Source organism: Phyllobates terribilis, unplaced genomic scaffold (genome assembly GCF_046119375.1).
Source record: "Phyllobates terribilis strain yellow unplaced genomic scaffold, ASM4611937v1 Scaffold_4__5_contigs__length_816908805, whole genome shotgun sequence".
Lineage (NCBI taxonomy): Eukaryota > Metazoa > Chordata > Amphibia > Anura > Dendrobatidae > Phyllobates > Phyllobates terribilis.
In genome coordinates, this window is record NW_027362764.1 from 338,732,563 (window position 1) to 338,804,651 (window position 72,089).

Sequence of the window (72,089 nt, forward strand, 5' to 3'; positions counted from 1 at the left end):
GCAGCATGTTATGCAGGCCCCAAATGCATGCCGCATGTCTTGGGGGCTCCACGTGCATGCCGCATGTAATGGGGCCCCCAAATGCATGCCACATGTCATAGGGGCCCCACGTGCATGGCGCATGTCATGGGTGCCCCACATGCATGCCGCATGTCATCGGGGCCCCACGTGCATGTCGCATGTCATGAGGGCCCCACATGCATGCCGCATGTCTTGGGGCCCACAAATGCATGCGGCATTTCATAGGGGCCCCACATGCATGGCGCATTTCATGGGGGCCCCAAATGCATGCCTTAAGTCATGGGGGCTCCAAATGCATTACGCATATCAAGGGGGCCCACGTGCATGCCGCATGTATTGGGGCCCCAAATGCATGCCGCATGTCATGAGGGCACCACATGCATGCCACATGTCATGGGGGCCCCGCAGGCATTCGGCATGTCATGGGGGACCCATATGCATGCCGCATTTCATGGGGGCCCCACGTGCATGCCGCATGTCATGGGGCCCCAATTGCATGCCGCGTGCAATAGGGGCCCCACATGCATGGCGAATGTCATGGTGCCCCACATGTATGCCGCATGTCATGGGGGCCCCAAATGCATGCCGCATGTCATGGGGGCCCCAAATGCATGCCTCATGTCATGGGGGCCCCGTAGGCATTCCGCATGTCATGGGGCCCCAAATGCATGCCACATTTCATGGGGGCCACACATGCATTCCGCATGTCATGGGGGCCCCACGTACATGCTGCATGTCATTGGGGCCCCACGTGCTTGCCGCATGTCATGGGGCCCAAATGCGTGCCACATATCATGGCGGCCACAAATGCATGCAGCATGTCATGGGGGCCCCACGTGCATGCCACATGTCTTGGGGCCCACAAATGCATGCCGCATGGCATAGGGGCCCCACATGCATGGCACATTTCATGGGGGCCCCCATGACATGCGGAATGCCTGTGGGGCCCCAAATGCATGCCTCAAGTCATGGGGGCCCCAAATGCATGCCACATATCATGGGGGCCCCACGTGCATGCCGCATATATTGGGGGCCCCAAATGCATGCCGCATGTCATGAGGGCCCCGCATGCAAGCCGCATGTCATTGGGGCCCCACAGGCATTCCGCATGTCATGGGGGCCTCACGTGCATTCCGCATGTCATGGGGGCCCCACGTGCATGCTTCATGTCATTGGGTCCCCACGTGCTTGCCGCATGTCATGGGGGCCCAAATGCATGCCGCATGTCATGGGGGCCATAAATGTATGCCGCATGTCATGGGTGCCCAACGTACATGCTGCATGTCATTGGGGCCCCACGTGCTTGCCGCATGTCATGGGGGCCCCACGTGCATGCCTCATGTCACGGGGGCCACAAATGTATGTGTCATGTCATGGGGGCCCCACGTGCATGCCGCATGTCACGGGCACACCAAATGCATGCAGCATGTCATGGGGGCACCACGTGCATGCCGCATGTCATCGGGGACACAATTGCAAGCCGCATGTCATAGGGGCCCCACATGCATGCCGCATGTCATGGTGTCCCACATGCATGCCTCATGTCATGGGGGCCCCAAATGCATGTTGCATGTCATGGGGGCCCTAAATGCACGCCGCATGTAATGGGGGCCCCACGTGCATGCCGCATGTCATGGGGGCCCCATGTGCATGCCGCATGTCATGGGGGCCCAAAATGCATGCCTCAAGTCATGGGGCCCCAAATGCATGCCGCATATCATGGGGGCCCCACGTGCATGCCGCATGTATTGTGGGCCCCAAATGCATGCCGCATGTCATGAGGGCGCCGCATGAATGCCGCATGTCATGGGGGCCCTAAATGCATGCCGCATGTCATAGGGGCCCCACATGCATGGCTCATTTCATGGGGGCCCCACATGCGTGCCTCATGTCATGGGGGCCCCAAATGCGTGCCGCATATCATGGGTGCCACAAATGCATGCAGGATGTCATGGGGGCCCCACGTGCATGCCACATGTCTTGGGGCCCACAAATGCATGCCACATGTCATAGGGGTCCCACATGCATGGCACATTTCATGGGGGCCCTACATGCATGCCGCATGTCATGGGGGCCCCAAATGCATGCCTCAAGTCTTGGGGGCCCCAAATGCATGCAGCATGTCATAGGGGCCCCACATGCATGGTGCATGTCATGGGGGCCCCACATGCTTGCCTCAAGTCATGGGGGCCCCAAATGCATGCCGCATGTCATGGGGGCCCCACGTGCATGCCGCATGTAATGGGGGCCCCAAATGCATGCCACATGTCATAGTGGCCCCAAATGCATGCTGCATGTCATGAGGGCCCCACATGCATGCCGCATGTCATGGGGCCCCCAAATGCATGCCGCATGTCATGGGGGCCCAACAGGCATCCCGCATGTCATTGGGGCCCCAAATGCATGCCGCATGTCTCAGGTACCCGAAATGCATGCAGCATGTTATGCAGGCCCCAAATGCATGCCACATGTCATGGGGGCTCAAATGCATGCCGCATGTCATGGGGGCCCCAAACGCATGCCGCATGTCATTGGGGCCCCAAGCGTATGCCGCGTGTCACGGGTGCCCCATGTGCATGCCGCATGTAATGGGGGCCCCAAATGCATGCGGCATGTCATAGGGGCCCCACATGCATGCCGCATCTCTTAGGTACCCCAAATACATGCAGCATGTTATGCAGGCCCCAAATGCATGCCGCATGTCATGGGGGCCCAAATGCATGCCGCATGTCATGGGACCCACATTCATGCCGCATGTCATGGGGGCCCCCAATGCATGCCACATGTCATGGGGACCCAAATGCATGCCACATGTCATGGGGGCCTCAAATTCATGCCGCATGTCATGAGGGCCCCGCATGCATGCCGAATGTCATGGGGGCCCCACAGGCATTCCGCATGTCATGGGGGCCCCAAATGCATGCCGCATGTTATGCAGGCCCCAAATGCATGCCACATGTCATGGGGGCCCAAATGCATGCCGCATGTCATGGGGGCCCCACATGCATGCCGCATGTCATGGGGACCCAAATGTATGCCACATGTCAGGGGGCCTCAAATTCATGCCGCATGTCATGAGGGCCCCGCATGCATGCCGCATGTCATGGGGGCCCCGCAGGCATTCCGCATGTCATGGGGGCCCCAAATGCATGCCGCATGTCATGGGGGCCCCACGTGCATCCGTCATGTAATCATGTAATGGGGGATTCAAATGCATGCTGCATGTCATGGGGGCCCCACGTGCATGCCGAATGTCACGGGGGCCCCAAATGTATGCTGCATGTCATGGGGGCCCAACAAGCATGCCGCATGTTATAGATGCCCCACATGCATGCAGCATGTCTTGGGCCCACAAATGCATTCCGCATGTCATAGGGGCCCCACGTGCATGCCACATGTCTTGGGGCCTACAAATGCATGCCACATGTCATAGGTGCCAAAGATGCATGGCACATTTCATGGGGGCCCTACATGCATGCCGCATGTCATGGGGGCCCCACGTGCATGCTTCATGTCATTGGGGCCCCACGTGCATGTCGCATGTCATGGGGGCCCAAATGCATGCCGCATGTCATTGGGGCCCCACGTGCATGCCGCATTTCATGGGGGCCCAAATGCATGCCGCATGTCATGGGGGCCATAAATGCATGCCGCATGTCATGGGTGCCCAACGTGCATGCCGCATGTATTGGGGGCCCCAACTGCATGCCGCATATCATGGGGCCCCACATGCATGCCACATGTCATGGGGGCCCCACATGCATGCCGCATTTCATGGGGGGCCCAAATGCATGCCGCATGTTATGGGGGCCCCAAATGCATGCAGCATGTCATGGCGGCCCAAAATGCATGCCTCAAGTCATGGGGCCCCAAATGCATGCCGCATATCATGGGGGCCCCACGTGCATGCCGCATGTATTGGGGGCCACAAATGCATGCCGCATGTCATGAGGGCGCCACATGCATGCCGCATGTCATGGGGGCCCTAAATGCATGCCGCATGTCATGGGGGGCCCCAAAAGCATGCCGCATTTCATGGGGGCCCCACGTGCATGCTGCATGTCATGGGGCCCCCCAAATGCATGCAGCATGTCTTGGGGCCCACAAATGCATGCCGCATGTCATAGGGGCCCCAAATGCGTGCCGCATATCATGGGGGCCACAAATGCATGCAGCATGTCATGGGGGCCCCACGTGCATGCCACATGTCTTGGGGCCCACAAATGCATGCCGCATGTCATAGGGGTCCCACATGCATGGCGCATTTCATGGGGACCCTACATGCATGCCGCATGTCATGGGGGCCCCAAATGCATGCCTCAAGTCTTGGGGGCCCCAAATGCATGCAGCATGTCATAGGGGCCCCACATGCTTGGTGCAAGTCATGGGGGCCCCAAATGCATGCCGCATGTCATGGGGGCCATAAATGCATGCCGCATGTCATGGGTGCCCAACGTACATGCTGCATGTCATTGGGGCCCCACGTGCTTGTCGCATGTCATGGGGGCCCCACGTGCATGCCTCATGTCACGGTGCCACAAATGTATGCGGCATGTCATGGGGGCCCCACTTGCATGCAGCATGTAATGGGGGATCCAAATGCATAACGCATGTCATGGGGGTTCCACATGCATGCCGCATGTCATGGGGGCCCCAAATGCATGCGGCATGTCATAGGGGCCCCACGTGCATGCCGCATGTCATAGGGGCCCCACATACATGCCGAATGTCATGGGGGTCCCACGTGCATGCCGCATGTCATAGGGGCACCACATGCATGGCGCATGTCATGGGGGTCCACATGCATGCCGCATGTCATGGGGGCCCCACTTGCATGCAGCATGTCATGCCGCATGTCATGGTGGCCCTGCAGGCATGGCGCATGTCATGGGGGTCCACATGCATGCCGCATGTCATGGGGGCCCCTCTTGCATGCAGCATGGAATGAGGGATCCAAATGCATGCCGCATGTCATGGGGGCCCCAAATGCATGCGGCATGTCATAGGGGCCCCACGTGCATGCCGCATGTCTCGGGCATTCCAAATGCATGCAGCATTTTATGGGGGCACCACATGCATGGCGCATGTCATGGGGGTCCACATGCATGCCACATGTCATGGGGGCCCCTCTTGCATGCAGCATGGAATGAGGGATCCAAATGCATGCCGCATGTAATGGGGCCCCCAAATGCATGTCACATGTCATAGGGGCCCCACGTGCATGGCGCATGTCATGGGTGCCCCACATGCATGCCGCATGTCATGGGGGCCCAAAATGCATGCCGCATGTCATGGGGGCCCCGCAGGCATTCCGCATGTCATGGGGGACCCAAATGCATGTCGCATTTCATGGGGGCCCCACGTGCATGCCGCATGTCATGGGGCCCCAGTTGCATGCCGCATGTAATAGGGCCCCCACATGCATGGCGCATGTCATGGTGCCCCACATGTATGCCGCATGTCATGGGGGCCCCAAATGCATGCCGCATGTCATGGGGGCCCCAAATGCACGCCACATGTAATGGGGGCCCCACGTGCATGCCCCATGTCATTGGGGCCCCACGTGCATGCCTCATGTCATGGGGGCCCCGCAGGCATTCCGCATGTCATGGGGGCCCCAAATTCATGCCACATTTCATGGGGGCCTCACATGCATTCCGCATGTCATGGGGGCCCCACGTGCATACTGCATGTCATTGGGGCCCCACGTGCTTGCCGCATGTCATGGGGGCCCAAATGCGTGCCACATATCATGGCGGCCACAAATGCATTTAGCATGTCATGGGGGCCCCACATGCATGCCACATGTCTTGGGGCCCACAAATGCATGCCGCATGGCATAGGGGCCCCACATGCATGGCACATTTCATGGGGGCCCTACATGCATGCCGCATGTCATGGGGGCCCCAAATGCATGCCTCAAGTCATGGGGGCCCCAAATGCATGCCACATATCATGGGGGCCCCACGTGCATGCCGCATATATTGGGGGCCCCAAATGCATGCCGCATGTCATGAGGGCCCCGCATGCATGCCGCATGTCATTGGGGCCCCACAGGCATTCCGCATGTCATGGGGGCCTCACGTGCATGCTTCATGTCATGGGGCCCCCCAAATGCATGCCGCTTGTCATAGGGGCCCAACATGCATGGAGCATGTCATGGGGGCCCCGCATGCATGCCGCATGTCATAGGGGCCCCACGTACATGGCGCATGTCATGGGTGCCCCACATGCATGCCGCTTGTCATCGGGTCCCCAATTGCATGCCGCATGTCATAGGGGCCCCACATGCATTGCGCATGTCATGGGGGCCCAAAATGCATGCCTCAAGTCATGGGGGCTCCAAATGCATGCCGCATATCATGGCGGCCCCACGTGCATGCCGCATGTCATGGGGACCCAAATGCATGCCACATGTCAGGGGGCCTCAAATTCATGCCGCATGTCATGAGGGCCCCACATGCATGCCGCATGTCATGGGGGCCCCGCAGGCATTCCGCATGTCATGGGGGCCCCAAATGCATGCCGCATGTCATGGGGGCCCCAAGTGCATCCGTCATGTAATGGGGGATTCAAATGCATGCTGCATGTCATGGGGGCCCCACGTGCATGCCGCATGTCACGGGGGCCCCAAATGTATGCTGCATGTCATGGGGGCAACACAAGCATGCCGCATGTTATAGATGCCCCACATGCATGCAGCATGTCTTGGGCCCACAAATGCATTCCGCATGTCATAGGGGCCCCACGTGCATGCCACATGTCTTGGGGCCTACAAATGCATGCCGCATGTCATAGGTGCCAAAGATGCATGGCACATTTCATGGGGGCCCTACATGCATGCCGCATGTCATGGGGGCACCACGTGCATGCTTCATGTCATTGGGGCCCCACGTGCATGCCGCATGTCATGGGGGCCCAAATGCATGCCGCATGTCATTGGGGCCCCACGTGCATGCCGCATGTCATGGGGGCCCAAATGCATGCCGCATGTCATGGGGGCCATAAATGCATGCCGCATGTCATGGGTGCCCAACGTGCATGCCGCATGTATTGGGGGCCCCAACTGCATGCCGCATATCATGGGGCCCCACATGCATGCCACATGTCATGGGGGCCCCACATGCATGCCGCATTTCATGGGGGGCCCAAATGCATGCCGCATGTTATGGGGGCCCCAAATGCATGCAGCATGTAATGGCGGCCGCAAATGCATGACTCATGTCGTGGAGGCCCCACGTGCATGCCACATGTCATGGGGGATCCAAACTCATGCCGCATGTCATTGGGGCCACAAGTGTATGCCGCATGTCATGGGGGCCCCATGTGCATGCCGCATGTATTGGGGGCCCCAAATGCATGCGGCATGTCATAGGGGCCCCACGTGCATGCCGCATGTCTCGGGCACACCAAATGCATGCAGCATGTCATGGGGGCCCCACGTGCATGCCGCATGTCATCGGGGCCCCAATTGCAAGCCGCATGTCATAGGGGCCCCACATGCATGGCGCATGTCATGGTGTCCCACATGCATGCCGCATGTCATGGGGGCCCCAAATGCATGCCTCAAGTCATGGGGGCCCCACGTGCATGCCACATGTCTTGGGGCCCACAAATGCATGCCACATGTCATAGGGGTCCCACATGCATGGCACATTTCATGGGGGCCCTACATGCATGCCTCATGTCATGGGGGCCCCAAATGCATGCCTCATGTCTTGGGGGCCCCAAATGCATGCAGCATGTCATAGGGGCCCCACATGCATGGTGCATGTCATGGGGGCCCCACATGCTTGCCTCAAGTCATGGGGGCCCCAAATGCATGCCGCATGTCATGGGGGCCATAAATGCATGCCGCATGTCATGGGTGCCCAACGTACATGCTGCATGTCATTGGGGCCCCACGTGCTTGTCGCATGTCATGGGGGCCCCACGTGCATGCCTCATGTCACGGTGCCACAAATGTATGCGGCATGTCATGGGGGCCCCACTTGCATGCAGCATGTAATGGGGGATCCAAATGCATAACGCATGTCATGGGGGTCCCACATGCATGTCGCATGTCATGGGGGCCCCAAATGCATGCGGCATGTCATAGGGGCCCCACGTGCATAACACATGTCATGGGGCCCGCAAATGCATGCCACATGTCATGGGGGCCCCACATGCATGCCGCATGTCATGGGGGCCCAAATGCATGCCACATGTCATGGGGGCCCAACGTGCATGCCGCATGTATTGGGGCCCCAAATTCATGCCGCATGTCATGGGGGCCCCACAGGCATTCCGCATGTCATGTGGGCCCCAAATGCATGCCGCATGTCATGGAGGCCCCAAATGCATGCCGCATGTCATAGTGGCCCCAAATGCATGCTGCATGTCATGAGGGCCCCACGTGCATGCAGCATGTCATGGGGCCCCCAAATGCATGCCGCATGTCATGGGGGCCCAACAGGCATGCCGCATGTCATTGGGGCCCCAAATGCATGCCGCATGTCTCAGGTACCCCAAATGCATGCAGCATGTTATGCAGGCCCCAAATGCATGCCACATGTCATGGGGGCCCAAATGCATGCCGCATGTCATGGGGGCCCAAATGCATGCCGCATGTCATGGGGGCTCCACGTGCATGCCGCATGTCACGGGGGCCCCAAATGCATGACTCATGTCATGGGGGCCCCACCTGCATGCCGCATGTCATGGGGGACCCAAACGCATGCCGCATGTCATTGGGGCCCCAAGCGTATGCCGCGTGTCACGGGTGCCCCATGTGCATGCCGCATGTAATGGGGGCCCCAAATGCATGCGGCATGTCATAGGGGCCCCACATGCATGCCGCATCTCTCAGGTACCCCAAATGCATGCAGCATGTTATGCAGGCCCCAAATGCATGCCGCATGTCATGGGGGCCCAAATGCATGCCGCATGTCATGGGACCCACATTCATGCCGCATGTCATGGGGGCCCCCAATGCATGCCACATGTCAAGGGGACCCAAATGCATGCCACATGTCATGGGGGCCTCAAATTCATGCCGCATGTCATGAGGGCCCCGCATGCATGCCGCATGTCATGGGGGCCCCGCAGGCATTCCGCATGTCATGGGGGCCCCAAATGCACGCCGCATGTCATGGGGGCCCCACGTGCATCCATCATGTAATGGGGGATTCAAATGCATGCTGCATGTCATGGGGGCCCCACGTGCATGCCGCATGTCATTGGGGCCCCACGTGCATGCCGCATGTCATAGGGGCACCACGTACATGGCGCATGTCATGGGTGCCCCACATGCATGCCGCATGTCTTGGGGCCCACAAATGCATGCCGCATGTCATAGGGGCCCCACGTGCATGCCACATGTCTTGGGGCCTACAAATGCATGCCGCATGTCATAGGTGCCAAACATGCATGGCACATTTCATGGGGGCCCTACATGCATGCCGCATGTCATGGGGGCCCCACGTGCATGCTTCATGTCATTGGGGCCCCACGTGCATGCCGCATGTCATAGGGGCACCACGTACAATGCGCATGTCATGGGTGCCCCACATGCATGCCGCATGTCATAGGGGCCCCACATGCATGGCGCATGTCATGGTGCCCCACATGCATGCAGCATGTCATGGGGGCCCCAAATGCATGCCGCATGTCATGGGGGCCCTAAATGCATGTCGCATATCATGGGGGCCCCACGTGCATGCCGCATGTCATGGGGCCCCCCAAATGCATGCAGCATGTCTTGGGGCCCACAAATGCATGCCGCATGTCATAGGGGCCCCACATGCATGGCTTATTTCATGGGGGCCCCACATGCATGCCGCATGTCATGGGGGCCCCAAATGCGTGCCGCATATCATGGGGGCCACAAATGCATGCAGCATGTCATGGGGGCCCCACGTGCATGTCACATGTCTTGGGGCCCACAAATGCATACCGCATGTCATAGGGGCACCACATGCATGGCACATTTCTTGGGGGCCCTACATGCATGCCGCATGTCATGGGGGCCCCAAATGCATGCCTCAAGTCATGGGGGCCCCAAATGCATGCAGCATGTCATAGGTGCCCAACGTACATACTGCATGTCATTGGGGCCCCACGTGCTTGCCGCATGTCATGGGTGCCCCACGTGCATGCCTCATGTCATGGGGGCCACAAATGTATGCGGCATGTCATGGGGGCCCCACATGCATGCCGCATGTCATGGGGGCCCCACGTGCATGCCGCATGTCATGGGGGTCCCACATGCATGCCGCATGTCATGGGGGCCCCACATGCATGGCGCATGTCATGGGGGGCCCACATGCGTGCCGCATGTCATGTGGGCCCCACTTGCATGCAGCATGTAATGGGGGATCCAAATGCATGACGCATGTCATGGGGGTCCCACATGCATGCCGCATGTCATGAGGGTCCAAATGCATGCGGCATGTCATAGGGGCCCCACGTGCATAACACATGTCATGGGGCCCGCATATGCATGCCGCATGTCATGGGGGCCCCACATGCATGCCGCATGTCATGGGGGCCCCACATGTATGCCGCATGTCATGAGGGCCATAAATGCATGCCGCATGTCATGGGTGCGAAACGTGCATGTCGCATGTATTGGGGGCCCCAGCTGCATGCTGCATATCATGGGGCCCCACATGCATGCCACATGTCATGGGGGCCCCACATGCATGCCGCATTTCATGGGGGGCCCAAATGCATGCCTGATGTCATGGCTGCCCCAAATGCATGACTCATGTCATGGGGGTCCCACGTGCATGCCACATGTCATGGGGGATCCGAACTCATGTCGCATGTCATTGGGGCCCCAAGCATATGCCGCATGTCATGAGGGCCCCATGTGCATGCCACATGTAATGGGGGCCCCAAATTCATGCCGCATGTCTCGGGCACCCCAAATGCATGCAGCATGTTATGGGGGCCCCACGTTCATGCCACATGTCTCGGGCACCCCAAATGCATGGCGCATGTCATGGGGGCCCCACAGGCATTCCGCATGTCATGGGGGCCCCAAATGCATGCCGCATGTAATGGGGGCCCCACGTGCATGCCGCATGTCTCAGGTACCCCAAGTGCATGCAGCATGTTATGCAGGCCCCAAATGCATGCCGCATGTCATGGGGGCCCAAATGCATGACGCAGGTCATGGGGGCCCCATGCATGCCGCATGTAATGGGGCCCCCAAATTCATGCCGCATGTCAAAGGGGCAACACGTGCATGCCGCATGTCATGGGGCCCCGCAAATGCATGCCGCATGTCATGGAGGCGACAAATGCATGCCGCATGTCATAGGGGCCCCACATGCATGCCGCATGTCATGGGGGCCCAAATGCATGACGCATGTCATGGGGGGCCCACATGCATGCCGCATGTAATGGGGCCCCCAAATTCATGCCGCATGTCAAAGGGGCCCCACGTGCATGGCGCAAGTCATGGGGGCCCAACATGTATGCCGCATTTCATGGGGGCCCAAATGCTTGCCACATGTCATGGGTTCCATAAATGCAAGCCGCATGTCATTGGGGCCTCACATGCAGGCTGCATATCATGGGGGCCCCACGTGCATGCCGCTTGTCATGGGGCTCCATGTGCATGCCGCATGTCATGGGGGCCCCGCATGCATGCCGCATGTCATGGGGGCCCCACATGCATGCTGCATGTCATGGGGCCCCCCAAATGCATGCAGCATGTCTTGGGGCCCACAAATGCATGCCGCATGTCATAGGGGAACCACATGCATGGCTCATTTCATGGGGGCCCCACATGCATGCCTCATGTAATGGGGGCCCCAAATGCGTGCCGCATATCATGGGGGCCACAAATGCATGCAGCATGTCATGGGGGCCCCACGTGCATGCCACATGTCTTGGGGCCCACAAATGCATGCCGCATGTCATAGGGGTCCCACATGCATGGCGTATTTCATGGGGACCCTACATGCATGCCGCATGTCATGGGGGCCCCAAATGCATGCCTCAAGTCTTGGGGGCCCCAAATGCATGCAGCATGTCATAGGGGCCCCACATGCTTGGTGCATGTCATGGGGGCCCCACATGCTTGCCTCAAGTCATGGGGGCCCCAAATGCATGCCGCATGTCATGGGGGCCATAAATGCATGCCGCATGTCATGGGTGCCCAACGTACATGCTGCATGTCATTGGGGCCCCACGTGCTTGTCGCATGTCATGGGGGCCCCACGTGCATGCCTCATGTCACGGTGCCACAAATGTATGCGGCATGTCATGGGGGCCCCACTTGCATGCAGCATGTAATGGGGGATCCAAATGCATAACGCATGTCATGGGGGTTCCACATGCATGCCGCATGTCATGGGGGCCCCAAATGCATGCGGCATGTCATAGGGGCCCCACGTGCATGCCGCATGTCATAGGGGCCCCACATACATGCCGAATGTCATGGGGGTCCCACGTGCATGCCGCATGTCATAGGGGCACCACATGCATGGCGCATGTCATGGGGGTCCACATGCATGCCGCATGTCATGGGGGCCCCACTTGCATGCAGCATGTCATGCCGCATGTCATGGTGGCCCTGCAGGCATGGCGCATGTCATGGGGGTCCACATGCATGCCGCATGTCATGGGGGCCCCTCTTGCATGCAGCATGGAATGAGGGATCCAAATGCATGCCGCATGTCATGGGGCCCCCAAATGCATGCCACATGTCATAGGGGCCCCACGTGCATGGCGCATGTCATGGGTGCCCCACATGCATGCCGCATGTCATGGGGGCCCAAAATGCATGCCGCATGTCATGTGGGCCCCAAATGCATGCCGCATGTCATGGAGGCCCCAAAATGCATGCCGCATGTCATAGTGGCCCCAAATGCATGCTGCATGTCATGAGGGCCCCACGTGCATGCCGCATGTCATGGGCCCCCCAAATGCATGCCGCATGTCATGGGGGCCCAACAGGCATGCCGCATGTCATTGGGGCCCAAATGCATGCCGCATGTCTCAGGTACCCCAAATGCATGCAGCATGTTATGCAGGCCCCAAATGCATGCCACATGTCATGGGGCCCCAAATGCATGCCGCATGTCATGGGGGCTCCACGTGCATGCCGCATGTCACGGGGGCCCCAAATGCATGACTCATGTCATGGGGGCCCCACCTGCATGCCGCATGTCATGGGGGACCCAAACGCATGCCGCATGTCATTGGGGCCCCAAGCGTATGCCGCGTGTCACGGGTGCCCCATGTGCATGCCGCATGTAATGGGGGCCCCAAATGCATGCGGCATGTCATAGGGGCCCCACATGCATGCCGCATCTCTCAGGTACCCCAAATGCATGCAGCATGTTATGCAGGCCCCAAATGCATGCCGCATGTCATGGGGGCCCAAATGCATGCCGCATGTCATGGGACCCACATTCATGCCGCATGTCATGGGGGCCCCACGTGCATGCCACATGTCTTGGGGCCTACAAATGCATGCCGCATGTCATAGGTGCCAAACATGCATGGCACATTTCATGGGGGCCCTACATGCATGCCGCATGTCATGGGGGCCCCACGTGCATGCTTCATGTCATTGGGGCCCCATTTGCATGCCGCATGTCATAGGGGCACCACGTACAATGCGCATGTCATGGGTGCCCCACATGCATGGCGCATGTCATAGGGGCCCCACATGCATGGCGCATGTCATGGTGCCCCACATGCATGCAGCATGTCATGGGGGCCCCAAATGCATGCCGCATGTCATGGGGGCCCTAAATGCATGTCGCATATCATGGGGGCCCCACGTGCATGCCGCATGTCACGGGGCCCCCCAAATGCATGCAGCATGTCTTGGAGCCCACAAATGCATGCCGCATGTCATAGGGGCCCCACATGCATGGCTTATTTCATGGGGGCCCCACATGCATGCCGCATGTCATGGGGGCCCCAAATGCGTGCCGCATATCATGGGGGCCACAAATGCATGCAGCATGTCATGGGGGCCCCACGTGCATGCCACATGTCTTGGGGCCCACAAATGCATACCGCATGTCATAGGGGCACCACATGCATGGCACATTTCTTGGGGGCCCTACATGCATGCCGCATGTCATGGGGGCCCCAAATGCATGCCTCAAGTCATGGGGCCCCAAATGCATGCAGCATGTCATAGGTGCCCAACGTACATACTGCATGTCATTGGGGCCCCACGTGCTTGCCGCATGTCATGGGTGCCCCACGTGCATGCCTCATGTCATGGGGGCCACAAATGTATGCGGCATGTCATGGGGGCCCCACATGCATGCCGCATGTCATGGGGGCCCCACGTGCATGGCGCATGTCATGGGGGTCCCACATGCATGCCGCATGTCATGGGGGCCCCACATGCATGGCGCATGTCATGGGGGGCCCACATGCGTGCCGCATGTCATGTGGGCCCCACTTGCATGCAGCATGTAATGGGGGATCCAAATGCATGACGCATGTCATGGGGGTCCCACATGCATGCCGCATGTGATGAGGGTCCAAATGCATGCGGCATGTCATAGGGGCCCCACGTGCATAACACATGTCATGGGGCCCGCATATGCATGCCGCATGTCATGGGGGCCCCACATGCATGCCGCATGTCATGGGGGCCCCACATGTATGCCGCATGTCATGGGTGCGAAACGTGCATGTCGCATGTATTGGGGGCCCCAGCTGCATGCTGCATATCATGGGGCCCCACATGCATGCCACATGTCATGGGGGCCCCACATGCATGCCGCATTTCATGGGGGGCCCAAATGCATGCCTGATGTCATGGCTGCCCCAAATGCATGACTCATGTCATGGGGGTCCCACGTGCATGCCACATGTCATGGGGGATCCGAACTCATGTCGCATGTCATTGGGGCCCCAAGCATATGCCGCATGTCATGAGGGCCCCATGTGCATGCCACATGTAATGGGGGCCCCAAATGCATGCCGCATGTCTCGGGCACCCCAAATGCATGCAGCATGTTATGGGGGCCCCACGTGCATGCCACATGTCTCGGGCACCCCAAATGCATGGCGCATGTCATGGGGGCCCCACAGGCTTTCCGCATGTAATGGGGGCCCCAAATGCATGCCGCATGTAATGGGGGCCCCACGTGCATGCCGCATGTCTCAGGTACCCCAAATGCATGCAGCATGTTATGCAGGCCCCAAATGCATGCCGCATGTCATGGGGGCCCAAATGCATGACGCAGGTCATGGGGGCCCCATGCATGCCGCATGTAATGGGGCCCCCAAATTCATGCCGCATGTCAAAGGGGCAACACGTGCATGCCGCATGTCATGGGGCCCCGCAAATGCATGCCGCATGTCATGGAGGTGACAAATGCATGCCGCATGTCATAGGGCCCCCACATGCATGCCGCATGTCATGGGGGCCCAAATGCATGACGCATGTCATGGGGGCCCCACATGCATGCCGCATGTAATGGGGCCCCCAAATTCATGCCGCATGTCAAAGGGGCCCCACGTGCATGGCGCAAGTCATGGGGGCCCAACATGCATGCCGCATTTCATGGGGGCCCAAATGCTTGCCACATGTCATGGGTTCCATAAATGCAAGCCGCATGTCATTGGGGCCTCACATGCATGCTGCATATCATGGGGGCCCCACGTGCATGCCGCTTGTCATGGGGCTCCATGTGCATGCCGCATGTCATGGAGGCCCCGCATGCATGCCGCATGTCATGGGGGTCCCACATGCATGCCACATGTCATGGGGGCCCCAAATGCATGCCGCCTGTCATGGGGGCCTCACATGCATGCTGCATATCATGGGGGCCCCACGTGCATGCCGCTTGTCATGGGGCTCCATGTTCATGCCGCATGTCATGGGGGCCCCAAATGCATGCCTCAAGTCATGGGGGCCCCAAATGCATGCCGCATATCATGGGGGCCTCACGTGCATGCCGCATTTATTGGGGGCCCCAAATTCATGCCACATGTCATAGGGGCCCCACGTGCATGGTGCATTTCAAGGGGCCCCACATGCATGGCGCATGTCATGGTGCCCCACATGCATGCAGCATGTCATGGGGGCCCCAAATGCATGCCGCATGTCATGGGGGCCCTAAATGCATGTCGCATATCATGGGGGCCCCACGTGCATGCCGCATGTCATGGGGCCCCCCAAATGCATGCAGCATGTCTTGGGGCCCACAAATGCATGCCGCATGTCATAGGGGCCCCACATGCATGGCTTATTTCATGGGGGCCCCACATGCATGCCGCATGTCATGGGGGCCCCAAATGCGTGCCGCATATCATGGGGGCCACAAATGCATGCAGCATGTCATGGGGGCAACACGTGCATGCCACATGTCTTGGGGCCCACAAATGCATGCCGCATGTCATAGGGGCACCACATGCATGGCACATTTCTTGGGGGCCCTACATGCATGCCGCATGTCATGGGGGCCCCAAATGCATGCCTCAAGTCATGGGGGCCCCAAATGCATGCAGCATGTCATAGGGGCCCCAAATGCATGCAGCATGTCATAGGGGCCCCACATGCATGGTGCATGTCATGGGGGCCCCACTTGCATGCCTTAAGTCATGGGGGCCCCAAATGCATGCCGCATGTCATGGGGGCCATAAATACATGCCGCATGTCATGGGTGCCCAACGTACATACTGCATGTCATTGGGGCCCCACGTGCTTGCCGCATGTCATGGGTGCCCCACGTGCATGCCTCATGTCATGGGGGCCACAAATGTATGCGGCATGTCATGGGGGCCCCACATGCATGCCGCATGTCATGGGGGGCCCACATGCGTGCCGCATGTAATGTGGGCCCCACTTGCATGCAGCATGTAATGGGGGATCCAAATGCATGACGCATGTCATGGGGGTCCCACATGCATGCCGCATGTCATGAGGGTCCAAATGCATGCGGCATGTCATAGGGGCCCCACGTGCATAACACATGTCATGGGGCCCGCATATGCATGCCGCATGTCATGGGGGCCCCACATGCATGCCGCATGTCATGGGGGCCCCACATGCATGCCGCATGTCATGAGGGCCATAAATGCATGCCGCATGTCATGGGTGCCCAACGTGCATGTCGCATGTATTGGGGGCCCCAGCTGCATGCTGCATATCATGGGGCCCCACATGCATGCCACATGTCATGGGGGCCCCACATGCATGCCGCATTTCATGGGGGGCCCAAATGCATGCCTGATGTCATGGCTGCCCCAAATGCATGACTCATGTCATGGGGGTCCCACGTGCATGCCACATGTCATGGGGGATCCAAACTCATGTCGCATGTCATTGGGGCCCCAAGCATATGCCGCATGTCATGAAGGCCCCATGTGCATGCCACATGTAATGGGGGCCCCAAATGCATGCGGCATGTCATAGGGGCCCCACATGCATGCCGCATGTCTTGGGCACCCCAAATGCATGCAGCATGTTATGGGGGCCCCACGTGCATGCCGCATGTCTCGGGCACCCCAAATGCATGGCGCATGTCATGGGGGCCCCACAGGCATTCCGCATGTCATGGGGGCCCCACGTGCATGCCGCTTGTCATGGGGCTCCATGTTCATGCCGCATGTCATGGGGGCCCCAAATGCATGCATCAAGTCATGGGGGCCCCAAATGCATGCCGCATATCAGGGGGGCCCCACGTGCATGCCGCATTTATTGGGGGCCCAAAAATCATGCCGCATGTCATAGGGGCCCCGCGTGCCTGGTGCATGTCATGGGTGCCCCACATGCATGCCGCATGTCTTGGGGCCCACAAATATATGCCGCATGTCATAGGGGCCCCGCAGGCATTCCACATGTCATGAGGGCCCCAAATGCATGCCGCATGTCATGAGGGCCCCACATGCATTCCACATGTCAAGGGGGCCTCACGTGCATTCCGCATGACATGGGGGCCCCAAATGCATGTTGCATGTCATGGGGGCCCCACGTGCATGCCGCGTGTCACAGGGGCCCCAAATGCATGACTCATGTCATGGGGGCCCCACGTGCATGCCGCATGTCATGGAGAATCCAAACTCATGCCGCATGTCATTGGGGCCCCAAGAGTATGCCGCATGTCATGGGGGTCCCATGTGCATGCCGCATGTAATGGGGGCCCCATGTGCATGCCGCATGTCATGGGGGCCCAAAATGCATGCCTCAAGTCATGGGGCCCCAAAAGTATGCCGCATATCATGGGGGCCCCACGTGCATGCCGCATGTATTGGGGGCCCCAAATGCATGCCGCATGTCATAGGGGCCCCACATGCATGGCTCATTTCATGGGGGCCCCACATGCATGCCTCATGTCATGGGGGCCCCAAATGCGTACCGCATATCATGGGGGCCACAAATGCATGCAGCATGTCATGGGGGCCCCACGTGCATGCCACATGTCTTGGGGCCCACAAATGCATGCCACATGTCATAGGGGTCCCACATGCATGGAACATTTCATGGGGGCCCTACATGCATGCCGCATGTCATGGGGGCCCCAAATGCATGCCTCAAGTCTTGGGGGCCCCAAATGCATGCAGCATGTCATAGGGGCGCCACATGCATGGTGCATGTCATGGGGGCCCCACATGCTTGCCTCAAGTCATGGGGGCCCCAAATGCATGCCGCATGTCATGGGGGCCATAAATGCATGCCGCATGTCATGGGTGCCCAACGTACATGCTGCATGTCATTTGGGCCCCACGTGCTTGTTGCATGTCATGGGGGCCCCACGTGCATGCCTCATGTCACGGTGCCACAAATGTATGCGGCATGTCATGGGGGCCCCACTTGCATGCAGCATGTAATGGGGGATCCAAATGCATAACGCATGTCATAGGGGCCCCACGTGCATAACACATGTCATGGGGCCCGCAAATGCATGCCACATGTCATGGGGGCCCCACATGCATGCCGCATGTCATGGGGACCCAAATGCATGCCACATGTCATGGGGGCCCAACGTGAATGCCGCATGTATTGGGGCCCCAAATTCATGCCGCATGTCATGGGGGCCCCACAGGCATTCCGCATGTCATGGGGGCCCCAAATGCATGCCGCATGTCATGGGGCCCCACGTGCATGCCGCATGTAATGGGGGCCCCAAATGCATGCCGCATGTCATAGTGGCCCCAAATGCATGCTGCATGTCATGAGAGCCCCACGTGCATGCCGCATGTCATGGGGCCCCCAAATGCATGCCGCATGTCATGGGGGCCCAACAGGCATGCCGCATGTCATTGGGGCCCCAAATGCATGCCGCATGTCTCAGGTACCCCAAATGCATGCAGCATGTTATGCAGGCCCCAAATGCATGCCACATGTCATGGGGGCCCAAATGCATGCCGCATGTCATTGGGGCCCCAAGCGTATGCCGCGTGTCACGGGTGCCCCATGTGCATGCCGCATGTAATGGGGGCCCCAAATGCATGCGGCATGTCATAGGGGCCCCACATGCATGCCGCATCTCTCAGGTACCCCAAATGCATGCAGCATGTTATGCAGGCCCCAAATGCATGCCGCATGTCATGGGGCCCAAATGCATGCCGCATGTCATGGGGACCCAAATGCATGCCACATGTCATGGGGGCCTCAAATTCATGCCGCATGTTATGAGGGCCCCGCATGCATGCCGCATGTCATGGGTGCCCCGCAGGCATTCCGCATGTCATGGGGGCCCGCAAATGCATGCCACATGTCATGGGGGCCCCACATGCATGCCGCATGTCATGGGGGCCCAAATGCATGCCACATGTCATGGGGGCCCAACGTGCATGCCGCATGTATTGGGGCCCCAAATTCATGCCGCATGTCATGGGGGCCATAAATGCATGGCGCATGTCATGGGGGCCCCACGTGCATGCCACATGTATTGGGGACCCAAATTCATGACGCATGTCATGAGGGCCCCGCATGCATGCCGCATGTCATGGGGGCCCCAAATGCATGCCGCATGTCATGGGGGCCCCACGTGCATGCCGCATGTAATGGGGGATTCAAATACATGCCGCATGTCATGGGGGTCCCACATGCATGCCGCATGTCATGGGGGCTCCATGTGCATGCCGCATGTAATGGGCACCCAAATTCATGCCGCATGTCAAAGGGGCCCCACGTGCATGGTGCAAGTCATGGGTGCCCCACATGCATGCCGCATGTCATAGGGGGCCCACGTGCATGCCACATGTGTCTGGCACACCAAATGCATGCAGCATGTCATGGGGCCCCACGTGCATGCCGCTTGTCTCAGGTACCCCAAATGCATGCAGCATGTTATGCAGGCCCCAAATGGATGCCGCATGTCATGGGGGTCCCGCAGGTATTCCGCATGTCACAGGGGCCCCAAATGCATGCAGAATGTCATGGGGGTCCCACATGCATGCAGCATGTCATAGGGGCCCCACATGCATGGCGCATGTCATGGGGGCCCCAAATGCATGCCGCATGTCTTGGGGGCTCCACGTGCATGCCGCATGTAATGGGGCCCCAAATGCATGCCTCATATCATGGGGGCCCCACGTGCATGCCACATGTATTGGGGGCCCCAAATTCATGCCGCATGTCATGAGGGCCCCACATGCATGTTGCATGTCATGGGGGCCCCGCAGGCATTCCGCATGTCATGGGTGCCCCAAATGCATGCCGCATGTCATAGGGGCCCCACGTGCATGCCGCATTTCAAGGGAAACCCAAACGCATGCCGCATGTCATTGGGGCCCCAAGAGTATGCCGCATGTCATGGGGGCCCCATGTGCATGCCGCATGTAATGGGGGCCCCAAATGCATGCGGCATGTCATAGGGGCCCCACGTGCATGCCACATGTCTCTGGCACACCAAATGCATGCAGCATGTCATGGGGCCCAACGTGCTTGCCGCATGTCTCAGGTACCCCAAATGCATGCAGCATGTTATGCAGGCCCCAAATGGATGCCGCATGTCATGGGGCTCCCTCAGGTATTCCGCATGTCAAAGGGGCCCCAAATGCATGCAGAATGTCATAGGGGCCACATGCATGGCGCATGTCATGGGGCCCCAAATGCATGCCGCATGTCTTGGGGGCTCCACGTGCATGCCGCATGTAATGGGGCCCCAAATGCATGCCTCATATCATGGGGGCCCCACGTGCATGCCACATGTATTGGGGGACCGAAATTCATGCCGCATGTCATGAGGGCCCCACATGCATGTTGCATGTCATGGGGGCCCCGCAGGCATTCCGCATGTCATGGGTGCCCCAAATGCATGCCGCATGTCATGGGGGCCCCACGTGCATGCCGCATGTAATGGGGGATTCAAATGCATGCCGCATGTCATGGGGGTCCCACATGCATGCCGCATGTCATGGGGGCCCCACATGCATTCCGCATGTCAAGGTGGCCTCACGTGCATTCCGCATGACATGGGGGACCCACATGCATGCCGCATGTCTTGGTTCACCCAAATGCATGCAGCATGACATGGGGGCCCCACATGCATGCCGCATGTCATGGGGCACCCAAATGCATTCCGCATGTCATGGGGTCCCCACATGCATGCCACATGTCATGGGGTCCCCACATGCATGCCGCATGTCATGGGGGCCCCAAATGCATGCCGCTTGTCATGGGGACTCCACGTGCATGCCGCATGTAATGGGGCCCCCAAATGCATGCCACATGTCATAGGGGCCCCACGTGCATGCCGCATTTCATAGGAGCCCACATGCATGGCGCATTTCATGAGTCCCCACATACATGCCGCATGTCATGGGGGCCCCAAATGCATGCCTCAAGTCATAGGGGCCCCAAATGCATGCCGCATATCATGGGGGCCTCACGTGCATGCCACATTTCTTGGGGGCCCCGCATGCATGCCGCATGTCATGGGGGCCCCGCAGGCATTCCACATGTCATGGGGGCCCCGCAGGCATTCCACATGTCATGGGGGCCCCACATGCATTTCACATGTCAAGGGGGCCTCACGTGCATTCCGCATGACATGGGGGCCCCAAATGCATGTTGCATGTCATGGGTCCCCACGTGCATGCCACATGTCATGGGGGCCCCAAATGCAGGCCGCATGTCATGGGGGCTCCACATGCATGTCGCATGTCATGGGGTACCCAAACGCATGCCGCATGTCATTGGGGCCCCAAGCGTATGCCGCATGTCATGGGGGCCTCACGTGCATTCCACATGTCATGGGGCCCCACGTGCATGCTGCATGTCATGGGGCCCCACATGCATGCCGCATGTCATGGGGGCTCCACATGCATGCCGCATGTCATGGGGGCCCCAAATGCATGCCACATATCATGGGGGCCCCACGTTCATGCCGCATATATTGGGGGCCCCAAATGTATGCCGCATGTCATGAGGGCCCCGCATGCATGCCGTATGTCATGGGGGCCCCGCAGGCATTCCGCATGTCATTGGGCCCCAAAATGCATGCCGCATTTCATGGGGGCCACACGTGCATGCCGCATGTAAGGGGGGATCCAAACGCATGCTGCATGTTATGGGGGTCCCACATGCATGCCGCATGTCATGGGGCCCCCAAATGCATGCCGCATGTCATGGCGGCCCCAAATGCATGCCGCATGTCATGGGGGCCCCACATGCATTCCGCATGTCAAGGTGGCCTCACGTGCATTCCGCATGACATGGGGGCCCCACATGCATGCCGCATGTCTTGGTTCACCCAAATGCATGCCGCATGTCATGGGGTCCCCACATGCATGCCGCATGTTATGGGGGCCCCACATGCATTCCGCATGTCAAGGTGGCCTCACGTGCATTCCGCATGACATGGGGGCCCCACATGCATGCCGCATGTCATGGGGCACCCAAATGCATGCCGCATGTCATGGGGTCCCCACATGCATGCCACATGTCATGGGGTCCCCACATGCATGCCGCATGTCATGGGGGCCCCAAATGCATGCCGCTTGTCATGGGGACTCCACGTGCATGCCGCATGTAATGGGGCCCCCAAATGCATGCCACATGTCATAGTGGCCCCACGTGCATGCCGCATGTCATAGGAGCCCACATGCATGGCGCATTTCATGAGTCCCCACATACATGCCGCATGTCATGGGGGCCCCAAATGCATGCCTCAAGTCATAGGGGCCCCAAATGCATGCCGCATATCATGGGGGCCTCACGTGCATGCCGCATTTCTTGGGGGCTCCGCATGCATGCCGCATGTCATGGGGGCCCCGCAGGCATTCCACATGTCATGGGGGCCCCACAGGCATTCCACATATCATGGGGGACCCACATGCATTTCACATGTCAAGGGGGCCTCACGTGCATTCCGCATGACATGGGGGCCCCAAATGCATGTTGCATGTCATGGGGGCCCCACGTGCATGCCGCATGTCATGGGGGCCCCAAATGCAGGCCGCATGTCATGGGGGCTCCACATGCATGTCGCATGTCATGGGGTACCCAAACGCATGCCGCATGTCATTGGGGCCCCAAGCGTATGCCGCATGTCATGGGGGCCTCACGTGCATTCCACATGTCATGGGGGCCCCACGTGCATGCTGCATGTCATGGGGCCCCACATGCATGCCGCATGTCATGGGGGCTCCACATGCATGCCGCATGTCATGGGGGCCCCAAATGCATGCCACATATCATGGGGGCCCCACGTTCATGCCGCATATATTGGGGGCCCCAAATGTATGCGGCATGTCGTGAGGGCCCCGCATGCATGCCGTATGTCATGGGGGCCCCGCAGGCATTCCGCATGTCATTGGGCCCCAAAATGCATGCCGCATTTCATGGGGGCCACACGTGCATGCCGCATGTAAGGGGGGATCCAAACGCATGCTGCATGTTATGGGGGTCCCAAATGCATGCCACATATCATGGGGGCCCCACGTGCATGCCGCATATATTGGGGGCCCCAAATGTATGCGGCATGTCGTGAGGGCCCCGCATGCATGCCGTATGTCATGGGGGCCCCGCAGGCATTCCGCATGTGATTGGGCCCCAAAATGCATGCCGCATTTCATGGGGGCCACACGTGCATGCCGCATGTAAGGGGGGATCCAAACGCATGCTGCATGTTATGGGGGTCCCACATGCATGCCGCATGTCATGGGGGCCCCAAATGCATGCCGCATGTCATGGCGGCCCCAAATGCATGACTCATGTCATGGGGGCCCCATGTGCATGCCGCATGTAATGGGGGCCCCAAATGCGTGCCGCATGTCTCAGGTACCCCAAATGCATGCAGCATGTTATGCAAGCCCCAAATGCATGCCGCATGTAATGGGGGCCCAAATGCATGCCGCATGTCATGGGGGCCCCACACGCATGCCGCATGTCATGGGGGCCCCAAATGCATGCCGCATGTCATGGGGTCTCCACGTGCATGCCACATGTAATGGGGCCCCCAAATTCATGGCGCATGTCAAAGGGGCCCCACGTGCATGGCGCAAGTCATGGGTGCCCCACATGCATGCCGCATGTCATCGGGGCCCCACATGCATGCCGCATTTCATAGGGCACCACATGCATGCCACATGTCATGGAGGCCCCAAAAGCACGCCTCAAGTCATGGGGGCCCCAAATCCATGCCGCATATCACGCGGGCCTCACGTGCATGCCGCCTTTATTGGGGGCCCCAAATTCATGCCGCATGTCATGAGGGCCCCGCATGCATGCTGCATGTCATGGGGTCCCCGCAGGCATTCCACATGTCATGGGGGCCCCAAATGCATGCCGCATGTCATGGGGGCCCCACATGCATGCCACATGTCATGGGGCCCCCAAATGCATGCCGCATGTCATGGGGGGCCCACATGCATGCCGCATGTAATGGGGGCCCAAATGCTAGCCGCATGTCATGGGTTCCATAAATGCCCAACGTACATGCCGCATGTATTGGCGGCCCCTAATTCATGCCGCATGTCATGAGGGCCCCGCATGCATGCTGCATGTCATGGGGTCCCCGCAGGCATTCCACATGTCATGGGGGCCCCAAATGCATGCCGCATGTCATGGGAGCCCCACATGCATGCCACATGTCATGGGGCCCCCAAATGCATGCCGCATGTCATGGGGGGCCCACATGCATGCCGCATGTAATGGGGGCCCAAATGCTAGCCGCATGTCATGGGTTCCATAAATGCCCAACGTACATGCCGCATGTATTGGCGGCCCCAAATTCATGCCGCATGTCATGAGGGCCCCGCATGCATGCCGCATGTCATGGGGGCCCCGCAGGCATTCCGCATGTAATGGGGGATTCAAAAGAATGCCGCATGTCATGGGGGTCTCCACGTGCATGCCGCATGTAATGAGGCCCCCAAATGCATGCCACATGCCATAGGGGCCCCACGTGCATGGTGCATGTCATGGGTGCCCCAAATGAATGCCGCATGTGTTGGAGCCCACAAATGCCCCACGTGCATCCCGCATGTAATGGGGGATTCAAATGCATGTTGCATGTCATGGGGGCCCCACGTGCATGCCGCATGTCACGGGGTCCCCAAATGTATGCTGCATATAATGGGGGCCCCACAAGCATGCCGCATGTTATAAAGGCCCCACATGCATGGCGCATGTCATGGGCGGCCCCACTTGCATGCAGCATGTAATGAGGGATCCAAATGCATGCCGCATCTCATGGGGGTCCCACATGCATGCCGCATGTCATGGGGGCCCCAAATGCATGCGGCATGTCATAGGGGCCCCACGTGCATGCCGCATGTCTCGGGCATCCCAAATGCATGCAGCATTTTATTGGGGCCCCACGTGCATGCCGCATGTCTCAGGTACCCCAAATGCATGCAGCATGTTATGCAGGCCCCAAATGCATGCCGCATGTTATGGGGGCCCCCAATGCATGCCGACTGTCATGGGGGCCCAAATGCATTCCGCATGTCATGGGGGCCTCAAATTCATGCCGCATGTCATGAGGGCCCCGCATGCATGCCGCATGTCATGGGGGCCCCAAATGCAGGCCGCATGTCATGGGGGCTCCACATGCATGCCGCATGTCATGGGGGCCCCACGTGCATGCTTCATGTCATTGGGGCCCCAAGTGCATGCTTCATGTCATTGGGGCCCCACGTGCTTTCCGCATGTCATGGGGGCCCAAATGCATGCCGCATGTCATGGGGGCCAAATGCATGCCGCATGTCATAGTGGCCCCAAATGCATGCTGCATGTCATGAGGGCCCCACGTGCATGACGCATGTCATAGGGGCCCCACGTACATGGCGCATGTCATGGGTGCCCCACATGCATGCCGCTTGTCATTGGGGCCCCAATTGCATGCCGCATGTCATAGGGGCCCCACATGCATTGCGCATGTCATGGGGGCCCAAAATGCATGCCTCAAGTCATGGGGGCCCCAAATGCATGCCGCATTTCATGGCGGCCCCACGTGCATGCCGCATGTATTGGGGGCCCCAAATGCATTCCGCATGTCATGAGGGCGCCGCATGCATGCCGCATGTCATGGGGGCCATAAATGCATGCCGCATGTCATGGGGGCCCCACATGCATGCTGCATGTCATGGGGCCCCCCAAATGCATGCAGCATATCTTGGGGCCCACAAATGCATGCCGCATGTCATAGGGGCCCCACATGCATGGCTCATTTCATGGGGGCCCCACATGCATTCCTCATGTCATGGGGTCCCCAAATGCGTGCCGCATATCATGGGGGCCCCAAATGCATGCAGCATGTCATAGGGGCCCCACATGCATGGTACATGTCATGGGGGCCCCACATGCTTGCCTCAAGTCATGGGGGCCCCAAATGCATGCCGCATGTCATGGGGGCCATAAATGCATGCCGCATGTCATGGGTGCCCAACGTACATGCTGCATGTCATTGGGGCCCCACGTGCTTGTCGCATGTCATGGGGGCCCCACGTGCATGCCTCATGTCACGGTGCCACAAATGTATGCGGCATGTCATGGGGGCCCCACTTGCATGCAGCATGTAATGGGGGATCCAAATGCATAACGCATGTCATGGGGGTCCCACATGCATGCCGCATGTCATGGGGGCCCCAAATGCATGCGGCATGTCATAGGGGCCCCACGTGCATAACACATGTCATGGGGCCCGCAAATGCATGCCACATGTCATGGGGGCCCAACGTGCATGCCGCATGTCATGGGGCCCCCAAATGCATGCCGCATGTCATGGGGGCCCAACAGGCATGCCGCATGTCATTGGGGCCCCAAATGCATGCCTCATGTCTCAGGTACCCCAAATGCATGCAGCATGTTATGCAGGCCCCAAATGCATGCCACATGTCATGGGGGCCCAAATGCATGCTGCATGTCATGGGGGCCCCAAATGCATGCCGCATGTCTTGGGGGCTCCACGTGCATGCCGCATGTAATGGGGCCCCAAATGCATGCCTCATATCATGGGGGCCCCACGTGCATGCCACATGTATTGGGGGCCCCAAATTCATGCCGCATGTCATGAGGGCCCCACATGCATGTTGCATGTCATGGGGGCCCCGCAGGCATTTTGCATGTCATGGGTGCCCCAAATGCATGCCGCATGTCATGGGGGCCCCACGTGCATGCCGCATTTCATGGGAAACCCAAACGCATGCCGCATGTCATTGGGGCCCCAAGCGTATGCCGCATGTCATGGGGGCCCCATGTGCATGCCGCATGTAATGGGGGCCCCAAATGCATGCGGCATGTCATAGGGGCCCCACGTGCATGCCACATGTCTCTGGCACACCAAATGCATGCAGCATGTCATGGGGCCCCACGTGCATGCCGCATGTCTCAGGTACCCCAAATGGATGCCGCATGTCATGGGGGTCCCGCAGGTATTCCGCATGTCAAAGGGGCCCCAAATGCATGCAGAATGTCATAGGGGCCACATGCATTCCGCATGTCAAGGTGGCCTCACGTGCATTCCGCATGACATGGGGGCCCCAAATGCATGCCACATGTCATGGGGGCCCCACGTGCATGCAGCATGACATGGGGGCCCCAAATGCATGCCACATGTCATGGGGGCCCCACGTGCATGCAGCATGTCATGGGGGCCCCGAAGGCATTCCGCATGTCATGGGTGTCCCACATGCATGCCGCATGCCATGGGGGCCCCACGTGCATGCCGCATGTAATGGGGGATTCAAATGCATGCCGCATGTCATCGGGGCCCCAAATGCATGCCGCATGTCACAGGGGCCCCACATGCATGGCGCATGTCATGGGGGCCCCACATACATGAAGCATGTCATGGAGGCCCCAAATGCATGCCGCATGTCATGGGATCCCCACATGCATGCCGCATGTCATGGGGGCCCCAAACTAATGTCGCATGTCAAGGGGGCCCCACATGCATGCCGCATGTCATCGGGGCCCCAAATGCATGCCGCCTATCATGGGGGCCCCACATGCATGCCGCATTTCATGGGGGCCCAAATGCATGTCGCATGTCATGGGGGCCCAAATGCATGCCGCATGTCATAGTGGCCCCAAATGCATGCTGCATGTCATGAGGGCCCCACGTGCATGCCGCATGTCATTGGGGCCCCACGTACATGGCGCATGTCATGGGTGCCCCACATGCATGCCGGTTGTCATGGGGGCCCCAATTGCATGCCGCATGTCATAGGGGCCCCACATGCATTGCGCATGTCATGGGGGCCCAAAATGCATGCCTCAAGTCATGGGGGCCCAAATGCATGCCGCATATCATGGCGGCCCCACGTGCATGCCGCATGTATTGGGGGCCCCAAATGCATGCCGCATGTCATGAGGGCGCCGCATGCATGCCGCATGTCATGGGGGCCATAAATGCATGCCGCATGTCATGGGGGCCCCACATGCATGCTGCATGTCATGGGGCCCCCCAAATGCATGCAGCATATCTTGGGGCCCACAAATGCATGCCGCATGTCATAGGGGCCCCACATGCATGGCTCATTTCATGGGGGCCCCACATGCATTCCTCATGTCATGGGGTCCCCAAATGCGTGCCGCATATCATGGGGGCCCCAAATGCATGCAGCATGTCATAGGGGCCCCACATGCATGGTACATGTCATGGGGGCCCCACATGCTTGCCTCAAGTCATGGGGGCCCCAAATGCATGCCGCATGTCATGGGGGCCATAAATGCATGCCGCATGTCATGGGTGCCCAACGTACATGCTGCATGTCATTGGGGCCCCACGTGCTTGTCGCATGTCATGGGGGCCCCACGTGCATGCCTCATGTCACGGTGCCACAAATGTATGCGGCATGTCATGGGGGCCCCACTTGCATGCAGCATGTAATGGGGGATCCAAATGCATAACGCATGTCATGGGGGTCCCACATGCATGCCGCATGTCATGGGGGCCCCAAATGCATGCGGCATGTCATAGGGGCCCCACGTGCATAACACATGTCATGGGGCCCGCAAATGCATGCCACATGTCATGGGGGCCCAACGTGCATGCCGCATGTCATGGGGCCCCCAAATGCATGCCGCATGTCATGGGGGCCCAACAGGCATGCCGCATGTCATTGGGGCCCCAAATGCATGCCTCATGTCTCAGGTACCCCAAATGCATGCAGCATGTTATGCAGGCCCCAAATGCATGCCACATGTCATGGGGGCCCAAATGCATGCTGCATGTCATGGGGGCCCCAAATGCATGCCGCATGTCTTGGGGGCTCCACGTGCATGCCGCATGTAATGGGGCCCCAAATGCATGCCTCATATCATGGGGGCCCCACGTGCATGCCACATGTATTGGGGGCCCCAAATTCATGCCGCATGTCATGAGGGCCCCACATGCATGTTGCATGTCATGGGGGCCCCGCAGGCATTTTGCATGTCATGGGTGCCCCAAATGCATGCCGCATGTCATGGGGGCCCCACGTGCATGCCGCATTTCATGGGAAACCCAAACGCATGCCGCATGTCATTGGGGCCCCAAGCGTATGCCGCATGTCATGGGGGCCCCATGTGCATGCCGCATGTAATGGGGGCCCCAAATGCATGCGGCATGTCATAGGGGCCCCACGTGCATGCCACATGTCTCTGGCACACCAAATGCATGCAGCATGTCATGGGGCCCCACGTGCATGCCGCATGTCTCAGGTACCCCAAATGGATGCCGCATGTCATGGGGGTCCCGCAGGTATTCCGCATGTCAAAGGGGCCCCAAATGCATGCAGAATGTCATAGGGGCCACATGCATTCCGCATGTCAAGGTGGCCTCACGTGCATTCCGCATGACATGGGGGCCCCAAATGCATGCCACATGTCATGGGGGCCCCACGTGCATGCAGCATGTAATGGGGGATCCAAATGCATGCCGCATGTCATGGGGGTCCCATATGCATGTCGCATGTCATGGGGGCCCCGAAGGCATTCCGCATGTCATGGGTGTCCCACATGCATGCCGCATGTCATGGGGGCCCCACGTGCATGCCGCATGTAATGGGGGATTCAAATGCATGCCGCATGTCATCGGGGCCCCAAATGCATGCCGCATGTCACAGGGGCCCCACATGCATGGCGCATGTCATGGGGCCCCACATGCATGAAGCATGTCATGGAGGCCCCAAATGCATGCCGCATGTCATGGGAGCCCCACATGCATGCCGCATGTCATGGGGGCCCCAAACTAATGTCGCATGTCAAGGGGGCCCCACATGCATGCCGCATGTCATCGGGGCCCCAAATGCATGCCGCCTATCATGGGGGCCCCACATGCATGCCGCATTTCATGGGGGCCCAAATGCATGTCGCATGTCATGGGGGCCCAAATGCATGCCGCATGTCATAGTGGCCCCAAATGCATGCTGCATGTCATGAGGGCCCCACGTGCATGCCGCATGTCATTGGGGCCCCACGTACATGGCGCATGTCATGGGTGCCCCACATGCATGCCGGTTGTCATGGGGGCCCCAATTGCATGCCGCATGTCATAGGGGCCCCACATGCATTGCGCATGTCATGGGGGCCCAAAATGCATGCCTCAAGTCATGGGGGCCCCAAATGCATGCCGCATATCATGGCGGCCCCACGTGCATGCCGCATGTATTGAGGGCCCCAAATGCATGCCGCATGTCATGAGGGCAACGCATGCATGCCGCATGTTATGGGGGCCCTAAATGCATGCCGCATGTCATTCGGGCCCCAAATGCATGCAGCATGACTTGGGGCCCACAAATGCATGCCGAATGTCATAGGGGCCCCACATGCATGGCTCATTTCATAGGGGCCCCACATGCATGCCTCATGTCATGGTGGCCCCAAAGGCGTGCCGCATATCATGGGGGCCACAAATGCATGCAGCATGTCATGGGTGTCCCACATGCATGCCGCATGTCATGGGGGGCCCCACTTGCATGCAGCATGTAATGAGGGATCGAAATGCATGCTGCATCTCATGGGGGTCCCACATGCATGCCGCATGTCATGGGGGCCCCAAATGGGGGCCCCAGGTGCATGCCGCATGTCTCGGGCATCCCAAATGCATGCAGCATTTTATGGGGGCCCCACGTGCATGCCGCATGTCTCAGGTACCCCAAATGCATGCAGCATGTTATGCAGGCCCCAAATGCATGCCGCATGTCATGGGGGCCCAAATGCATGCCGCATGTCATGAGGGCCCCACATGCATGACGTATGTCATGGGGCCCCCAAATGCATGCCACATGTCTTGGGGCCCACAAATGCATGCCGAATGTCATAGGGGCCCCACATGCACGGCGCATATCATGGGGGCCCCACGTGCATGCTGCATATATTGGGGGCCCCCAAATTCATGCCGCATATCATGAGGCCACCGCATGCATGCCGCATGTCATGGGGGCCCCGCAGGCATTCCGCATGTCATGAGGGCCCCAAATGCATGCCGAATGTCATGGGGGTCCCACGTGCATGCAGCATGTCATAGGGGCACCAGATGCATGGCGCATGTCATGGGGGTCCACATGCATGCCGCATGTCATGGGGGCCAAACTTGCATGCAGCATGGAATGAGGGATCCAAATGCATGCCGCATGTTATGCAGGCCCCAAATGCATGCCGCATGTCATGGGGGCCCAAATGCATGCCGCATGTCATGAGGGCCCCACATGCATGACGTATGTCATGGGGCCCCCAAATGCATGCCACATGTCTTGGGGCCCACAAATGCATGCCGAATGTCATAGGGGCCCCACATGCACGGCGCATATCATGGGGGCCCCACGTGCATGCTGCATATATTGGGGGCCCCCAAATTCATGCCGCATATCATGAGGCCACCGCATGCATGCCGCATGTCATGGGGGCCCCGCAGGCATTCCGCATGTCATGGGGGCCCCAAATGCATGCCGAATGTCATGGGGGTCCCACGTGCATGCAGCATGTCATAGGGGCACCAGATGCATGGCGCATGTCATGGGGGTCCACATGCATGCCGCATGTCATGGGGGCCAAACTTGCATGCAGCATGGAATGAGGGATCCAAATGCATGCCGCATGTCATGGGGGCCCCAAATGCATGCGGCATGTCATGGGGGCCCCACGTGCATGCCGCATGTCTCGGGCATTCCAAATGCATGCAGCATTTTATGGGGGCCCCACGTGCATGCCGCATGTCTCAGGTACCCCAAATGCATGCAGCATCTTATGCAGGTGCATGCCGCATGTAATGGGGCCCCCAAATGCATGCCACATGTCATAGGGGCCCCACGTGCATGGCGCATGTCATGGGTGCCCCACATGCATGCCACATGTCATCGGGGCCCCACGTGCATGCCGCATGTATTGGGGCCCCAAATTCATGCCGCATGTCATGAGGGCCCAACATGCATGCCGCATGTCTTGGGGCCCACAAATGCATGCAGCATTTCATAGGGGCCCCACATGCATGCCTTAAGTCATGGGGGCCCCAAATGCATGCCGCATATCATGGGGGCCCACGTGCATGTCGCATGTATTGGGGCCCCAAATGCATGCCGCATGTCATGAGGGCACCGCATGCATGCTGCATGTCATGGGGCCCCAATTGCATGTCGCATGTAATAGGGGCCCCACATGCATGGCGCATGTCATGGGGCTCCGCATGCATTCCGCATGTCATGAGGGCACCGCATGCATGCTGCATGTCACGGGGCCCCAATTGCATGCCGCATGTAATAGGGGCCCCACATGCATGGCGCATGTCATGGTGCCCCACATGTATGCCGCATGTCATGGGGGCCCCGCAGGCATTCCGCATGTCATGGGGGCCCCAAATGCATGCCACATTTCATGGGGGCCTCACATGCATTCCGCATGTCATGGGGGCCCCATGTGCATGCTGCATGTCATTGGGGCCCCAAGTGCTTGCCGCATGTCATGGGGGCCCAAATGCGTGCCACATATCATGGCGGCCACAAATGCATGCAGCATGTCATGGGGGCCCCACGTGCATGCCACATGTCTTGGGGCCCACAAATGCATGCCTCAAGTCATGGGGGCCCCAAATGCATGCCACATATCATGGGGGCCCCACGTGCATGCCGCATATATTGGGGGCCCCAAATGCATGCCGCATGTCATGAGGGCCCCGCATGCATGCCGCATGTCATTGGGGCCCCACAGGCATTCCGCATGTCATGGGGGCCCCACGTGCATGCTTCATGTCATTGGTGCCCCACGTGCTTGCCGCATGTCATGGGGGCCCAAATGCATGCCGCATGTCATGGGGGCCATAAATGCATGCCGCATGTCATGGGTGCCCAACGTACATGCTGCATGTCATTGGGGCCCCACGTGCTTGCCGCATGTCATGGGGGCCCCACGTGCATGCCTCATGTCACGGGGGCCACAAATATATGTGTCATGTCATGGGGGCCCCACGTGCATGTCGCATGTGATGGGGCCCCCCAATTGCATGCCGCATGTCATAGGGGCCCCACATGCATTGCGCATGTCATGGGGCCCCCCAAATGCATGCCGCATATCATGGGGACCACGCATGCATGCCGCGTGTCATGGGGGATCCAAATGCATGCCGCATGTCATGGGGGTCCCAAATGCATGCGGCATGTCATAGGGGCCCCACGTGCATAACACATGTCATGGGGCCCGCAAATGCATGCCGCATGTCATGGGAGCCCCACATGCATGCCGCATGTCATGGGGGCCATAAATGCATGCCGCATGTCATGGGTGTCCAACGTGCATGCCGCATGTATTGGGGCCCCAACTGCATGCCGCATATCATGGGGTCCCACATGCATGGTGCATGTCATGGTGTCCCACATGCATGCCGCATGTCATGGGGGCCCCAAATACATGTTGCATGTCAAGGGTGCCCTAAATGCATGCCGCATGTAATGGGGGCCCCACGTGCATGCCGTATGTCATGGGGGCCCCATGTGCATGCCGCATGTCATGGGGGCCCAAAATGCATGCCTCAAGTCATGGGGCCCCAAATGCATGCCGCATATCATGGGGGCCCCACATGCATGCCGCATGTATTGGGGGCCCCAAATGTATGCCGCATGTCATGAGGGCGTCGCATGCATGCCGCATGTCATGGGGGCCATAAATGCATGCCGCATGTCATGGGGGCCCCACGTGCATGCTGCATGTCTTGGGGCCCCCCAAATGCATGCAGCATATCTTGGGGCCCACAAATGCATGCCGCATGTCATAGGGGCCCCACATGCAGGCTCATTTCATGGGGGCCCCACATGCATGCCTCATGTCATGGGGTCCCCAAATGCGTGCCGCATATCATGGGGGCCCCAAATGCATGCAGCATGTCATAGGGGCCCCACATGCATGGTACATGTCATGGGGGCCCCACATGCTTGCCTCAAGTCATGGGGGCCCCAAATGCATGCCGCATGTCATGGGGGCCATAAATGCATGCCGCATGTCATGGGTGCCCAACGTACATGCTGCATGTCATTGGGGCCCCACGTGCTTGTCGCATGTCATGGGGGCCCCACGTGCATGCCTCATGTCACGGTGCCACAAATGTATGCGGCATGTCATGGGGGCCCGACTTGCATGCAGCATGTAATGGGGGATCCAAATGCATAACGCATGTCATGGGGGTCCCACATGCATGCCGCATGTCATGGGGCCCCCAAATGCATGCGGCATGTCATAGGGGCCCCACGTGCATAACACATGTCATGGGGCCCGCAAATGCATGCCACATGTCATGGGGGCCCAACGTGCATGTCGCATGTATTGAGGCCCCAAATTCATGCCGCATGTCATGGGGGCCCCACAGGCATTCCGCATGTCATGGGGGCCCCAAATTCATGCCACATTTCATGGGGGCCTCACATGCATTCCGCATGTCATGGGGGCCCCACGTGCATACTGCATGTCATTGGGGCCCCACGTGCTTGCCGCATGTCATGGGGGCCCAAATGCGTGCCACATATCATGGCGGCCACAAATGCATTTAGCATGTCATGGGGGCCCCACATGCATGCCACATGTCTTGGGGCCCACAAATGCATGCCGCATGGCATAGGGGCCCCACATGCATGGCACATTTCATGGGGGCCCTACATGCATGCCGCATGTCATGGGGGCCCCAAATGCATGCCTCAAGTCATGGGGGCCCCAAATGCATGCCACATATCATGGGGGCCCCACGTGCATGCCGCATATATTGGGGGCCCCAAATGCATGCCGCATGTCATGAGGGCCCCGCATGCATGCCGCATGTCATTGGGGCCCCACAGGCATTCCGCATGTCATGGGGGCCTCACGTGCATGCTTCATGTCATGGGGCCCCCCAAATGCATGCCGCTTGTCATAGGGGCCCAACATGCATGGAGCATGTCATGGGGGCCCCGCATGCATGCCGCATGTCATAGGGGCCCCACGTACATGGCGCATGTCATGGGTGCCCCACATGCATGCCGCTTGTCATCGGGTCCCCAATTGCATGCCGCATGTCATAGGGGCCCCACATGCATTGCGCATGTCATGGGGGCCCAAAATGCATGCCTCAAGTCATGGGGGCTCCAAATGCATGCCGCATATCATGGCGGCCCCACGTGCATGCCGCATGTCATGGGGACCCAAATGCATGCCACATGTCAGGGGGCCTCAAATTCATGCCGCATGTCATGAGGGCCCCACATGCATGCCGCATGTCATGGGGGCCCCGCAGGCATTCCGCATGTCATGGGGGCCCCAAATGCATGCCGCATGTCATGGGGGCCCCAAGTGCATCCGTCATGTAATGGGGGATTCAAATGCATGCTGCATGTCATGGGGGCCCCACGTGCATGCCGCATGTCACGGGGGCCCCAAATGTATGCTGCATGTCATGGGGGCAACACAAGCATGCCGCATGTTATAGATGCCCCACATGCATGCAGCATGTCTTGGGCCCACAAATGCATTCCGCATGTCATAGGGGCCCCACGTGCATGCCACATGTCTTGGGGCCTACAAATGCATGCCGCATGTCATAGGTGCCAAAGATGCATGGCACATTTCATGGGGGCCCTACATGCATGCCGCATGTCATGGGGGCACCACGTGCATGCTTCATGTCATTGGGGCCCCACGTGCATGCCGCATGTCATGGGGGCCCAAATGCATGCCGCATGTCATTGGGGCCCCACGTGCATGCCGCATGTCATGGGGGCCCAAATGCATGCCGCATGTCATGGGGGCCATAAATGCATGCCGCATGTCATGGGTGCCCAACGTGCATGCCGCATGTATTGGGGGCCCCAACTGCATGCCGCATATCATGGGGCCCCACATGCATGCCACATGTCATGGGGGCCCCACATGCATGCCGCATTTCATGGGGGGCCCAAATGCATGCCGCATGTTATGGGGGCCCCAAATGCATGCAGCATGTAATGGCGGCCGCAAATGCATGACTCATGTCGTGGAGGCCCCACGTGCATGCCACATGTCATGGGGGATCCAAACTCATGCCGCATGTCATTGGGGCCACAAGTGTATGCCGCATGTCATGGGGGCCCCATGTGCATGCCGCATGTATTGGGGGCCCCAAATGCATGCGGCATGTAATAGGGGCCCCACGTGCATGCCGCATGTCTCGGGCACACCAAATGCATGCAGCATGTCATGGGGGCCCCACGTGCATGCCGCATGTCATCGGGGCCCCAATTGCAAGCCGCATGTCATAGGGGCCCCACATGCATGGCGCATGTCATGGTGTCCCACATGCATGCCGCATGTCATGGGGGCCCCAAATGCATGCCTCAAGTCATGGGGGCCCCACGTGCATGCCACATGTCTTGGGGCCCACAAATGCATGCCACATGTCATAGGGGTCCCACATGCATGGCACATTTCATGGGGGCCCTACATGCATGCCTCATGTCATGGGGGCCCCAAATGCATGCCTCATGTCTTGGGGGCCCCAAATGCATGCAGCATGTCATAGGGGCCCCACATGCATGGTGCATGTCATGGGGGCCCCACATGCTTGCCTCAAGTCATGGGGGCCCCAAATGCATGCCGCATGTCATGGGGGCCATAAATGCATGCCGCATGTCATGGGTGCCCAACGTACATGCTGCATGTCATTGGGGCCCCACGTGCTTGTCGCATGTCATGGGGGCCCCACGTGCATGCCTCATGTCACGGTGCCACAAATGTATGCGGCATGTCATGGGGGCCCCACTTGCATGCAGCATGTAATGGGGGATCCAAATGCATAACGCATGTCATGGGGGTCCCACATGCATGTCGCATGTCATGGGGGCCCCAAATGCATGCGGCATGTCATAGGGGCCCCACGTGCATAACACATGTCATGGGGCCCGCAAATGCATGCCACATGTCATGGGGGCCCCACATGCATGCCGCATGTCATGGGGGCCCAAATGCATGCCACATGTCATGGGGGCCCAACGTGCATGCCGCATGTATTGGGGCCCCAAATTCATGCCGCATGTCATGGGGGCCCCACAGGCATTCCGCATGTCATGTGGGCCCCAAATGCATGCCGCATGTCATGGAGGCCCCAAATGCATGCCGCATGTCATAGTGGCCCCAAATGCATGCTGCATGTCATGAGGGCCCCACGTGCATGCAGCATGTCATGGGGCCCCCAAATGCATGCCGCATGTCATGGGGGCCCAACAGGCATGCCGCATGTCATTGGGGCCCCAAATGCATGCCGCATGTCTCAGGTACCCCAAATGCATGCAGCATGTTATGCAGGCCCCAAATGCATGCCACATGTCATGGGGCCCCAAATGCATGCCGCATGTCATGGGGGCTCCACGTGCATGCCGCATGTCACGGGGGCCCCAAATGCATGACTCATGTCATGGGGGCCCCACCTGCATGCCGCATGTCATGGGGGACCCAAACGCATGCCGCATGTCATTGGGGCCCCAAGCGTATGCCGCGTGTCACGGGTGCCCCATGTGCATGCCGCATGTAATGGGGGCCCCAAATGCATGCGGCATGTCATAGGGGCCCCACATGCATGCCGCATCTCTCAGGTACCCCAAATGCATGCAGCATGTTATGCAGGCCCCAAATGCATGCCGCATGTCATGGGGGCCCAAATGCATGCCGCATGTCATGGGACCCACATTCATGCCGCATGTCATGGGGGCCCCCAATGCATGCCACATGTCAAGGGGACCCAAATGCATGCCACATGTCATGGGGGCCTCAAATTCATGCCGCATGTCATGAGGGCCCCGCATGCATGCCGCATGTCATGGGGGCCCCGCAGGCATTCCGCATGTCATGGGGGCCCCAAATGCACGCCGCATGTCATGGGGGCCCCACGTGCATCCATCATGTAATGGGGGATTCAAATGCATGCTGCATGTCATGGGGGCCCCACGTGCATGCCGCATGTCATTGGGGCCCCACGTGCATGCCGCATGTCATAGGGGCACCACGTACATGGCGCATGTCATGGGTGCCCCACATGCATGCCGCATGTCTTGGGGCCCACAAATGCATGCCGCATGTCATAGGGGCCCCACGTGCATGCCACATGTCTTGGGGCCTACAAATGCATGCCGCATGTCATAGGTGCCAAACATGCATGGCACATTTCATGGGGGCCCTACATGCATGCCGCATGTCATGGGGGCCCCACGTGCATGCTTCATGTCATTGGGGCCCCACGTGCATGCCGCATGTCATAGGGGCACCACGTACAATGCGCATGTCATGGGTGCCCCACATGCATGCCGCATGTCATAGGGGCCCCACATGCATGGCGCATGTCATGGTGCCCCACATGCATGCAGCATGTCATGGGGGCCCCAAATGCATGCCGCATGTCATGGGGGCCCTAAATGCATGTCGCATATCATGGGGGCCCCACGTGCATGCCGCATGTCATGGGGCCCCCCAAATGCATGCAGCATGTCTTGGGGCCCACAAATGCATGCCGCATGTCATAGGGGCCCCACATGCATGGCTTATTTCATGGGGGCCCCACATGCATGCCGCATGTCATGGGGGCCCCAAATGCGTGCCGCATATCATGGGGGCCACAAATGCATGCAGCATGTCATGGGGGCCCCACGTGCATGTCACATGTCTTGGGGCCCACAAATGCATACCGCATGTCATAGGGGCACCACATGCATGGCACATTTCTTGGGGGCCCTACATGCATGCCGCATGTCATGGGGGCCCCAAATGCATGCCTCAAGTCATGGGGGCCCCAAATGCATGCAGCATGTCATAGGTGCCCAACGTACATACTGCATGTCATTGGGGCCCCACGTGCTTGCCGCATGTCATGGGTGCCCCACGTGCATGCCTCATGTCATGGGGGCCACAAATGTATGCGGCATGTCATGGGGGCCCCACATGCATGCCGCATGTCATGGGGGCCCCACGTGCATGCCGCATGTCATGGGGGTCCCACATGCATGCCGCATGTCATGGGGGCCCCACATGCATGGCGCATGTCATGGGGGGCCCACATGCGTGCCGCATGTCATGTGGGCCCCACTTGCATGCAGCATGTAATGGGGGATCCAAATGCATGACGCATGTCATGGGGGTCCCACATGCATGCCGCATGTCATGAGGGTCCAAATGCATGCGGCATGTCATAGGGGCCCCACGTGCATAACACATGTCATGGGGCCCGCATATGCATGCCGCATGTCATGGGGGCCCCACATGCATGCCGCATGTCATGGGGGCCCCACATGTATGCCGCATGTCATGAGGGCCATAAATGCATGCCGCATGTCATGGGTGCGAAACGTGCATGTCGCATGTATTGGGGGCCCCAGCTGCATGCTGCATATCATGGGGCCCCACATGCATGCCACATGTCATGGGGGCCCCACATGCATGCCGCATTTCATGGGGGGCCCAAATGCATGCCTGATGTCATGGCTGCCCCAAATGCATGACTCATGTCATGGGGGTCCCACGTGCATGCCACATGTCATGGGGGATCCGAACTCATGTCGCATGTCATTGGGGCCCCAAGCATATGCCGCATGTCATGAGGGCCCCATGTGCATGCCACATGTAATGGGGGCCCCAAATTCATGCCGCATGTCTCGGGCACCCCAAATGCATGCAGCATGTTATGGGGGCCCCACGTTCATGCCACATGTCTCGGGCACCCCAAATGCATGGCGCATGTCATGGGGGCCCCACAGGCATTCCGCATGTCATGGGGGCCCCAAATGCATGCCGCATGTAATGGGGGCCCCACGTGCATGCCGCATGTCTCAGGTACCCCAAGTGCATGCAGCATGTTATGCAGGCCCCAAATGCATGCCGCATGTCATGGGGGCCCAAATGCATGACGCAGGTCATGGGGGCCCCATGCATGCCGCATGTAATGGGGCCCCCAAATTCATGCCGCATGTCAAAGGGGCAACACGTGCATGCCGCATGTCATGGGGCCCCGCAAATGCATGCCGCATGTCATGGAGGCGACAAATGCATGCCGCATGTCATAGGGGCCCCACATGCATGCCGCATGTCATGGGGGCCCAAATGCATGACGCATGTCATGGGGGGCCCACATGCATGCCGCATGTAATGGGGCCCCCAAATTCATGCCGCATGTCAAAGGGGCCCCACGTGCATGGCGCAAGTCATGGGGGCCCAACATGTATGCCGCATTTCATGGGGGCCCAAATGCTTGCCACATGTCATGGGTTCCATAAATGCAAGCCGCATGTCATTGGGGCCTCACATGCAGGCTGCATATCATGGGGGCCCCACGTGCATGCCGCTTGTCATGGGGCTCCATGTGCATGCCGCATGTCATGGGGGCCCCGCATGCATGCCGCATGTCATGGGGGCCCCACATGCATGCTGCATGTCATGGGGCCCCCCAAATGCATGCAGCATGTCTTGGGGCCCACAAATGCATGCCGCATGTCATAGGGGAACCACATGCATGGCTCATTTCATGGGGGCCCCACATGCATGCCTCATGTAATGGGGGCCCCAAATGCGTGCCGCATATCATGGGGGCCACAAATGCATGCAGCATGTCATGGGGGCCCCACGTGCATGCCACATGTCTTGGGGCCCACAAATGCATGCCGCATGTCATAGGGGTCCCACATGCATGGCGTATTTCATGGGGACCCTACATGCATGCCGCATGTCATGGGGGCCCCAAATGCATGCCTCAAGTCTTGGGGGCCCCAAATGCATGCAGCATGTCATAGGGGCCCCACATGCTTGGTGCATGTCATGGGGGCCCCACATGCTTGCCTCAAGTCATGGGGGCCCCAAATGCATGCCGCATGTCATGGGGGCCATAAATGCATGCCGCATGTCATGGGTGCCCAACGTACATGCTGCATGTCATTGGGGCCCCACGTGCTTGTCGCATGTCATGGGGGCCCCACGTGCATGCCTCATGTCACGGTGCCACAAATGTATGCGGCATGTCATGGGGGCCCCACTTGCATGCAGCATGTAATGGGGGATCCAAATGCATAACGCATGTCATGGGGGTTCCACATGCATGCCGCATGTCATGGGGGCCCCAAATGCATGCGGCATGTCATAGGGGCCCCACGTGCATGCCGCATGTCATAGGGGCCCCACATACATGCCGAATGTCATGGGGGTCCCACGTGCATGCCGCATGTCATAGGGGCACCACATGCATGGCGCATGTCATGGGGGTCCACATGCATGCCGCATGTCATGGGGGCCCCACTTGCATGCAGCATGTCATGCCGCATGTCATGGTGGCCCTGCAGGCATGGCGCATGTCATGGGGGTCCACATGCATGCCGCATGTCATGGGGGCCCCTCTTGCATGCAGCATGGAATGAGGGATCCAAATGCATGCCGCATGTCATGGGGCCCCCAAATGCATGCCACATGTCATAGGGGCCCCACGTGCATGGCGCATGTCATGGGTGCCCCACATGCATGCCGCATGTCATGGGGGCCCAAAATGCATGCCGCATGTCATGTGGGCCCCAAATGCATGCCGCATGTCATGGAGGCCCCAAAATGCATGCCGCATGTCATAGTGGCCCCAAATGCATGCTGCATGTCATGAGGGCCCCACGTGCATGCCGCATGTCATGGGCCCCCCAAATGCATGCCGCATGTCATGGGGGCCCAACAGGCATGCCGCATGTCATTGGGGCCCAAATGCATGCCGCATGTCTCAGGTACCCCAAATGCATGCAGCATGTTATGCAGGCCCCAAATGCATGCCACATGTCATGGGGCCCCAAATGCATGCCGCATGTCATGGGGGCTCCACGTGCATGCCGCATGTCACGGGGGCCCCAAATGCATGACTCATGTCATGGGGGCCCCACCTGCATGCCGCATGTCATGGGGGACCCAAACGCATGCCGCATGTCATTGGGGCCCCAAGCGTATGCCGCGTGTCACGGGTGCCCCATGTGCATGCCGCATGTAATGGGGGCCCCAAATGCATGCGGCATGTCATAGGGGCCCCACATGCATGCCGCATCTCTCAGGTACCCCAAATGCATGCAGCATGTTATGCAGGCCCCAAATGCATGCCGCATGTCATGGGGGCCCAAATGCATGCCGCATGTCATGGGACCCACATTCATGCCGCATGTCATGGGGGCCCCACGTGCATGCCACATGTCTTGGGGCCTACAAATGCATGCCGCATGTCATAGGTGCCAAACATGCATGGCACATTTCATGGGGGCCCTACATGCATGCCGCATGTCATGGGGGCCCCACGTGCATGCTTCATGTCATTGGGGCCCCATTTGCATGCCGCATGTCATAGGGGCACCACGTACAATGCGCATGTCATGGGTGCCCCACATGCATGGCGCATGTCATAGGGGCCCCACATGCATGGCGCATGTCATGGTGCCCCACATGCATGCAGCATGTCATGGGGGCCCCAAATGCATGCCGCATGTCATGGGGGCCCTAAATGCATGTCGCATATCATGGGGGCCCCACGTGCATGCCGCATGTCACGGGGCCCCCCAAATGCATGCAGCATGTCTTGGAGCCCACAAATGCATGCCGCATGTCATAGGGGCCCCACATGCATGGCTTATTTCATGGGGGCCCCACATGCATGCCGCATGTCATGGGGGCCCCAAATGCGTGCCGCATATCATGGGGGCCACAAATGCATGCAGCATGTCATGGGGGCCCCACGTGCATGCCACATGTCTTGGGGCCCACAAATGCATACCGCATGTCATAGGGGCACCACATGCATGGCACATTTCTTGGGGGCCCTACATGCATGCCGCATGTCATGGGGGCCCCAAATGCATGCCTCAAGTCATGGGGCCCCAAATGCATGCAGCATGTCATAGGTGCCCAACGTACATACTGCATGTCATTGGGGCCCCACGTGCTTGCCGCATGTCATGGGTGCCCCACGTGCATGCCTCATGTCATGGGGGCCACAAATGTATGCGGCATGTCATGGGGGCCCCACATGCATGCCGCATGTCATGGGGGCCCCACGTGCATGGCGCATGTCATGGGGGTCCCACATGCATGCCGCATGTCATGGGGGCCCCACATGCATGGCGCATGTCATGGGGGGCCCACATGCGTGCCGCATGTCATGTGGGCCCCACTTGCATGCAGCATGTAATGGGGGATCCAAATGCATGACGCATGTCATGGGGGTCCCACATGCATGCCGCATGTGATGAGGGTCCAAATGCATGCGGCATGTCATAGGGGCCCCACGTGCATAACACATGTCATGGGGCCCGCATATGCATGCCGCATGTCATGGGGGCCCCACATGCATGCCGCATGTCATGGGGGCCCCACATGTATGCCGCATGTCATGGGTGCGAAACGTGCATGTCGCATGTATTGGGGGCCCCAGCTGCATGCTGCATATCATGGGGCCCCACATGCATGCCACATGTCATGGGGGCCCCACATGCATGCCGCATTTCATGGGGGGCCCAAATGCATGCCTGATGTCATGGCTGCCCCAAATGCATGACTCATGTCATGGGGGTCCCACGTGCATGCCACATGTCATGGGGGATCCGAACTCATGTCGCATGTCATTGGGGCCCCAAGCATATGCCGCATGTCATGAGGGCCCCATGTGCATGCCACATGTAATGGGGGCCCCAAATGCATGCCGCATGTCTCGGGCACCCCAAATGCATGCAGCATGTTATGGGGGCCCCACGTGCATGCCACATGTCTCGGGCACCCCAAATGCATGGCGCATGTCATGGGGGCCCCACAGGCTTTCCGCATGTAATGGGGGCCCCAAATGCATGCCGCATGTAATGGGGGCCCCACGTGCATGCCGCATGTCTCAGGTACCCCAAATGCATGCAGCATGTTATGCAGGCCCCAAATGCATGCCGCATGTCATGGGGGCCCAAATGCATGACGCAGGTCATGGGGGCCCCATGCATGCCGCATGTAATGGGGCCCCCAAATTCATGCCGCATGTCAAAGGGGCAACACGTGCATGCCGCATGTCATGGGGCCCCGCAAATGCATGCCGCATGTCATGGAGGCGACAAATGCATGCCGCATGTCATAGGGCCCCCACATGCATGCCGCATGTCATGGGGGCCCAAATGCATGACGCATGTCATGGGGGCCCCACATGCATGCCGCATGTAATGGGGCCCCCAAATTCATGCCGCATGTCAAAGGGGCCCCACGTGCATGGCGCAAGTCATGGGGGCCCAACATGCATGCCGCATTTCATGGGGGCCCAAATGCTTGCCACATGTCATGGGTTCCATAAATGCAAGCCGCATGTCATTGGGGCCTCACATGCATGCTGCATATCATGGGGGCCCCACGTGCATGCCGCTTGTCATGGGGCTCCATGTGCATGCCGCATGTCATGGAGGCCCCGCATGCATGCCGCATGTCATGGGGGTCCCACATGCATGCCACATGTCATGGGGGCCCCAAATGCATGCCGCCTGTCATGGGGGCCTCACATGCATGCTGCATATCATGGGGGCCCCACGTGCATGCCGCTTGTCATGGGGCTCCATGTTCATGCCGCATGTCATGGGGGCCCCACGTGCATAACACATGTCATGGGGCCCGCATATGCATGCCGCATGTCATGGGGGCCCCACATGCATGCCGCATGTCATGGGGGCCCCACATGTATGCCGCATGTCATGGGTGCGAAACGTGCATGTCGCATGTATTGGGGGCCCCAGCTGCATGCTGCATATCATGGGGCCCCACATGCATGCCACATGTCATGGGGGCCCCACATGCATGCCGCATTTCATGGGGGGCCCAAATGCATGCCTGATGTCATGGCTGCCCCAAATGCATGACTCATGTCATGGGGGTCCCACGTGCATGCCACATGTCATGGGGGATCCGAACTCATGTCGCATGTCATTGGGGCCCCAAGCATATGCCGCATGTCATGAGGGCCCCATGTGCATGCCACATGTAATGGGGGCCCCAAATGCATGCCGCATGTCTCGGGCACCCCAAATGCATGCAGCATGTTATGGGGGCCCCACGTGCATGCCACATGTCTCGGGCACCCCAAATGCATGGCGCATGTCATGGGGGCCCCACAGGCTTTCCGCATGTAATGGGGGCCCCAAATGCATGCCGCATGTAATGGGGGCCCCACGTGCATGCCGCATGTCTCAGGTACCCCAAATGCATGCAGCATGTTATGCAGGCCCCAAATGCATGCCGCATGTCATGGGGGCCCAAATGCATGACGCAGGTCATGGGGGCCCCATGCATGCCGCATGTAATGGGGCCCCCAAATTCATGCCGCATGTCAAAGGGGCAACACGTGCATGCCGCATGTCATGGGGCCCCGCAAATGCATGCCGCATGTCATGGAGGCGACAAATGCATGCCGCATGTCATAGGGCCCCCACATGCATGCCGCATGTCATGGGGGCCCAAATGCATGACGCATGTCATGGGGGCCCCACATGCATGCCGCATGTAATGGGGCCCCCAAATTCATGCCGCATGTCAAAGGGGCCCCACGTGCATGGCGCAAGTCATGGGGGCCCAACATGCATGCCGCATTTCATGGGGGCCCAAATGCTTGCCACATGTCATGGGTTCCATAAATGCAAGCCGCATGTCATTGGGGCCTCACATGCATGCTGCATATCATGGGGGCCCCACGTGCATGCCGCTTGTCATGGGGCTCCATGTGCATGCCGCATGTCATGGAGGCCCCGCATGCATGCCGCATGTCATGGGGGTCCCACATGCATGCCACATGTCATGGGGGCCCCAAATGCATGCCGCCTGTCATGGGGGCCTCACATGCATGCTGCATATCATGGGGGCCCCACGTGCATGCCGCTTGTCATGGGGCTCCATGTTCATGCCGCATGTCATGGGGGCCCCAAATGCATGCCTCAAGTCATGGGGGCCCCAAATGCATGCCGCATATCATGGGGGCCTCACGTGCATGCCGCATTTATTGGGGGCCCCAAATTCATGCCACATGTCATAGGGGCCCCACGTGCATGGTGCATTTCAAGGGGCCCCACATGCATGGCGCATGTCATGGTGCCCCACATGCATGCAGCATGTCATGGGGGCCCCAAATGCATGCCGCATGTCATGGGGGCCCTAAATGCATGTCGCATATCATGGGGGCCCCACGTGCATGCCGCATGTCATGGGGCCCCCCAAATGCATGCAGCATGTCTTGGGGCCCACAAATGCATGCCGCATGTCATAGGGGCCCCACATGCATGGCTTATTTCATGGGGGCCCCACATGCATGCCGCATGTCATGGGGGCCCCAAATGCGTGCCGCATATCATGGGGGCCACAAATGCATGCAGCATGTCATGGGGGCAACACGTGCATGCCACATGTCTTGGGGCCCACAAATGCATGCCGCATGTCATAGGGGCACCACATGCATGGCACATTTCTTGGGGGCCCTACATGCATGCCGCATGTCATGGGGGCCCCAAATGCATGCCTCAAGTCATGGGGGCCCCAAATGCATGCAGCATGTCATAGGGGCCCCAAATGCATGCAGCATGTCATAGGGGCCCCACATGCATGGTGCATGTCATGGGGGCCCCACTTGCATGCCTTAAGTCATGGGGGCCCCAAATGCATGCCGCATGTCATGGGGGCCATAAATACATGCCGCATGTCATGGGTGCCCAACGTACATACTGCATGTCATTGGGGCCCCACGTGCTTGCCGCATGTCATGGGTGCCCCACGTGCATGCCTCATGTCATGGGGGCCACAAATGTATGCGGCATGTCATGGGGGCCCCACATGCATGCCGCATGTCATGGGGGGCCCACATGCGTGCCGCATGTAATGTGGGCCCCACTTGCATGCAGCATGTAATGGGGGATCCAAATGCATGACGCATGTCATGGGGGTCCCACATGCATGCCGCATGTCATGAGGGTCCAAATGCATGCGGCATGTCATAGGGGCCCCACGTGCATAACACATGTCATGGGGCCCGCATATGCATGCCGCATGTCATGGGGGCCCCACATGCATGCCGCATGTCATGGGGGCCCCACATGCATGCCGCATGTCATGAGGGCCATAAATGCATGCCGCATGTCATGGGTGCCCAACGTGCATGTCGCATGTATTGGGGGCCCCAGCTGCATGCTGCATATCATGGGGCCCCACATGCATGCCACATGTCATGGGGGCCCCACATGCATGCCGCATTTCATGGGGGGCCCAAATGCATGCCTGATGTCATGGCTGCCCCAAATGCATGACTCATGTCATGGGGGTCCCACGTGCATGCCACATGTCATGGGGGATCCAAACTCATGTCGCATGTCATTGGGGCCCCAAGCATATGCCGCATGTCATGAAGGCCCCATGTGCATGCCACATGTAATGGGGGCCCCAAATGCATGCGGCATGTCATAGGGGCCCCACATGCATGCCGCATGTCTTGGGCACCCCAAATGCATGCAGCATGTTATGGGGGCCCCACGTGCATGCCGCATGTCTCGGGCACCCCAAATGCATGGCGCATGTCATGGGGGCCCCACAGGCATTCCGCATGTCATGGGGGCCCCACGTGCATGCCGCTTGTCATGGGGCTCCATGTTCATGCCGCATGTCATGGGGGCCCCAAATGCATGCATCAAGTCATGGGGGCCCCAAATGCATGCCGCATATCAGGGGGGCCCCACGTGCATGCCGCATTTATTGGGGGCCCAAAAATCATGCCGCATGTCATAGGGGCCCCGCGTGCCTGGTGCATGTCATGGGTGCCCCACATGCATGCCGCATGTCTTGGGGCCCACAAATATATGCCGCATGTCATAGGGGCCCCGCAGGCATTCCACATGTCATGAGGGCCCCAAATGCATGCCGCATGTCATGAGGGCCCCACATGCATTCCACATGTCAAGGGGGCCTCACGTGCATTCCGCATGACATGGGGGCCCCAAATGCATGTTGCATGTCATGGGGGCCCCACGTGCATGCCGCGTGTCACAGGGGCCCCAAATGCATGACTCATGTCATGGGGGCCCCACGTGCATGCCGCATGTCATGGAGAATCCAAACTCATGCCGCATGTCATTGGGGCCCCAAGAGTATGCCGCATGTCATGGGGGTCCCATGTGCATGCCGCATGTAATGGGGGCCCCATGTGCATGCCGCATGTCATGGGGGCCCAAAATGCATGCCTCAAGTCATGGGGCCCCAAAAGTATGCCGCATATCATGGGGGCCCCACGTGCATGCCGCATGTATTGGGGGCCCCAAATGCATGCCGCATGTCATAGGGGCCCCACATGCATGGCTCATTTCATGGGGGCCCCACATGCATGCCTCATGTCATGGGGGCCCCAAATGCGTACCGCATATCATGGGGGCCACAAATGCATGCAGCATGTCATGGGGGCCCCACGTGCATGCCACATGTCTTGGGGCCCACAAATGCATGCCACATGTCATAGGGGTCCCACATGCATGGAACATTTCATGGGGGCCCTACATGCATGCCGCATGTCATGGGGGCCCCAAATGCATGCCTCAAGTCTTGGGGGCCCCAAATGCATGCAGCATGTCATAGGGGCGCCACATGCATGGTGCATGTCATGGGGGCCCCACATGCTTGCCTCAAGTCATGGGGGCCCCAAATGCATGCCGCATGTCATGGGGGCCATAAATGCATGCCGCATGTCATGGGTGCCCAACGTACATGCTGCATGTCATTTGGGCCCCACGTGCTTGTTGCATGTCATGGGGGCCCCACGTGCATGCCTCATGTCACGGTGCCACAAATGTATGCGGCATGTCATGGGGGCCCCACTTGCATGCAGCATGTAATGGGGGATCCAAATGCATAACGCATGTCATAGGGGCCCCACGTGCATAACACATGTCATGGGGCCCGCAAATGCATGCCACATGTCATGGGGGCCCCACATGCATGCCGCATGTCATGGGGACCCAAATGCATGCCACATGTCATGGGGGCCCAACGTGAATGCCGCATGTATTGGGGCCCCAAATTCATGCCGCATGTCATGGGGGCCCCACAGGCATTCCGCATGTCATGGGGGCCCCAAATGCATGCCGCATGTCATGGGGCCCCACGTGCATGCCGCATGTAATGGGGGCCCCAAATGCATGCCGCATGTCATAGTGGCCCCAAATGCATGCTGCATGTCATGAGAGCCCCACGTGCATGCCGCATGTCATGGGGCCCCCAAATGCATGCCGCATGTCATGGGGGCCCAACAGGCATGCCGCATGTCATTGGGGCCCCAAATGCATGCCGCATGTCTCAGGTACCCCAAATGCATGCAGCATGTTATGCAGGCCCCAAATGCATGCCACATGTCATGGGGGCCCAAATGCATGCCGCATGTCATTGGGGCCCCAAGCGTATGCCGCGTGTCACGGGTGCCCCATGTGCATGCCGCATGTAATGGGGGCCCCAAATGCATGCGGCATGTCATAGGGGCCCCACATGCATGCCGCATCTCTCAGGTACCCCAAATGCATGCAGCATGTTATGCAGGCCCCAAATGCATGCCGCATGTCATGGGGCCCAAATGCATGCCGCATGTCATGGGGACCCAAATGCATGCCACATGTCATGGGGGCCTCAAATTCATGCCGCATGTTATGAGGGCCCCGCATGCATGCCGCATGTCATGGGTGCCCCGCAGGCATTCCGCATGTCATGGGGGCCCGCAAATGCATGCCACATGTCATGGGGGCCCCACATGCATGCCGCATGTCATGGGGGCCCAAATGCATGCCACATGTCATGGGGGCCCAACGTGCATGCCGCATGTATTGGGGCCCCAAATTCATGCCGCATGTCATGGGGGCCATAAATGCATGGCGCATGTCATGGGGGCCCCACGTGCATGCCACATGTATTGGGGACCCAAATTCATGACGCATGTCATGAGGGCCCCGCATGCATGCCGCATGTCATGGGGGCCCCAAATGCATGCCGCATGTCATGGGGGCCCCACGTGCATGCCGCATGTAATGGGGGATTCAAATACATGCCGCATGTCATGGGGGTCCCACATGCATGCCGCATGTCATGGGGGCTCCATGTGCATGCCGCATGTAATGGGCACCCAAATTCATGCCGCATGTCAAAGGGGCCCCACGTGCATGGTGCAAGTCATGGGTGCCCCACATGCATGCCGCATGTCATAGGGGGCCCACGTGCATGCCACATGTGTCTGGCACACCAAATGCATGCAGCATGTCATGGGGCCCCACGTGCATGCCGCTTGTCTCAGGTACCCCAAATGCATGCAGCATGTTATGCAGGCCCCAAATGGATGCCGCATGTCATGGGGGTCCCGCAGGTATTCCGCATGTCACAGGGGCCCCAAATGCATGCAGAATGTCATGGGGGTCCCACATGCATGCAGCATGTCATAGGGGCCCCACATGCATGGCGCATGTCATGGGGGCCCCAAATGCATGCCGCATGTCTTGGGGGCTCCACGTGCATGCCGCATGTAATGGGGCCCCAAATGCATGCCTCATATCATGGGGGCCCCACGTGCATGCCACATGTATTGGGGGCCCCAAATTCATGCCGCATGTCATGAGGGCCCCACATGCATGTTGCATGTCATGGGGGCCCCGCAGGCATTCCGCATGTCATGGGTGCCCCAAATGCATGCCGCATGTCATAGGGGCCCCACGTGCATGCCGCATTTCAAGGGAAACCCAAACGCATGCCGCATGTCATTGGGGCCCCAAGAGTATGCCGCATGTCATGGGGGCCCCATGTGCATGCCGCATGTAATGGGGGCCCCAAATGCATGCGGCATGTCATAGGGGCCCCACGTGCATGCCACATGTCTCTGGCACACCAAATGCATGCAGCATGTCATGGGGCCCAACGTGCTTGCCGCATGTCTCAGGTACCCCAAATGCATGCAGCATGTTATGCAGGCCCCAAATGGATGCCGCATGTCATGGGGCTCCCTCAGGTATTCCGCATGTCAAAGGGGCCCCAAATGCATGCAGAATGTCATAGGGGCCACATGCATGGCGCATGTCATGGGGCCCCAAATGCATGCCGCATGTCTTGGGGGCTCCACGTGCATGCCGCATGTAATGGGGCCCCAAATGCATGCCTCATATCATGGGGGCCCCACGTGCATGCCACATGTATTGGGGGACCGAAATTCATGCCGCATGTCATGAGGGCCCCACATGCATGTTGCATGTCATGGGGGCCCCGCAGGCATTCCGCATGTCATGGGTGCCCCAAATGCATGCCGCATGTCATGGGGGCCCCACGTGCATGCCGCATGTAATGGGGGATTCAAATGCATGCCGCATGTCATGGGGGTCCCACATGCATGCCGCATGTCATGGGGGCCCCACATGCATTCCGCATGTCAAGGTGGCCTCACGTGCATTCCGCATGACATGGGGGACCCACATGCATGCCGCATGTCTTGGTTCACCCAAATGCATGCAGCATGACATGGGGGCCCCACATGCATGCCGCATGTCATGGGGCACCCAAATGCATTCCGCATGTCATGGGGTCCCCACATGCATGCCACATGTCATGGGGTCCCCACATGCATGCCGCATGTCATGGGGGCCCCAAATGCATGCCGCTTGTCATGGGGACTCCACGTGCATGCCGCATGTAATGGGGCCCCCAAATGCATGCCACATGTCATAGGGGCCCCACGTGCATGCCGCATTTCATAGGAGCCCACATGCATGGCGCATTTCATGAGTCCCCACATACATGCCGCATGTCATGGGGGCCCCAAATGCATGCCTCAAGTCATAGGGGCCCCAAATGCATGCCGCATATCATGGGGGCCTCACGTGCATGCCACATTTCTTGGGGGCCCCGCATGCATGCCGCATGTCATGGGGGCCCCGCAGGCATTCCACATGTCATGGGGGCCCCGCAGGCATTCCACATGTCATGGGGGCCCCACATGCATTTCACATGTCAAGGGGGCCTCACGTGCATTCCGCATGACATGGGGGCCCCAAATGCATGTTGCATGTCATGGGTCCCCACGTGCATGCCACATGTCATGGGGGCCCCAAATGCAGGCCGCATGTCATGGGGGCTCCACATGCATGTCGCATGTCATGGGGTACCCAAACGCATGCCGCATGTCATTGGGGCCCCAAGCGTATGCCGCATGTCATGGGGGCCTCACGTGCATTCCACATGTCATGGGGCCCCACGTGCATGCTGCATGTCATGGGGCCCCACATGCATGCCGCATGTCATGGGGGCTCCACATGCATGCCGCATGTCATGGGGGCCCCAAATGCATGCCACATATCATGGGGGCCCCACGTTCATGCCGCATATATTGGGGGCCCCAAATGTATGCCGCATGTCATGAGGGCCCCGCATGCATGCCGTATGTCATGGGGGCCCCGCAGGCATTCCGCATGTCATTGGGCCCCAAAATGCATGCCGCATTTCATGGGGGCCACACGTGCATGCCGCATGTAAGGGGGGATCCAAACGCATGCTGCATGTTATGGGGGTCCCACATGCATGCCGCATGTCATGGGGCCCCCAAATGCATGCCGCATGTCATGGCGGCCCCAAATGCATGCCGCATGTCATGGGGGCCCCACATGCATTCCGCATGTCAAGGTGGCCTCACGTGCATTCCGCATGACATGGGGGCCCCACATGCATGCCGCATGTGTTGGTTCACCCAAATGCATGCCGCATGTCATGGGGTCCCCACATGCATGCCGCATGTTATGGGGGCCCCACATGCATTCCGCATGTCAAGGTGGCCTCACGTGCATTCCGCATGACATGGGGGCCCCACATGCATGCCGCATGTCATGGGGCACCCAAATGCATGCCGCATGTCATGGGGTCCCCACATGCATGCCACATGTCATGGGGTCCCCACATGCATGCCGCATGTCATGGGGGCCCCAAATGCATGCCGCTTGTCATGGGGACTCCACGTGCATGCCGCATGTAATGGGGCCCCCAAATGCATGCCACATGTCATAGTGGCCCCACGTGCATGCCGCATGTCATAGGAGCCCACATGCATGGCGCATTTCATGAGTCCCCACATACATGCCGCATGTCATGGGGGCCCCAAATGCATGCCTCAAGTCATAGGGGCCCCAAATGCATGCCGCATATCATGGGGGCCTCACGTGCATGCCGCATTTCTTGGGGGCTCCGCATGCATGCCGCATGTCATGGGGGCCCCGCAGGCATTCCACATGTCATGGGGGCCCCACAGGCATTCCACATATCATGGGGGACCCACATGCATTTCACATGTCAAGGGGGCCTCACGTGCATTCCGCATGACATGGGGGCCCCAAATGCATGTTGCATGTCATGGGGGCCCCACGTGCATGCCGCATGTCATGGGGGCCCCAAATGCAGGCCGCATGTCATGGGGGCTCCACATGCATGTCGCATGTCATGGGGTACCCAAACGCATGCCGCATGTCATTGGGGCCCCAAGCGTATGCCGCATGTCATGGGGGCCTCACGTGCATTCCACATGTCATGGGGGCCCCACGTGCATGCTGCATGTCATGGGGCCCCACATGCATGCCGCATGTCATGGGGGCTCCACATGCATGCCGCATGTCATGGGGGCCCCAAATGCATGCCACATATCATGGGGGCCCCACGTTCATGCCGCATATATTGGGGGCCCCAAATGTATGCGGCATGTCGTGAGGGCCCCGCATGCATGCCGTATGTCATGGGGGCCCCGCAGGCATTCCGCATGTCATTGGGCCCCAAAATGCATGCCGCATTTCATGGGGGCCACACGTGCATGCCGCATGTAAGGGGGGATCCAAACGCATGCTGCATGTTATGGGGGTCCCAAATGCATGCCACATATCATGGGGGCCCCACGTGCATGCCGCATATATTGGGGGCCCCAAATGTATGCGGCATGTCGTGAGGGCCCCGCATGCATGCCGTATGTCATGGGGGCCCCGCAGGCATTCCGCATGTGATTGGGCCCCAAAATGCATGCCGCATTTCATGGGGGCCACACGTGCATGCCGCATGTAAGGGGGGATCCAAACGCATGCTGCATGTTATGGGGGTCCCACATGCATGCCGCATGTCATGGGGGCCCCAAATGCATGCCGCATGTCATGGCGGCCCCAAATGCATGACTCATGTCATGGGGGCCCCATGTGCATGCCGCATGTAATGGGGGCCCCAAATGCGTGCCGCATGTCTCAGGTACCCCAAATGCATGCAGCATGTTATGCAAGCCCCAAATGCATGCCGCATGTAATGGGGGCCCAAATGCATGCCGCATGTCATGGGGGCCCCACACGCATGCCGCATGTCATGGGGGCCCCAAATGCATGCCGCATGTCATGGGGTCTCCACGTGCATGCCACATGTAATGGGGCCCCCAAATTCATGGCGCATGTCAAAGGGGCCCCACGTGCATGGCGCAAGTCATGGGTGCCCCACATGCATGCCGCATGTCATCGGGGCCCCACATGCATGCCGCATTTCATAGGGCACCACATGCATGCCACATGTCATGGAGGCCCCAAAAGCACGCCTCAAGTCATGGGGGCCCCAAATCCATGCCGCATATCACGCGGGCCTCACGTGCATGCCGCCTTTATTGGGGGCCCCAAATTCATGCCGCATGTCATGAGGGCCCCGCATGCATGCTGCATGTCATGGGGTCCCCGCAGGCATTCCACATGTCATGGGGGCCCCAAATGCATGCCGCATGTCATGGGGGCCCCACATGCATGCCACATGTCATGGGGCCCCCAAATGCATGCCGCATGTCATGGGGGGCCCACATGCATGCCGCATGTAATGGGGGCCCAAATGCTAGCCGCATGTCATGGGTTCCATAAATGCCCAACGTACATGCCGCATGTATTGGCGGCCCCTAATTCATGCCGCATGTCATGAGGGCCCCGCATGCATGCTGCATGTCATGGGGTCCCCGCAGGCATTCCACATGTCATGGGGGCCCCAAATGCATGCCGCATGTCATGGGAGCCCCACATGCATGCCACATGTCATGGGGCCCCCAAATGCATGCCGCATGTCATGGGGGGCCCACATGCATGCCGCATGTAATGGGGGCCCAAATGCTAGCCGCATGTCATGGGTTCCATAAATGCCCAACGTACATGCCGCATGTATTGGCGGCCCCAAATTCATGCCGCATGTCATGAGGGCCCCGCATGCATGCCGCATGTCATGGGGGCCCCGCAGGCATTCCGCATGTAATGGGGGATTCAAAAGAATGCCGCATGTCATGGGGGTCTCCACGTGCATGCCGCATGTAATGAGGCCCCCAAATGCATGCCACATGCCATAGGGGCCCCACGTGCATGGTGCATGTCATGGGTGCCCCAAATGAATGCCGCATGTGTTGGAGCCCACAAATGCCCCACGTGCATCCCGCATGTAATGGGGGATTCAAATGCATGTTGCATGTCATGGGGGCCCCACGTGCATGCCGCATGTCACGGGGTCCCCAAATGTATGCTGCATATAATGGGGGCCCCACAAGCATGCCGCATGTTATAAAGGCCCCACATGCATGGCGCATGTCATGGGCAGCCCCACTTGCATGCAGCATGTAATGAGGGATCCAAATGCATGCCGCATCTCATGGGGGTCCCACATGCATGCCGCATGTCATGGGGGCCCCAAATGCATGCGGCATGTCATAGGGGCCCCACGTGCATGCCGCATGTCTCGGGCATCCCAAATGCATGCAGCATTTTATTGGGGCCCCACGTGCATGCCGCATGTCTCAGGTACCCCAAATGCATGCAGCATGTTATGCAGGCCCCAAATGCATGCCGCATGTTATGGGGGCCCCCAATGCATGCCGACTGTCATGGGGGCCCAAATGCATTCCGCATGTCATGGGGGCCTCAAATTCATGCCGCATGTCATGAGGGCCCCGCATGCATGCCGCATGTCATGGGGGCCCCAAATGCAGGCCGCATGTCATGGGGGCTCCACATGCATGCCGCATGTCATGGGGGCCCCACGTGCATGCTTCATGTCATTGGGGCCCCAAGTGCATGCTTCATGTCATTGGGGCCCCACGTGCTTTCCGCATGTCATGGGGGCCCAAATGCATGCCGCATGTCATGGGGGCCAAATGCATGCCGCATGTCATAGTGGCCCCAAATGCATGCTGCATGTCATGAGGGCCCCACGTGCATGACGCATGTCATAGGGGCCCCACGTACATGGCGCATGTCATGGGTGCCCCACATGCATGCCGCTTGTCATCGGGGCCCCAATTGCATGCCGCATGTCATAGGGGCCCCACATGCATTGCGCATGTCATGGGGGCCCAAAATGCATGCCTCAAGTCATGGGGGCCCCAAATGCATGCCGCATTTCATGGCGGCCCCACGTGCATGCCGCATGTATTGGGGGCCCCAAATGCATTCCGCATGTCATGAGGGCGCCGCATGCATGCCGCATGTCATGGGGGCCATAAATGCATGCCGCATGTCATGGGGGCCCCACATGCATGCTGCATGTCATGGGGCCCCCCAAATGCATGCAGCATATCTTGGGGCCCACAAATGCATGCCGCATGTCATAGGGGCCCCACATGCATGGCTCATTTCATGGGGGCCCCACATGCATTCCTCATGTCATGGGGTCCCCAAATGCGTGCCGCATATCATGGGGGCCCCAAATGCATGCAGCATGTCATAGGGGCCCCACATGCATGGTACATGTCATGGGGGCCCCACATGCTTGCCTCAAGTCATGGGGGCCCCAAATGCATGCCGCATGTCATGGGGGCCATAAATGCATGCCGCATGTCATGGGTGCCCAACGTACATGCTGCATGTCATTGGGGCCCCACGTGCTTGTCGCATGTCATGGGGGCCCCACGTGCATGCCTCATGTCACGGTGCCACAAATGTATGCGGCATGTCATGGGGGCCCCACTTGCATGCAGCATGTAATGGGGGATCCAAATGCATAACGCATGTCATGGGGGTCCCACATGCATGCCGCATGTCATGGGGGCCCCAAATGCATGCGGCATGTCATAGGGGCCCCACGTGCATAACACATGTCATGGGGCCCGCAAATGCATGCCACATGTCATGGGGGCCCAACGTGCATGCCGCATGTCATGGGGCCCCCAAATGCATGCCGCATGTCATGGGGGCCCAACAGGCATGCCGCATGTCATTGGGGCCCCAAATGCATGCCTCATGTCTCAGGTACCCCAAATGCATGCAGCATGTTATGCAGGCCCCAAATGCATGCCACATGTCATGGGGGCCCAAATGCATGCTGCATGTCATGGGGGCCCCAAATGCATGCCGCATGTCTTGGGGGCTCCACGTGCATGCCGCATGTAATGGGGCCCCAAATGCATGCCTCATATCATGGGGGCCCCACGTGCATGCCACATGTATTGGGGGCCCCAAATTCATGCCGCATGTCATGAGGGCCCCACATGCATGTTGCATGTCATGGGGGCCCCGCAGGCATTTTGCATGTCATGGGTGCCCCAAATGCATGCCGCATGTCATGGGGGCCCCACGTGCATGCCGCATTTCATGGGAAACCCAAACGCATGCCGCATGTCATTGGGGCCCCAAGCGTATGCCGCATGTCATGGGGGCCCCATGTGCATGCCGCATGTAATGGGGGCCCCAAATGCATGCGGCATGTCATAGGGGCCCCACGTGCATGCCACATGTCTCTGGCACACCAAATGCATGCAGCATGTCATGGGGCCCCACGTGCATGCCGCATGTCTCAGGTACCCCAAATGGATGCCGCATGTCATGGGGGTCCCGCAGGTATTCCGCATGTCAAAGGGGCCCCAAATGCATGCAGAATGTCATAGGGGCCACATGCATTCCGCATGTCAAGGTGGCCTCACGTGCATTCCGCATGACATGGGGGCCCCAAATGCATGCCACATGTCATGGGGGCCCCACGTGCATGCAGCATGACATGGGGGCCCCAAATGCATGCCACATGTCATGGGGGCCCCACGTGCATGCAGCATGTCATGGGGGCCCCGAAGGCATTCCGCATGTCATGGGTGTCCCACATGCATGCCGCATGCCATGGGGGCCCCACGTGCATGCCGCATGTAATGGGGGATTCAAATGCATGCCGCATGTCATCGGGGCCCCAAATGCATGCCGCATGTCACAGGGGCCCCACATGCATGGCGCATGTCATGGGGGCCCCACATGCATGAAGCATGTCATGGAGGCCCCAAATGCATGCCGCATGTCATGGGATCCCCACATGCATGCCGCATGTCATGGGGGCCCCAAACTAATGTCGCATGTCAAGGGGGCCCCACATGCATGCCGCATGTCATCGGGGCCCCAAATGCATGCCGCCTATCATGGGGGCCCCACATGCATGCCGCATTTCATGGGGGCCCAAATGCATGTCGCATGTCATGGGGGCCCAAATGCATGCCGCATGTCATAGTGGCCCCAAATGCATGCTGCATGTCATGAGGGCCCCACGTGCATGCCGCATGTCATTGGGGCCCCACGTACATGGCGCATGTCATGGGTGCCCCACATGCATGCCGGTTGTCATGGGGGCCCCAATTGCATGCCGCATGTCATAGGGGCCCCACATGCATTGCGCATGTCATGGGGGCCCAAAATGCATGCCTCAAGTCATGGGGGCCCAAATGCATGCCGCATATCATGGCGGCCCCACGTGCATGCCGCATGTATTGGGGGCCCCAAATGCATGCCGCATGTCATGAGGGCGCCGCATGCATGCCGCATGTCATGGGGGCCATAAATGCATGCCGCATGTCATGGGGGCCCCACATGCATGCTGCATGTCATGGGGCCCCCCAAATGCATGCAGCATATCTTGGGGCCCACAAATGCATGCCGCATGTCATAGGGGCCCCACATGCATGGCTCATTTCATGGGGGCCCCACATGCATTCCTCATGTCATGGGGTCCCCAAATGCGTGCCGCATATCATGGGGGCCCCAAATGCATGCAGCATGTCATAGGGGCCCCACATGCATGGTACATGTCATGGGGGCCCCACATGCTTGCCTCAAGTCATGGGGGCCCCAAATGCATGCCGCATGTCATGGGGGCCATAAATGCATGCCGCATGTCATGGGTGCCCAACGTACATGCTGCATGTCATTGGGGCCCCACGTGCTTGTCGCATGTCATGGGGGCCCCACGTGCATGCCTCATGTCACGGTGCCACAAATGTATGCGGCATGTCATGGGGGCCCCACTTGCATGCAGCATGTAATGGGGGATCCAAATGCATAACGCATGTCATGGGGGTCCCACATGCATGCCGCATGTCATGGGGGCCCCAAATGCATGCGGCATGTCATAGGGGCCCCACGTGCATAACACATGTCATGGGGCCCGCAAATGCATGCCACATGTCATGGGGGCCCAACGTGCATGCCGCATGTCATGGGGCCCCCAAATGCATGCCGCATGTCATGGGGGCCCAACAGGCATGCCGCATGTCATTGGGGCCCCAAATGCATGCCTCATGTCTCAGGTACCCCAAATGCATGCAGCATGTTATGCAGGCCCCAAATGCATGCCACATGTCATGGGGGCCCAAATGCATGCTGCATGTCATGGGGGCCCCAAATGCATGCCGCATGTCTTGGGGGCTCCACGTGCATGCCGCATGTAATGGGGCCCCAAATGCATGCCTCATATCATGGGGGCCCCACGTGCATGCCACATGTATTGGGGGCCCCAAATTCATGCCGCATGTCATGAGGGCCCCACATGCATGTTGCATGTCATGGGGGCCCCGCAGGCATTTTGCATGTCATGGGTGCCCCAAATGCATGCCGCATGTCATGGGGGCCCCACGTGCATGCCGCATTTCATGGGAAACCCAAACGCATGCCGCATGTCATTGGGGCCCCAAGCGTATGCCGCATGTCATGGGGGCCCCATGTGCATGCCGCATGTAATGGGGGCCCCAAATGCATGCGGCATGTCATAGGGGCCCCACGTGCATGCCACATGTCTCTGGCACACCAAATGCATGCAGCATGTCATGGGGCCCCACGTGCATGCCGCATGTCTCAGGTACCCCAAATGGATGCCGCATGTCATGGGGGTCCCGCAGGTATTCCGCATGTCAAAGGGGCCCCAAATGCATGCAGAATGTCATAGGGGCCACATGCATTCCGCATGTCAAGGTGGCCTCACGTGCATTCCGCATGACATGGGGGCCCCAAATGCATGCCACATGTCATGGGGGCCCCACGTGCATGCAGCATGTAATGGGGGATCCAAATGCATGCCGCATGTCATGGGGGTCCCATATGCATGTCGCATGTCATGGGGGCCCCGAAGGCATTCCGCATGTCATGGGTGTCCCACATGCATGCCGCATGTCATGGGGGCCCCACGTGCATGCCGCATGTAATGGGGGATTCAAATGCATGCCGCATGTCATCGGGGCCCCAAATGCATGCCGCATGTCACAGGGGCCCCACATGCATGGCGCATGTCATGGGGCCCCACATGCATGAAGCATGTCATGGAGGCCCCAAATGCATGCCGCATGTCATGGGAGCCCCACATGCATGCCGCATGTCATGGGGGCCCCAAACTAATGTCGCATGTCAAGGGGGCCCCACATGCATGCCGCATGTCATCGGGGCCCCAAATGCATGCCGCCTATCATGGGGGCCCCACATGCATGCCGCATTTCATGGGGGCCCAAATGCATGTCGCATGTCATGGGGGCCCAAATGCATGCCGCATGTCATAGTGGCCCCAAATGCATGCTGCATGTCATGAGGGCCCCACGTGCATGCCGCATGTCATTGGGGCCCCACGTACATGGCGCATGTCATGGGTGCCCCACATGCATGCCGGTTGTCATGGGGGCCCCAATTGCATGCCGCATGTCATAGGGGCCCCACATGCATTGCGCATGTCATGGGGGCCCAAAATGCATGCCTCAAGTCATGGGGGCCCCAAATGCATGCCGCATATCATGGCGGCCCCACGTGCATGCCGCATGTATTGAGGGCCCCAAATGCATGCCGCATGTCATGAGGGCAACGCATGCATGCCGCATGTTATGGGGGCCCTAAATGCATGCCGCATGTCATTCGGGCCCCAAATGCATGCAGCATGACTTGGGGCCCACAAATGCATGCCGAATGTCATAGGGGCCCCACATGCATGGCTCATTTCATAGGGGCCCCACATGCATGCCTCATGTCATGGTGGCCCCAAAGGCGTGCCGCATATCATGGGGGCCACAAATGCATGCAGCATGTCATGGGTGTCCCACATGCATGCCGCATGTCATGGGGGGCCCCACTTGCATGCAGCATGTAATGAGGGATCGAAATGCATGCTGCATCTCATGGGGGTCCCACATGCATGCCGCATGTCATGGGGGCCCCAAATGGGGGCCCCAGGTGCATGCCGCATGTCTCGGGCATCCCAAATGCATGCAGCATTTTATGGGGGCCCCACGTGCATGCCGCATGTCTCAGGTACCCCAAATGCATGCAGCATGTTATGCAGGCCCCAAATGCATGCCGCATGTCATGGGGGCCCAAATGCATGCCGCATGTCATGAGGGCCCCACATGCATGACGTATGTCATGGGGCCCCCAAATGCATGCCACATGTCTTGGGGCCCACAAATGCATGCCGAATGTCATAGGGGCCCCACATGCACGGCGCATATCATGGGGGCCCCACGTGCATGCTGCATATATTGGGGGCCCCCAAATTCATGCCGCATATCATGAGGCCACCGCATGCATGCCGCATGTCATGGGGGCCCCGCAGGCATTCCGCATGTCATGAGGGCCCCAAATGCATGCCGAATGTCATGGGGGTCCCACGTGCATGCAGCATGTCATAGGGGCACCAGATGCATGGCGCATGTCATGGGGGTCCACATGCATGCCGCATGTCATGGGGGCCAAACTTGCATGCAGCATGGAATGAGGGATCCAAATGCATGCCGCATGTTATGCAGGCCCCAAATGCATGCCGCATGTCATGGGGGCCCAAATGCATGCCGCATGTCATGAGGGCCCCACATGCATGACGTATGTCATGGGGCCCCCAAATGCATGCCACATGTCTTGGGGCCCACAAATGCATGCCGAATGTCATAGGGGCCCCACATGCACGGCGCATATCATGGGGGCCCCACGTGCATGCTGCATATATTGGGGGCCCCCAAATTCATGCCGCATATCATGAGGCCACCGCATGCATGCCGCATGTCATGGGGGCCCCGCAGGCATTCCGCATGTCATGGGGGCCCCAAATGCATGCCGAATGTCATGGGGGTCCCACGTGCATGCAGCATGTCATAGGGGCACCAGATGCATGGCGCATGTCATGGGGGTCCACATGCATGCCGCATGTCATGGGGGCCAAACTTGCATGCAGCATGGAATGAGGGATCCAAATGCATGCCGCATGTCATGGGGGCCCCAAATGCATGCGGCATGTCATGGGGGCCCCACGTGCATGCCGCATGTCTCGGGCATTCCAAATGCATGCAGCATTTTATGGGGGCCCCACGTGCATGCCGCATGTCTCAGGTACCCCAAATGCATGCAGCATCTTATGCAGGTGCATGCCGCATGTAATGGGGCCCCCAAATGCATGCCACATGTCATAGGGGCCCCACGTGCATGGCGCATGTCATGGGTGCCCCACATGCATGCCACATGTCATCGGGGCCCCACGTGCATGCCGCATGTATTGGGGCCCCAAATTCATGCCGCATGTCATGAGGGCCCAACATGCATGCCGCATGTCTTGGGGCCCACAAATGCATGCAGCATTTCATAGGGGCCCCACATGCATGCCTTAAGTCATGGGGGCCCCAAATGCATGCCGCATATCATGGGGGCCCACGTGCATGTCGCATGTATTGGGGCCCCAAATGCATGCCGCATGTCATGAGGGCACCGCATGCATGCTGCATGTCATGGGGCCCCAATTGCATGTCGCATGTAATAGGGGCCCCACATGCATGGCGCATGTCATGGGGCTCCGCATGCATTCCGCATGTCATGAGGGCACCGCATGCATGCTGCATGTCACGGGGCCCCAATTGCATGCCGCATGTAATAGGGGCCCCACATGCATGGCGCATGTCATGGTGCCCCACATGTATGCCGCATGTCATGGGGGCCCCGCAGGCATTCCGCATGTCATGGGGGCCCCAAATGCATGCCACATTTCATGGGGGCCTCACATGCATTCCGCATGTCATGGGGGCCCCATGTGCATGCTGCATGTCATTGGGGCCCCAAGTGCTTGCCGCATGTCATGGGGGCCCAAATGCGTGCCACATATCATGGCGGCCACAAATGCATGCAGCATGTCATGGGGGCCCCACGTGCATGCCACATGTCTTGGGGCCCACAAATGCATGCCTCAAGTCATGGGGGCCCCAAATGCATGCCACATATCATGGGGGCCCCACGTGCATGCCGCATATATTGGGGGCCCCAAATGCATGCCGCATGTCATGAGGGCCCCGCATGCATGCCGCATGTCATTGGGGCCCCACAGGCATTCCGCATGTCATGGGGGCCCCACGTGCATGCTTCATGTCATTGGTGCCCCACGTGCTTGCCGCATGTCATGGGGGCCCAAATGCATGCCGCATGTCATGGGGGCCATAAATGCATGCCGCATGTCATGGGTGCCCAACGTACATGCTGCATGTCATTGGGGCCCCACGTGCTTGCCGCATGTCATGGGGGCCCCACGTGCATGCCTCATGTCACGGGGGCCACAAATATATGTGTCATGTCATGGGGGCCCCACGTGCATGTCGCATGTGATGGGGCCCCCCAATTGCATGCCGCATGTCATAGGGGCCCCACATGCATTGCGCATGTCATGGGGCCCCCCAAATGCATGCCGCATATCATGGGGACCACGCATGCATGCCGCGTGTCATGGGGGATCCAAATGCATGCCGCATGTCATGGGGGTCCCAAATGCATGCGGCATGTCATAGGGGCCCCACGTGCATAACACATGTCATGGGGCCCGCAAATGCATGCCGCATGTCATGGGAGCCCCACATGCATGCCGCATGTCATGGGGGCCATAAATGCATGCCGCATGTCATGGGTGTCCAACGTGCATGCCGCATGTATTGGGGCCCCAACTGCATGCCGCATATCATGGGGTCCCACATGCATGGTGCATGTCATGGTGTCCCACATGCATGCCGCATGTCATGGGGGCCCCAAATACATGTTGCATGTCAAGGGTGCCCTAAATGCATGCCGCATGTAATGGGGGCCCCACGTGCATGCCGTATGTCATGGGGGCCCCATGTGCATGCCGCATGTCATGGGGGCCCAAAATGCATGCCTCAAGTCATGGGGCCCCAAATGCATGCCGCATATCATGGGGGCCCCACATGCATGCCGCATGTATTGGGGGCCCCAAATGTATGCCGCATGTCATGAGGGCGCCGCATGCATGCCGCATGTCATGGGGGCCATAAATGCATGCCGCATGTCATGGGGGCCCCACGTGCATGCTGCATGTCTTGGGGCCCCCCAAATGCATGCAGCATATCTTGGGGCCCACAAATGCATGCCGCATGTCATAGGGGCCCCACATGCAGGCTCATTTCATGGGGGCCCCACATGCATGCCTCATGTCATGGGGTCCCCAAATGCGTGCCGCATATCATGGGGGCCCCAAATGCATGCAGCATGTCATAGGGGCCCCACATGCATGGTACATGTCATGGGGGCCCCACATGCTTGCCTCAAGTCATGGGGGCCCCAAATGCATGCCACATGTCATGGGGGCCATAAATGCATGCCGCATGTCATGGGTGCCCAACGTACATGCTGCATGTCATTGGGGCCCCACGTGCTTGTCGCATGTCATGGGGGCCCCACGTGCATGCCTCATGTCACGGTGCCACAAATGTATGCGGCATGTCATGGGGGCCCGACTTGCATGCAGCATGTAATGGGGGATCCAAATGCATAACGCATGTCATGGGGGTCCCACATGCATGCCGCATGTCATGGGGCCCCCAAATGCATGCGGCATGTCATAGGGGCCCCACGTGCATAACACATGTCATGGGGCCCGCAAATGCATGCCACATGTCATGGGGGCCCAACGTGCATGTCGCATGTATTGAGGCCCCAAATTCATGCCGCATGTCATGGGGGCCCCACAGGCATTCCGCATGTCATGGGGGCCCCAAATTCATGCCACATTTCATGGGGGCCTCACATGCATTCCGCATGTCATGGGGGCCCCACGTGCATACTGCATGTCATTGGGGCCCCACGTGCTTGCCGCATGTCATGGGGGCCCAAATGCGTGCCACATATCATGGCGGCCACAAATGCATTTAGCATGTCATGGGGGCCCCACATGCATGCCACATGTCTTGGGGCCCACAAATGCATGCCGCATGGCATAGGGGCCCCACATGCATGGCACATTTCATGGGGGCCCTACATGCATGCCGCATGTCATGGGGGCCCCAAATGCATGCCTCAAGTCATGGGGGCCCCAAATGCATGCCACATATCATGGGGGCCCCACGTGCATGCCGCATATATTGGGGGCCCCAAATGCATGCCGCATGTCATGAGGGCCCCGCATGCATGCCGCATGTCATTGGGGCCCCACAGGCATTCCGCATGTCATGGGGGCCTCACGTGCATGCTTCATGTCATGGGGCCCCCCAAATGCATGCCGCTTGTCATAGGGGCCCAACATGCATGGAGCATGTCATGGGGGCCCCGCATGCATGCCGCATGTCATAGGGGCCCCACGTACATGGCGCATGTCATGGGTGCCCCACATGCATGCCGCTTGTCATCGGGTCCCCAATTGCATGCCGCATGTCATAGGGGCCCCACATGCATTGCGCATGTCATGGGGGCCCAAAATGCATGCCTCAAGTCATGGGGGCTCCAAATGCATGCCGCATATCATGGCGGCCCCACGTGCATGCCGCATGTCATGGGGACCCAAATGCATGCCACATGTCAGGGGGCCTCAAATTCATGCCGCATGTCATGAGGGCCCCACATGCATGCCGCATGTCATGGGGGCCCCGCAGGCATTCCGCATGTCATGGGGGCCCCAAATGCATGCCGCATGTCATGGGGGCCCCAAGTGCATCCGTCATGTAATGGGGGATTCAAATGCATGCTGCATGTCATGGGGGCCCCACGTGCATGCCGCATGTCACGGGGGCCCCAAATGTATGCTGCATGTCATGGGGGCAACACAAGCATGCCGCATGTTATAGATGCCCCACATGCATGCAGCATGTCTTGGGCCCACAAATGCATTCCGCATGTCATAGGGGCCCCACGTGCATGCCACATGTCTTGGGGCCTACAAATGCATGCCGCATGTCATAGGTGCCAAAGATGCATGGCACATTTCATGGGGGCCCTACATGCATGCCGCATGTCATGGGGGCACCACGTGCATGCTTCATGTCATTGGGGCCCCACGTGCATGCCGCATGTCATGGGGGCCCAAATGCATGCCGCATGTCATTGGGGCCCCACGTGCATGCCGCATGTCATGGGGGCCCAAATGCATGCCGCATGTCATGGGGGCCATAAATGCATGCCGCATGTCATGGGTGCCCAACGTGCATGCCGCATGTATTGGGGGCCCCAACTGCATGCCGCATATCATGGGGCCCCACATGCATGCCACATGTCATGGGGGCCCCACATGCATGCCGCATTTCATGGGGGGCCCAAATGCATGCCGCATGTTATGGGGGCCCCAAATGCATGCAGCATGTAATGGCGGCCGCAAATGCATGACTCATGTCGTGGAGGCCCCACGTGCATGCCACATGTCATGGGGGATCCAAACTCATGCCGCATGTCATTGGGGCCACAAGTGTATGCCGCATGTCATGGGGGCCCCATGTGCATGCCGCATGTATTGGGGGCCCCAAATGCATGCGGCATGTAATAGGGGCCCCACGTGCATGCCGCATGTCTCGGGCACACCAAATGCATGCAGCATGTCATGGGGGCCCCACGTGCATGCCGCATGTCATCGGGGCCCCAATTGCAAGCCGCATGTCATAGGGGCCCCACATGCATGGCGCATGTCATGGTGTCCCACATGCATGCCGCATGTCATGGGGGCCCCAAATGCATGCCTCAAGTCATGGGGGCCCCACGTGCATGCCACATGTCTTGGGGCCCACAAATGCATGCCACATGTCATAGGGGTCCCACATGCATGGCACATTTCATGGGGGCCCTACATGCATGCCTCATGTCATGGGGGCCCCAAATGCATGCCTCATGTCTTGGGGGCCCCAAATGCATGCAGCATGTCATAGGGGCCCCACATGCATGGTGCATGTCATGGGGGCCCCACATGCTTGCCTCAAGTCATGGGGGCCCCAAATGCATGCCGCATGTCATGGGGGCCATAAATGCATGCCGCATGTCATGGGTGCCCAACGTACATGCTGCATGTCATTGGGGCCCCACGTGCTTGTCGCATGTCATGGGGGCCCCACGTGCATGCCTCATGTCACGGTGCCACAAATGTATGCGGCATGTCATGGGGGCCCCACTTGCATGCAGCATGTAATGGGGGATCCAAATGCATAACGCATGTCATGGGGGTCCCACATGCATGTCGCATGTCATGGGGGCCCCAAATGCATGCGGCATGTCATAGGGGCCCCACGTGCATAACACATGTCATGGGGCCCGCAAATGCATGCCACATGTCATGGGGGCCCCACATGCATGCCGCATGTCATGGGGGCCCAAATGCATGCCACATGTCATGGGGGCCCAACGTGCATGCCGCATGTATTGGGGCCCCAAATTCATGCCGCATGTCATGGGGGCCCCACAGGCATTCCGCATGTCATGTGGGCCCCAAATGCATGCCGCATGTCATGGAGGCCCCAAATGCATGCCGCATGTCATAGTGGCCCCAAATGCATGCTGCATGTCATGAGGGCCCCACGTGCATGCAGCATGTCATGGGGCCCCCAAATGCATGCCGCATGTCATGGGGGCCCAACAGGCATGCCGCATGTCATTGGGGCCCCAAATGCATGCCGCATGTCTCAGGTACCCCAAATGCATGCAGCATGTTATGCAGGCCCCAAATGCATGCCACATGTCATGGGGCCCCAAATGCATGCCGCATGTCATGGGGGCTCCACGTGCATGCCGCATGTCACGGGGGCCCCAAATGCATGACTCATGTCATGGGGGCCCCACCTGCATGCCGCATGTCATGGGGGACCCAAACGCATGCCGCATGTCATTGGGGCCCCAAGCGTATGCCGCGTGTCACGGGTGCCCCATGTGCATGCCGCATGTAATGGGGGCCCCAAATGCATGCGGCATGTCATAGGGGCCCCACATGCATGCCGCATCTCTCAGGTACCCCAAATGCATGCAGCATGTTATGCAGGCCCCAAATGCATGCCGCATGTCATGGGGGCCCAAATGCATGCCGCATGTCATGGGACCCACATTCATGCCGCATGTCATGGGGGCCCCCAATGCATGCCACATGTCAAGGGGACCCAAATGCATGCCACATGTCATGGGGGCCTCAAATTCATGCCGCATGTCATGAGGGCCCCGCATGCATGCCGCATGTCATGGGGGCCCCGCAGGCATTCCGCATGTCATGGGGGCCCCAAATGCACGCCGCATGTCATGGGGGCCCCACGTGCATCCATCATGTAATGGGGGATTCAAATGCATGCTGCATGTCATGGGGGCCCCACGTGCATGCCGCATGTCATTGGGGCCCCACGTGCATGCCGCATGTCATAGGGGCACCACGTACATGGCGCATGTCATGGGTGCCCCACATGCATGCCGCATGTCTTGGGGCCCACAAATGCATGCCGCATGTCATAGGGGCCCCACGTGCATGCCACATGTCTTGGGGCCTACAAATGCATGCCGCATGTCATAGGTGCCAAACATGCATGGCACATTTCATGGGGGCCCTACATGCATGCCGCATGTCATGGGGGCCCCACGTGCATGCTTCATGTCATTGGGGCCCCACGTGCATGCCGCATGTCATAGGGGCACCACGTACAATGCGCATGTCATGGGTGCCCCACATGCATGCCGCATGTCATAGGGGCCCCACATGCATGGCGCATGTCATGGTGCCCCACATGCATGCAGCATGTCATGGGGGCCCCAAATGCATGCCGCATGTCATGGGGGCCCTAAATGCATGTCGCATATCATGGGGGCCCCACGTGCATGCCGCATGTCATGGGGCCCCCCAAATGCATGCAGCATGTCTTGGGGCCCACAAATGCATGCCGCATGTCATAGGGGCCCCACATGCATGGCTTATTTCATGGGGGCCCCACATGCATGCCGCATGTCATGGGGGCCCCAAATGCGTGCCGCATATCATGGGGGCCACAAATGCATGCAGCATGTCATGGGGGCCCCACGTGCATGTCACATGTCTTGGGGCCCACAAATGCATACCGCATGTCATAGGGGCACCACATGCATGGCACATTTCTTGGGGGCCCTACATGCATGCCGCATGTCATGGGGGCCCCAAATGCATGCCTCAAGTCATGGGGGCCCCAAATGCATGCAGCATGTCATAGGTGCCCAACGTACATACTGCATGTCATTGGGGCCCCACGTGCTTGCCGCATGTCATGGGTGCCCCACGTGCATGCCTCATGTCATGGGGGCCACAAATGTATGCGGCATGTCATGGGGGCCCCACATGCATGCCGCATGTCATGGGGGCCCCACGTGCATGCCGCATGTCATGGGGGTCCCACATGCATGCCGCATGTCATGGGGGCCCCACATGCATGGCGCATGTCATGGGGGGCCCACATGCGTGCCGCATGTCATGTGGGCCCCACTTGCATGCAGCATGTAATGGGGGATCCAAATGCATGACGCATGTCATGGGGGTCCCACATGCATGCCGCATGTCATGAGGGTCCAAATGCATGCGGCATGTCATAGGGGCCCCACGTGCATAACACATGTCATGGGGCCCGCATATGCATGCCGCATGTCATGGGGGCCCCACATGCATGCCGCATGTCATGGGGGCCCCACATGTATGCCGCATGTCATGAGGGCCATAAATGCATGCCGCATGTCATGGGTGCGAAACGTGCATGTCGCATGTATTGGGGGCCCCAGCTGCATGCTGCATATCATGGGGCCCCACATGCATGCCACATGTCATGGGGGCCCCACATGCATGCCGCATTTCATGGGGGGCCCAAATGCATGCCTGATGTCATGGCTGCCCCAAATGCATGACTCATGTCATGGGGGTCCCACGTGCATGCCACATGTCATGGGGGATCCGAACTCATGTCGCATGTCATTGGGGCCCCAAGCATATGCCGCATGTCATGAGGGCCCCATGTGCATGCCACATGTAATGGGGGCCCCAAATTCATGCCGCATGTCTCGGGCACCCCAAATGCATGCAGCATGTTATGGGGGCCCCACGTTCATGCCACATGTCTCGGGCACCCCAAATGCATGGCGCATGTCATGGGGGCCCCACAGGCATTCCGCATGTCATGGGGGCCCCAAATGCATGCCGCATGTAATGGGGGCCCCACGTGCATGCCGCATGTCTCAGGTACCCCAAGTGCATGCAGCATGTTATGCAGGCCCCAAATGCATGCCGCATGTCATGGGGGCCCAAATGCATGACGCAGGTCATGGGGGCCCCATGCATGCCGCATGTAATGGGGCCCCCAAATTCATGCCGCATGTCAAAGGGGCAACACGTGCATGCCGCATGTCATGGGGCCCCGCAAATGCATGCCGCATGTCATGGAGGCGACAAATGCATGCCGCATGTCATAGGGGCCCCACATGCATGCCGCATGTCATGGGGGCCCAAATGCATGACGCATGTCATGGGGGGCCCACATGCATGCCGCATGTAATGGGGCCCCCAAATTCATGCCGCATGTCAAAGGGGCCCCACGTGCATGGCGCAAGTCATGGGGGCCCAACATGTATGCCGCATTTCATGGGGGCCCAAATGCTTGCCACATGTCATGGGTTCCATAAATGCAAGCCGCATGTCATTGGGGCCTCACATGCAGGCTGCATATCATGGGGGCCCCACGTGCATGCCG